Here is a 72089-nt window from a genome sequence, read left to right as displayed (position 1 = left end):
AAGTTCGCATTTTAGAAAAAAATTGATCACCACACCAATAATCCAACATTAAGTACACTGTTTCGCAGACAAAGATAAGAGGACTGGATCAGAGAATTAGGTACTGCAACACCTCATGGATCTAACGATAAAATAGATACTGTAGGTAACTTGAGTAGCCCTCTCTGTAGTTCAGTGAATGTGATGGATTTATTCAATAGGTCTCCTCGTCGGCCTAGGAGCCAAGAACATCGTCGCTATAATCCACCTGATATGCATGACGTTTCTATAGATGGCATTGCCGAACATATCAATAAACCTCTTTGAATTCATCACATTCGCTCTAAATTGTACTTCCTTCCGCTTTCTAGACTGAACTTTCTATTGAAAGCGTCTGAAGAATGCCACACTACAGATAGTCGATCTACGAAGTATAAAATTGTTGCAATGGTGATGGATATTGCTAACCATAGATTATTCAGACCAGTTTTTGAATTCGGAGGAACTGCAAAAACGTTCATTCTTCAATTTGAAGTTAACAAACAAGGGTATTGATGCTATAAATATAAGTAATATTCTTCACCATAAAAAAGTAAAAAGCGATAGTCCTTCTTTCTTTGAGGATCACTCTTCTCCTATAGTATCGTATTCCTACACCAACTCTATTGCATCTAAAACATTTAAGCACAAAAAAGTGTTGCAGAATCCAAATATTGATGACCTCAAAGCTAAACCACCTGATTATGCCTGTTCACATTCCCAGTTCGTGTATAATCCTGCTGGCCATGTAATTTCTGGAGACCTAACAATAGTCAATAACTACAAGTTGAGACAACTTTTGTCCAAGGGTCCGAAATACAGAGAGCCATAGCCAATCAATTGGAAGTAGAACTTCAAACTACTAACGGGTTCTGTTGAGGATTATTTGCAAAACACTGGGCAAAAAGAGAAAAGGTTGAAGTTGCTACTCTTTCAGAGTGGGTAAAATCAGTGAGGTCATTGATTCAGATACGAGTTAGTAAGCTTAAAGGGTCAATGAGCACCAAAGCTCCTTCAATCTTGAAAGACCCTCAGGTTATAGAGGAGTTGTCTTGCCTTCATGACAAATAAGTTGTCGTTCCAGCTGACAAAACCTCAAACAATATATATGTTTTTGTTTGCAAGAAACACTACATTGACTGCCTGATTAAGAAACTCGGGATAAATAACACACTTGGAAATCTTACATATACACTAAGTACGCTTACGAAGCAGGAGATCCTTGAAAACCACAAATCGGTTCTAATCTCCTTTGGTATTAATCCAAAGAATAAAGACCAGGATCTTCCATACTTATATTGGATTCCTAAGCTTCACAAGAATCCTTATAAGGAAATGTATATTGCAGGTTATTCCAAGTGTTCCACTCAACCCCTTTCTAAAGTTCTTACTGCCTTCTCACTGCAGTTAAAGAAGGACTTCAGAAATATTCCGAATATTCAAGAAGTGGTGTTAATCAGATGTGGATACTGAAAAATTCAAAAGAGTTATTGTTGAATTTACAATCTCAATCATTAAAACATTGTACCAACATTAAAACCTTTGACTTTTCAACTCTTTATACCACTATTCCACATACTAAACTAAAAGCTCGACTGAAAGAACTCGTTGGCTTATGTTTCTTTAACAAAAAGGGCAGTAGACGTTTTAAATATATAGTTTTGGGCAGGATTTCAACTTACTTTGTGAAAAATCATACAGAGTAAAGCAAAAATACACCGAAGAGGATATCACTGCCATGCTTGACTTTTAAATTGACAAATATTTGTTGAATTTGAAGGTTTGGTCTTTAAACAGACTATTGGAATCCCAATGGCTACCAATTGCGCTCCTCTACTTGCAGATTTGTTTTTGTATTCCTATGAAGCAGAATTTATCCAAGGGCTTGTACAGAAAGGTGAAAAGATATAAGCCCAGTCTTTTCATTTCACCTGTCGGTATATTGATGATGTACTGTCTCTTAATAATGATAATAGATTCAGTGATCACTTACATTTAATATATCCAAGTGAACTTAAAATTAAAGATACTACCGAAACAGATAAATCTGCTTCATATTTAGACCTTTTTCTCGAAAGGACAACTGATGGTAGGTTAAATACCAAAATTGATGACAAACGCGATGATTTGAATTTTCCTATAGTCAACTTTCCATTTCTGTGTAGCAACATCCCAGCGGCACCAGCATATGGAGTAATTGTGTCTCAATTGATACGTTACTATAGAGCTAGCTCAAAGTACGCTGATTTTGTTGAACGAGGAATACTGGTTTCTTAAAAGTTGATAAGATAGGGCTATGAATCTATCGAATTAAGGTCATCACTCAAGAAATGTTACGGTCGCCATCATGAGCTGTTTTGTCATTATGACAAAAGTGTGTCAGAAATCATATCTGATACTCTTCCTCAGTCATAATAACCTTCCATCATTAGCGAACTGAACAAAGAATTAACACGACGGGTGCCGTATACGGTGCAGGAAATACTTACACTTCCGGAGCACCTGATTTCACTCCCGGTTTTTAGTGTTGTTTCTTATTTATTATTTGTAACTGTTGATTTAAATGTCTTTTGGTTTGATGAGTCTTTGTTTACTTTGTCTAATACGTTCTCCTATTTATTTGTATTGTAGTCCTGTAATAGTATGTTGTCATTTCAATGTTATATTTAACATTGCCATTAAAGTGCGAGGTTTGGCATGCCACAAAACCAGGTTCAACCCACCATTTTGTCCTTTAAAAATGTCCTGTACCAAGTCAGGAATATGGCCATTGTTATATTATTGTTCGTTTCTGTGTGTGTTACATTTTAACGTTGCGTCGTTTGTTTTCTCTTATTTTTTAGTGTAAATACACATTGCGATAAGACATGTCACGGTACTTGTCTATCCCAAATTCATGTATTTGGTTTTGATGTTATATTTGTTATTCTCGTGGGATTTTGTCTGATGCTTGGTCCGTTTCTGTGTGTGTTACATTTTAGTGTTGTGTCGTTTTTCTCCTCTTATATTTAATGCGTGTCCCTCGGTTTTAGTTTGTTACCCCGATTTTGTTTTTTGTCCATGGATTTATGAGTTTTGAACAGCGGTATACTACTGTTGCCTTTATTTACTCCTTGGTTTTGATTGTTATTGTCTTACTGCTGAAGGCCAAGTTAGTAAAGCTCTTCCGACGTTCGAGATTCATAAAGTTGTATTTTACTTTTTAAGTGTATTTGTATTATATTATGGCGAGTTAATGTGCTAAATTTTTGTGCAGATTTATCTATGCTCGTAAATCAAGCTGACATACCGTTATCGCAACCGCGATAAATGATATATGACGGCCTCGGACGAAGTGTAAATTAATCACGAGACAAATTATCTGTGTCGGCTGGTTAGACAGATTTGTTAAATCTCAGGTATTGCATTGTTTTAAACACTTACAATAACACTGTTTATATGTAGTAGACGCGTGTTAAGCAACAGTTTTTAGATATAATTTTTGTTCATCATATATCACTGTGAATTATTGACTTTCGTCTTTAAATTTCGTTTTCTGTTAGCTTATACTTTTACAGAAACATGATAAAGAAGTGAATAATGGCATGATGTAGTTTCTTATTTGACTTTTGAAAGCTCATCTATTATTTTGAAAGTCCTCTTTATCATCGGTTTCCCCCAAAGAAACGCTGACACTATAGGTTTGTAAATAGTTTAAAAAAAAGGGCGAAACAAGACAACGTTAGAAGTGCTACTTGTAAGAAATATATGAATTAACCATGTTATGCTCTATAAAAAATGGCTCTGTCCCTTTGTGTCACATAAATGAGCCTCTAGAAACAATTCGGAGTATGCCTTGGTACATTCCTCGATTTGTTATTATGGAATATTTAGTTGTTCGTTTGACATTGAAGAGTGTCTGGATTTGGTCTTTCATTTCTGTATTCTTTAAGTTTTTTCACCATTTTTCTGAATTCATTATCTATGTTTCCCATTATTCTATATTCTTGATATTATAAAACATCACTGATAACTTCAATTCTTCTTATGTTTTGTTGGCTTACTTTTTCTCTTTCTCAGTTCTGTATTTTTTAGACACAAATTAATGAATTTTTCTTTTTTTTCTCTCATGGTTGCAGCATGTTATCTACTAGTATTTCTTGTATGAAAATATATTTCTCGAATCAGACTTCACTGAGTATATTAAGATTTTGAATTAATTTTGGCTCCGTTATCAAGTTGGTCAACATTCACATTTAGGTCAAACGGATCCAAAACTAATCTTTGTACGATCTCTTCAAAAATAATTTCTTGAGGTACGTTGATTTGACTGAATAACCCGTCCATACACTTGTATTTTTGTCCATCTCATGCATGAATTAAGCCTTTTTCAACTGATTTGTATAGTTCGTTCTTATGTTGTACTGTAATACCACTGTCCCAGGTTAGGAGGAGGGTTGGGATCCCGCTTACATGTTTAACCCCGCCACATTCTGTATGTATGTGCCTGTCCCAAGTCAGGAGCCTGTAATTCAGTGGTTGTCGTTTGTTTATGTGTTGCATATTTGTTTTTTGTTCAATTTTTATACATACATTATGTTGTTAGTTTTATCGTTTTTATTGTGTTACATTGTCATTTCGGGGCCTTTTATAGCTGACTATGCGGTATGGGCTTTGCTGGTTGTTGAAGGCCGTACGGTGACCTATAGTCATTAATTTCTGTGATATTGTGGTCTCTTGTGGAGAGTTGGCAATCATATCACGTCTTCTGTTTTTATATTTACCTATATTTTAGATATTTGACCATAATAGGCCAATGTCCAATGTCCTATATTTCAGTTCTAATATTATATTAAAGGGGCACTATCTGTCAAATTCATGATCACCGATTTGACTCAAATTCTCATATTTGATTTATAACAATGTAAAACATTTATCCAAACTATCAAAAGTCTAAAATAAACAGTTTACAGAGCATGGGGTAGATAATATATAGGTTCGTTTCGTGTGTATTTTAGTCCTGACGCCATCTATTTAACTATCGATTTGACCTCAGATGACCATATAAGCGATGTAAACATAAATAAAGATATGAATAGATTAAACCTACACGTGCAATTGGATTGTTATAGGTCTGTTTGATTTTATTTTATAGATTAAAAATAGATGTTTCTCATTGCTTTTGACCGTATAAGAATGATTTTATGTGCATCGAATTAGTAATCAAATGATTTACCGTAGTTTCACTTTCATTGTTGACATTCTTTTTCTTTAAATAATCAGTACACGTACAATGCATGCGTTGTCGATTTCTAGCTAGGGGTTAAATTGAAGTTCACATGCATATCTATGATAATTAAATAAAATTGAGAATGGAAATGGGGAATGTGTCAAAGAGACAACAACCCGACCAAATAAAAAACAACAGCAGAAGGTCACCAACAGGTCTTCAATGTAGCGAGAAATTCCCGCACCCGGAGGTGTCCTTCAGCTGGCCCCTAAACAAATATATACTAGTCCAGTGATAATGAACGCCATACTAACTTCCAAATTGTACACAAGAAACTAAAATTAAAATAATACAATTCTAACAAAGGCCAGAGGCTCCTGACTTGGGACAGGCGCAAAAATGCGGTGGGGTTAAACATGTTTGTGAGATTTCAACCCTCCCCCTATTCCTCTAGCCAATGGAGAAAAGTAAACGCATTACAATACGCACATTAAAATTCAGTTCAAGAGAAGTCCGAGTCTGATGTCAGAAGATGTAACCAAAGAAAATAAACAAAATGACAATAATTCATAAATAACAACAGACTACTAGCAGTTAACTGACATGCCAGCTCCAGACTTCAATTAAACTGACTGAAAGATTATGATTTCATCATATGAACATCAGGTACAATCCTTCCCGTTAGGGGTTTAGTATCATACCATCATAACATATATGAGAAGAACATAACCCGTGTCATGCCAACAACTGTGTTTAGTTCCGATGCAAAGACCTTATCAGTGACTCAATATTAACGCCAAAATATGCAATCTTTAATGACTTGACAACAGTAAGTTTATTTACAACCACTTGGTCGATGCCACTGCTGGTGGAGATTTATTTCCCCGAGGGTATCACCAGCCCAGTAGTCAGCACTTTTTGTGCTGACATGAATTATCATTGATATGGTTATATTTATAAATTTAACTTGTTACAAAATTATAAATTTGTGAAAAACTTAGGCTTTTCTACCTAAGGCATAGATTACCTTAACTGTATTTGGCAAAACTTTTGGGAATTTTGGTCCTCAATGCTCTTCAACTTCGTACTTTATTTGGCCTTTTTAACTTATTTTGGATTCGAGCGGATGAGTCTTTTGTAGACGAAACGCGCGTCTGGCGTATATACAAAATTAAGTCCTGGTATCTATGATGAGTTTATTTAAAGAGGTCGACTCATTCACTTGCAAGTAAATAACTAATTATCAATGTTTCTTAGCGTAATTTGACAAAATTGAACATTTTTGGCTGCAAAAAGCGAATTGTTATTTCACTATTTCACTTTCATTATTGATTGAACAAAAACAAATCCAACTTTAGATTTTTATACATCTCGTAGCTAGTGCCCCTTTAATTCTGTGTCAAATACATACAATATGTAATTTTTTTAAATCACAATCTAAATTCAGATTGCACAATTTAAAGAAGTTGTACGTAGATTCATAGTTAACATTGATATAGATTGAATTCTTGGATATGTTAAAAGTTTAATTACATTTTGGATATTTGACCATAATAGGTAAAAATCCAATTTCATTTTGGATCATAAACCTATAATGTATCAAATATTTAATAACAATCCAAACTCTGAGCTGTATTAATATTGAATGTAGTGTCATTTGTTACTAGAATCAAACACATCAAACGAATGAATGACAACTGTCATATTCCTGACTTGGTACAGACATTTTCTTATGTATATTTTATATGTATATTATTTATGCCTGGGATAAGAAAACCAGTAGTGTTTCGAATATTTCACACTTTTGTTAACAGTAAATTTATTTAAAAAGGACCATATAATTGATATTCATGTCAACACCGAAGTGCTGACTACTGGGCATTTGATACCCTTGGGGACGAAACGCACGTCAGCAGAGGTATTGACCCAGTGATATAAATAGTTATCAAAGGTACCAGGCCTATAATTTGATACGTCAGACGCGCATTTCGTTTACAAAAGTCTCATCAGTGACTATCTGATCAAAATAATGTGTAAGCCAAACAAGTATAATGTTGAAGAGCATTGATGACCCAAAATTCAAAATGTTGTGCCACAAACAGCTATTTTCCAGAGTTCGCCCTTTGCGGTCTTATAAAGCTGTACCGATTGAAGCATCTCATACATCCATGTTATCAATTTAAGGAGTGTAACATGTGTAACAGTAAATAAACTTTTCACTCTTCTGTTTTGCAGCATGTCGAGTAAATTGACTGTATATGCATTATGTGAATACCGAATCATTAACAAATCATCGGTGGTCTGGTGTCCAGAATGCGACAAAGGACTTTATGAGGAATGTAAAGTTCATCATGCAGCGTCAAAAGATTCTAGAAATCACAGTACTAGTATTGTTCCAATGTCTGACTACCAGACACTATCTACCAATTTATTGGAACTTACTCAAATTTGTCCAGAGCATAATAAAAAATACCAAACATACTACAAGAAACACGATAGCCCATGCTGTAGACGATGTGTTGTTGAAACGCATGATACTTGCGGAGAATTGAACGTCATTCGAAATGTTAAATCATCCAGCTCATTCTTTGAAATGGAACACATGCTTGCAGAACTTTCAGAAAATTTACAGAGAAGAAGAAAATTCGACAAGACAACATCAAACGTCTGAAGGGAAAACAAGACAAAAATAGACAGAGAAAATTGAGCAGACGCGAAAATTGATTAACAATCATCTGGATAAACTGAAGGAAAGTCTGATAAAAGAGTTGTATGTCGCACAGGAGAAGGAAAACAAGAAAATAAGTCGTTTAATATCAGCCATACAAGAGGAAGAAAGAGAGATTGCAGAATGGCAGACCAATTTAGATAAAATAAAACAACATGCCTCAGACCTCCAGACATTCTTGGTTATGAAACACATCCAACAGGATGTAGTAAACAATGAATGTTTTTTTAGAATCTTTGTTGAACTAAACAGTTTGAACAATGTTACCCTTTCTTTTGAAAAAAGATAACACTTTCGAAAATCTACCTACCGCTCTAAACAAGATTATCGTCGATACCAGGTCAAATGATGCAACACTGACAAAACGGAAGAACAAAAAAACACAAATAATGGTACCCACTACACTTGTTCCTACCATTGATGATCTCAAACTTACGTTAAGACAGACCATCAAAACTTATGGAGACGACATCACTGGTTGCTCCTTACTACCTGATGGCAGACGGATTTTTCTTGTTACGCTAGTAACAAAATAAATGTGATGAAACCCGACGGGTCGTTAAATTTAACATTACAGACAGGGTCGAAAACATATCATATATACTTTATAGAGGACAGTCAAAAACTTGTCGTGACATCTGGCGTAGATGGGTCAATCAAGATAATCGATATGAAAAACAGAAAAACTGAAAAATCGATTAAAGTCGGGTCATGGATTTATGGAATAGTTCACAAAGATGGGAAATTGTTCTGTAGTGGATATAACCGTGGATTATGTGTTGTAAGTTTAGATGATGGCCCTATAACACAGCTAGTTAACGCTGCTTTGTCTCAATTCAGCGGCATTGTCATTTGGTCAGATCAACTTTATTTTATAAACAATGGTGATTCATTAACATGCTGTAATCTTCAAGGTAAACTTAAATGGAAAACAGAAGTTGCAGCATTTCTATCCCTCGCCTGTGGTATTACGGTAGACAATCACGGACGTGTTTACGTACCAGGCTATGCTTCTCACAATGTTGTTATCATTTCACCAGCGGGAAACAAACGCATAGTATTGCAGTCAGAGAAAGATGGTCTTGAACACCCACACGCTTTGTTCTTTGATCGCAAAAATAACAAGTTACTTATTCCGAATGAAAGAGATGTGGCATTTCTTTATGACGTTTCAAATTGATGAATTGGTACAATATTTTAGCATAAAATTAGTTTATATAGGCATGTTTAACTTTTAGATTCAAAACATAAGAATACAGTCTTCTAAACGAGACATAGAAAACTGTACTAAATGATTCTGTAATTAAAATAGGTTGGAATGTCCCTTTCGATTAAAGACCGACAAATGCTTTCGATGTCAAAATATTGTACATTTGAAAACTGTACATTTGCTTTGTAACTCACTTGATTTAGTTGTGATCGAAAAAATACTCTACCATCAGTAATCAAATTATCAAAATAAACACTAATAGAAAGTTATAAATCTATAAACAGTTCTCTTAAAACAAGAGGCTGTCAAATTACAGCAAACCAAAACCAATCTTCTCATGAATTTGTAACCCTCCATTACGCTGGATAGGCATCATAATAAACCAAAATAATTGTTAAAAATTACTGTATTACACTTTTTTGAGAGAAAAATTGAAAAATTGTACATAAGTTTGTCACATTTGTATTGAAGGATTGGTAGAAGGATTTTGCGGCATAAAGGCCCAGTTGCAAATAATTCTCGAGTATAAAGGACTCACATTAAAGTTATGGTCATCCAAGCATAATTTATGTCCACTATGCGTTCTATGCAATAAATCAATCGAACATATACCATTCGTGTATGTACATGGCTTATGATACGAGGTTTCAGACTATCATATGTCTATATTACTTGACCCCATTTTCATAGTTCAGCGACATCAGGATAAAGAAAAAAAAATATCATGTGAAAAACTCACTTATTATGAGTTACGGTGTATCCTTTTTAATATCGCAGATTTTTTGTCGAGCCTTCGACTTTTGTCAAAAATACGAGACATATCGATCCTACATTCCATTGTCGTCGGCGGCGGCGTCCTCAAATATTCATCTTGTGGTTAAAGTTTTTGAAATCTTAATAAATTTCTTAAACTGTCCTGGATTTGTACCAAACTTGGACAGAAGCTTGTGTATGATCATTATAAGATAGTATCCAGAAGTAAATTTTGTAAAAACTATTCTGTTTTTCCGTATTTTACTTATAAATGGACTTATTTTTTTTTGGCAGAAAACATTACATTCACGCTGTGGTTAAAGTTTTTACAATTTTAATAAATTTCTTGTATTTGTTTCAAACTTGGACCGAAGCTTTTTGATCAAATGCAAGTATCTAGATGGAAAGTTTGTTAAAATTTTGTACCTGTTTTTCTGTATTATACTTATAAATGGACTTAGTTTTTCTTCCAGTAAATATAAAAAAGAAGATGTGGTATGTATACCAATTAGACAACTGTCCAAAAGAGACCAAAATGACACAGAAATTAATAACTATAGGTCATATTACTTTTTCTATCCAGGCGGAAACCCAGTTGAAATAGAACAAAAATTCTTTGTTAGAGAAGGCGGTAAATGCTTACTGTAATGTTTACTATAGTAACAAATTTTTTAAAAAGTTAATAGAAACAAAAAAAAAACGACAATTTTCTTCTCAATTACGAATTGTTTCTCTTAAACACACCATTTGCATAAGTTTTCAATTTATCTATTACAAAGTAATGCAGAACAATTAGATATCAAGTCGACATCTTTCAAATTGGATGTATAAAATGCAAAAATGGGTAACATTTGTATCGAAAAGAGAAAATCGAATGCACCATTTTATGTTAGGGCGTGTTTGAGGTGTATTTTTTTCTTCTTTAAAACGTACAAAGCAAGAGTATTTGATACATCATCTCGCTTCAGATTCTATCATTTTTATATATCAAAGCTAAAGGTTGACTTTATAACATAAAAAAATCACAGTTCGAAAAGATGAAATATATGGGTCAAGTAAAATACCTATCTAATGAATAAAAAAACAGAGTAGGTGTGTTTGGATAGCTATTTTTTTACTAAAAGTACTTGACAATCTTTTAAGTTGGATGATGAAAATGCATATCTTCGAAAACATATATTGTTTGTGTGTGATAACTAGGGCTTATAATCTTCAACCACTGATACTTTTTAGTCTGCCCTTCAACGAAATATCAAATTGGAATTTTGTTAAATGTTTAAGAATTTTCGGAAATTCCACCTGAAAACCGATCAGACAATAGTTTTAAGTTGAATCAATGCAGACAAGATCATTAACTAATGTTCATTAGCTAGTATATACATTTGTCTTTTAAAATACAACTGACATATAAGGATCGTAATGGTGCTATGTGGATAAATTTATCGGTTTTCAAGAGCAAAATGAGAAGCGCGTCATCCCTACAATGACTTCCATTTCTACGATTGTGAAAATGAACTGGCGTAATAGGGAGTTAATTTTGAAGAAGTAGAATCCTGACTATTCCAGTTAACAATTGTTAACATTACACATAGTCTACAGTTTAAAGTTTAAAAACATTAATTAGATTCATAAACTAACCTCAATTTATACCAAACTTGGACAGAATCTTCCCGCAATCAAAAGATAGTATCAAGAGAATTTGTTTTTATTAATTTTCCCCCTTATTTTTGTAACCACTAAATCTACATTCAAATTGATTTAGTAACATTATTTCATGACAATTTCTAACATCTTAATATTCATAATATTTTTCGGAATTCATGTTAATTTCCGAAATCTTTATATGTCAATAAAGTAATACATAAATTGTAAAAGGGTAATTTTTCATGGTTATAGTCAACTTTGTATGTTGACTGAAGTCAACTAAAATTATGTCTGGCATATATATGAAAAAGTGACGCCAAAAGTTAGTTTGTCTAAATGAAATCATACGGTTTCCATATTACGACTTATCCGTTCAAAACTGTGACGTTAAATCCAGTGCCATGTGTAGAATGACGTACTTCCTGCATAATAAAAAATCACTGCAACAACTTTCTGATGGTTTATCGTTCTTGTTAGCTTCGCTTTAATTCATTGTAGAATCAGAAGGAGCAAGAACATAATTTAATAAATTGCCGATTATCTTCCAATCAAGACAACCTTATTGACCTAAAGATGTATTTTACATGTATATGTTTTAGTGTGTTTTTGTTGGGAGTGGGTTTGAAAGGGAGGTTGTGTCTTTTGGTATCAATTGTTCATTGATCTACAAATGGAGCTGGACTTGTTCTTAACAGGGTAGGTGAATCATGCTATACATGCATCATCAGCTATTGCAATTTATACTTAGTCAAAATGTCAAATCGAGGATCGTAAAAAAACCCGGTTATAGAAATTTGCGTGAATATAAATATCTACCCGAAACCATGTCGCTAGTGAGTTCAGTCATGAGAGCATTGCTTCGGTTAGCCAACTGGCATGATTGGTGATTGTGATCATAAAACTTCTTTAGAGTTCATTTTTGATTATCCGTACTTCATCATAACTCTGATAGAGCGGTTTTTGTGTCAGGAATTTCAAAAAATTTCAAGATGTACAAGCGTAAAATATTAGTTTAGAAATATAAACGTCATAAGACGATACAGAAAGTGTAATATTGCTGAGAATCGGGATATTGACAAATGAAAGTTGAAATCATTAGGTTTGTCATCGATTTTAGTTGAAAATTTGACGCCTATGTCAATTTTACTGAAAAGGTAAACCTTCTACTATGAAGCAAACCGGCAGTTGTTGGTAGAACACAAAAAAAGAAGAAAAAACATGTTTAATTGCTTCAATCTAATAACAATAATCCGAATTGGTATAAATTCGTTTCAGTTATCTATGATACAACAGTGCAAGTTGACTAGTTATGAATATATCGCTATCAACATATATTTTTTTAGAATTTGAAAGACGATCGTTCTTTTATTTTGACACTCCGTAGATGCTAAACTGAATTGAGCAGAATACGTTTGTATACACATCTCACATTCAAATGCTGAGCGTTCATCATGTTGAGTGATCCTGATGAGAGCCAAGTTAAAAAACGCTGTGTACATGTTGTACGTACTTAATTCAAAAAGTGGTATTATCATTGACAAGTATATTTATATTTTTTAATGTCATGCCCCAAGCGCTGTTCTATCGATAAGAATCTTACCGCAGATACCCTTACAAAGAAGAGGAACCTGCTTGAATCTCTAGACTCACAGATCTTAGATGGAACCGAACTAGAAGAGATGGAACAAGAAATTCTTGACGCTGACGATTATGCAATGAATATGGAAGTAGCCATTCGCCGAGTCAAGGACATACTTTCTGGAAACAAAACAACCTCATTTCAACAAACGGTGAGTGAATCAACGTATGTTCCAATAGCAAATACGCTTGCAAATCACAACTCAAATCATACAGAAAATGTATTTTCCGTAGATATTAACTCCGTTTATACGAATGCAAACCCAACAAAAACAACAAACTTCTATCACAAACTACCTAAATAGTTATCAAAGGTACCAGGATTATAATTTAGTACGCCAGACGCGCGTTTCGTCTACATCTAAGCTTGATTTACCCAACTGTACGGGTAACATATTAACATGGCAGACATTTTTTGGAATTGTTTGAGACTATTCATCACAATCCCTCTTTGCCAAATATACAAAAGTTCAGCTATCTCAAATCTCAGGTACACAGTGACGCCGCACAATGCATATCCGGTTTATCTCTATAAAACGCCAACTATGAACACGCAATTATATTGTTAAAGGAGAGGTATGGACAGACACAAACCATTATAAAAGCGTATATTCAGAACCTACTTGAACTTACGCATCAGTCACTTCACCGCACAGCATAAGAGCATTTTACGATAAAATGGAATCGTGCATAAGGGGATTAGAGTCGCTAGGACAATCGCAAGACACATTTGGATCACTTTAAGTAACAATCATATTTGGAAAATTGCCCGACGAAATGAAAAAAACTGATGATCAGAGAACACGGAAAAAGGAATTGGGATATAAGGCCCCTTAGAGAAGCAATTGGCAAAGAGATGTACGTACAGGAAACTGGTAATTCAGATAAATTAGACAGTTTCACTCCCACAGCGTCATTTCACACAGCAGTTGAACCCAAAATCACTGCAACACCTCAATCTGTAATAAATCAGTTCAAACTCAAAACCTGTATTTATTGCAAGCAATCGCATACGTCCCTAGAATGTACAAACGTAGACAGAGAAAAACACTTTTCTGTAATAGTGACAGTAATAAAAATCAAGAGAAAATAAGCGTAAGTACCGCAAAACCTTTACCGCAAAATGCCATAGAAAGTACAGTAGAGAGCGACAATGATGCATTAACATGTTCCACGTCGACATCGAACATAAAACCAAGGACAGACGTTTTGTTAAAGACAGCTATCTCACCAGTTTGGGTAGATGACAGGTCAGCTTTTGCTAATATTCTTTTAGATGAAGGGTCTCAGAAGTCGTTTATTAGAGAGGAATTAGCCGCTGAATTGCAATATAAACCGAATGGAACCACGCCAGTAAGCCTAGCAGCATTTGGAGATGCAAACAGAAATATACGCCATTTGGACATTGCCGTAATAGATTTTCAAACTCAGAACGGGAAGAAAATACCGATGGAAGTATTGATTGTCCCTACTATCGCAGCACCGTTACCCAATCGCACGACATAAAATGCTGCTAATCTGCCTTACCTCAGTGGACTTAGATTAGCCCATCCTGTAAGCGACATGGATAAATTCAGGATTTTATTTTTAATAGGTTCTGATTACTACTGGGATATCGTAGAAGACACAGTTATCCGTGGACCAGGCCCGACTGCAGTAGAATCAAAACTCGGATACCTACTTTCTGGACCAATGAAAGACTCAGCTGGACCCACATCCTCATCTTTCATGTTACAACACAATACAGAAGAAGTCGATTTGAAACGTTTTGGAAAAATCGAACCAATGGGAGAAGTATCTGACCATTCAATTAAATTAAACAAAGACTTTTGTGAGACGTATCAATCAAACAGCAACACAATGCAAAACAATGGTAGGATACACACATTAAACAGGGAACCAGGAATGATGAAAATCCTCGGAGACAAAGAGCCAAGTAAAACTGAAGCCAAACTAAAGATTCAAACATGGACTTAATAAGTTAATCTTTATCAAGTGCGCCGTAATTTTGATATCAATCATAGTTAATAGACAGTTCAATGATTTCTATTTTATTACATGGACTTTAAATGAATAATTATCAGTCTTACACTTTGTATCTTAATTTCATCTTGATAATATCTTATTAATTTTCACTTCTTAGCGACCCCAGTGTCAAGTATTAGCCGCTGTACAATTACTTAGTAAATAACGTCACTAACGTTATTGTTTACGTTGCCTATTGTATACGTAACGTTGCCTTGTGCGCAACGTCGCATAACTTGAATACAATTTAATATGAACACATGCTTTTCATTACTTACCCTTAAGCGAAGTACTAACCACAAGAAACACGATACACGATATATGTACAGTCAATGATATTTGGTATGCATATTCATTGGTATATGCAAGTATTGTTTCCAGTGAGATTATATAGCACCAACCTTCATCATGGCTATTTGACTTAAAAACTTTTACATAGTTTACAAGTTAATGTTTGTTTTTGTTGTTCTTTTATTAAAGGGAATGACTATTAATAAGTCAATGGTATTTGGTATAAAAGTGTTAACATTGGCACATCTCATGTCCATGGAGATTATTGAGCCATATACCTTCAGTCATGGTTCATCGACTTTGAATATTTGCATTACTTACATGTTAAAGTATAGCAATTTAATTTAACATATGTGCATTATCAAAATTATAAAAAGACTAGACATATCTCGAGACATATATCTGTGATAACAGTTTATTTAAATGAGAATCGGGAATCGTTTTAGGAAAACAAGAATAAGTAAAACAAGTACACTGATGAGGTTTTGGCGAAGAGAATAAATGGAAAGCTGTAAAAAATTATAGATAAAAAAAAATCAATAGAGAATAATGAGGTGTAAAAATTAAAAGATAGAGAATAATGAGCAAAATAGATAAACAAAAAATAGCAGAAAAAAACTATTAAAGAACCCACCATCATCACCCTCCTGTATCATTTATGTTAACCCTAGATATTATTTTATTCATATTACATCACTGTGTCTAAACCACACCGGCAAAATTTGCTCGGACTCGATGGTATCTAACATCCGACACAATGACGGAACATCAATAGACAAAAGAAAGGTAGGTTTCTCCTTATTTTTTCATTTTTGTTATGATATCGAAGAATATATATACATATACAACTATTTTCTATTGTGAGATGCAATATTTTCTACAACCGTTCTATATTAACGGAGAAATAAGTCAAAATGCATGTCAAAATGACGAATTGAGTGAACCTTGCCTCGAAATTGTTTAATTTCTCGTTAAATTGTTCACATTGTACGAAAAGAAAGGTACGGGAAGATAGATATTGACACGGAGATTGCAAATTTAGTTATTATGGGCATCTCCATAATTGTATCTCTGTGTATGGAACGAAAGAAATGGGTCATGTCAAAATGGAACTGGCCGGTTTCGTCAATGTATACAACCCGGTTTCGTCATAGATTTCAAAATGCATAACCCGGTTTGGTCAAATAAAAAAAATCATAATCGCATTACATTATAATTGATTATTTAACTTCAGAGTTCAAAAGGAGTTTTGTTGGTCGTTGGAAAACAAGTTCGTTCACCGGACAACGGCTTATCATTTATATGAGTCTCAGATTCAAATAAATAATAAGCAAAAACTTGAATTCCTACTCTTACAGAACACAAAATATTTTAATATACTTTGCATTCCGAAATTTTTTACCAGCATATTGAGATTAAAGCTCTCTAAATATGCGTTTTCTATATGAGTTATGGGAAAATATGCTGAATATGTTTAAACTTGAAATTAAAGTTTACGGTCTTAAAAATCAAAACACAAAATGGATATGTGATTTTCTCGCATAAAAGGATGGACACCTTTATAAGTAATCTAATCATTCTATGTATGTAATCTTTTCTACAATCGTTAAAAATAAGTCTTCTTAAGGATAAACGTTGATAATTAGACAACTGTATATGCATGCATAATCGACATAGAAAATGAATGTAGGATTACAACTACCATGCATTAAAATAATTTTTTTTTATCCCTTATTGTAACTATACTGCTATGTACAAATAAGTATAATAGTCTCAGGTCATCGACAAAATTCAATAATAATTATTTTGTTAACATTACTAAAAAAAAACGAGTCTGTACTGTCGCCGTTGTGTTATGATGATCGTACACTGACGTTGGCCAATATATTTTGACAATATATACGGACAGACGGATTCAGTTTATTTCAAAGTGGACGTAATTCGAACAACTTTTACATACCGCCGAGCGTAGCGAGTCGAACAATATTTTGATTATTTTTTGCTTTACAAAATCGTTAAATACAGGAATCAATATAGTTTTGGCAACCAAAGGTGGGGTCGGGGCGTGCAACCTATACGTCATCTAGATTCGCCACTTATCTTATACAGTGTATACCGAATTAAAATATTGTAAGAATGTTTATTATAATAAATGCCGAATGTCAAGTTCTTTTTATCGATTTCTATACATTTTTTTTCAAATATATATAAAAGTTATATAGCAAAAATGATAAGGCAGACAAATATACAAATAAATCGACTTGGCCGATATCCTAATAAAACTTATTGACCTTTAATTACGAGTTTTTTTTTTCATTTCTTTGCGTTTTTACACGCCCGTCTCAATTTTGACAGGACGTATTATTGTATACACCCGTCTGTCCGTCCGTACTTCCATCCGTCCGTTCCTCCATCTATCAGTCATTCGGTCCGCCCGTCTGCCCGTCTATCTATCCGTCTGTCCAGTATAAACGTGTCGCACCGTAACTTCAGGACAGCTTATCTTATTTTCTTAAAATTTAACATAGTTATTTCTTATAATGGTCAAACGATCTGCAAACCTTTTAGTGAAAATCAAAAAATCTTTTTGAGTTACAGAAAATGTAAGTGAAACAGGAATGTCGCGCCATATCTCAAAAACGAAGTATTATAACGGCATTAAACTTTATACACTTCTTACTTATATAAATATTTTAAACTTCTGTTTACTTTTTGGTGATGTTTAAAATTTTGGTTTAGAGTGATTGAATTTTTTTACATTTATAATTTAGGGCCCTGTTATAGCTTGCTTTCATGCAGTTTGTGTGTTTTTCTCATTGTTTAAGGCATACGCTGACCTAAACTTGATTAATTCAACATATTTTTTGTGTCTAAAAGAAAGTTGTCTCATTGTCAATGTTTATGGGATAAGTGGTTACCGTCACTTCTTCTTAATAAGACCTAGATATAAATGACGGTCATGTTTTGCAAACCAACTTTTATTCACATTGAAAATACAAAACTGTCAGATATTGTTTTTGAAAGTTATCTTGAAGTTTCAATTGAATTTAAACTGTACAAAAAATGAATTTGAATTGTAAAAATAATGTGAAAAACATGCCTATGAAAATAAATGTGCCTACCAGAAACGGGGAGAAAGTTACAAATCTCACTGCTATGTTATGGATGCTTAAGTGTGAAAACTCGCTTTAGTGCGCAAGTAACACAGTATATATAGTACCAGAAAATCTGGCAGGACTGCATGCATGCTTAACTTGTGCAGAACAGTATAGACTATAGTCGGTTTGGGACTGTTCGTCAATAATTGAATGCATAAATGTATTAATAATTGATAGTAAATATTGTAAACTAAGTGTATATAATATAGTATAGTAAATTAAAATTATGGCACAATCAAAACACATCCTTTTATTTTTCATCTTTACATACTACTATTATAAACAAAGAAAATATAATAATGTTACAAAATAATAAGATACCAGTGTTTGCTATTCAGTATTTATATTCCATTTAAAATTAGTTTGAAGTTAGTGAAATAAGGGATACGCCTTTCATTAGGAAAATGTGTATTATCATAATTAACTATGTCCAAAAGTGCCCCTTTAAAATAGATTTTAACACGCCAAGTTTACTTTACAATAAATATATATTTAAATTCCCGAAAGACAATGTTCAGATCCGTGCCAAAGTTTCTTTTAATAAATTGTTTGTTCAAAAAAAAAAAAACCGGGTGATATATGTAGACGAAACCGGGTGATTGTGTAGTAACAACATTGACGAAACCGGTTTATTTTAATTTGACATGACCCTTTTCTTTCGTTCCATACACAGAAATACAATTATTGAGATGCTCATAGTAACTAAATTTGCAATCTCCGTGTCAATATCTATCTTCCCGTACCTTTCTTTCCGTACAATGTGGACAATTTAACGAGAAATTAAACAATTTCGAGGCAAGGTTCACTCAATTCGTCATTTTGACATGCATTTTGACTTATTTCTCCGTTAATATAGAACGGTTGTAGAAAATATTACATCTCACAATAGAAAATAGTTGTATATGTATATATATTCTTCGATATCATAAAAAAAATAAAAAAATAAGGAGGAACCTACCTTTCTTTTGTCTATTGGTGTTCCGTCATTGTGCCGGATGTTAGACACCATCGAGTCCGAGCAAATTTTGCCGGTGTGGTTTAGACACAGTGTACATGTACACATTACCGGTTGCTTAACAATAAAAACCATACACGTTTTGATAAGCGTAAATGATAGTGTCAGGGTATTTAAATGAATTTCAAATATTTTCTCCTCGTAATTAAATATATATAGTATGTTTAAACCTGTTACATGTAAATAAACCGCGATAACTTTATTAATAATTGATGATGCATATGTCAGGTGACAAATTACCTGCCGCCACATGGTTTACAGATTTGATGAATCTCAGGTATAACATTGTTTTTAACATTTAAACACTTACAAATAACACTCCGGATATGTAAGTAGCTCGCGTGTACCACATTTGATCAACATAAGAGATTTGAAGTACTAGAGTTATTGTTAATCATTGATGTTCTCATTTTACTTTCGTTGTCTGTTTGCATTTGTTATAGAATATGATTACAATATGAAACTTATCTAACCGCAATGTTATCGTCATGCATATGAAATATTTACTACTGGAATGTAAATAAGAAACAATAAATCATTAAAAATACAGATTCTTTTCTAAACCAAATAACAAAAGAAAGCATTAGCACAGCAATTAACAAGATGTGACTTGAAATCGTGGTTTTGTCATAAAAACGTAACATTTGAATAAATATTTGAACCGATCAAGCAAAGGTCTTGATATTGTTTGACAAAAAAAGTAAAATCACCAAAAAAATACCGAAGGCCGGAGAAATTCAAAACGTAAAGTCCCTTTTCAAATATCAAACTCAAAAGCTCAAACACATGAAACGAATAGATAACAACAGTCATATTCCTCTCTTGGTACAGACATTTTCTTATGCAGAAAAATGTGAAATAAACCTGGTTTTATAACAAGCTAAACCTCTAACTTGTATATGAGAGTCGCATAAAAGTAAAAGGCACAGAGAGGGTCTGGATGCAGGGTTGATGATTGATACAATAATGTTGATATAAATCATATATACATATGAATATAATCATCTCAATTCTAAGATGTTAAACCGCAGTTAGATCAGAGCCACGTGCACACGTATTAGTAAATAAAAGCATAACAATTATATCTTATATTAACTATTAACAGGCAAATATTCTCAACAGGTTACATAAAAACATATTTTTGGTATTATTGATAGCTTTCTCAGTTCACAGAAATTATTAATATAAATTGCAATAATTTTCAATACCTCTAGGTATTCTTGAATAAAAAGCCAATTAAATTTGGCGGGTGTGTGCAAATACGAGATGGTGGATCAGGCAATCAGGAGAAAGGGAGGTCCAAGCCTCGGAACTTCCCCTCCCTATCCGCCACTGAGGTGGACATGATTCTTAAATCGAGCTTGGGAATCAGTTGGAGTAAGGTTAGAGGGAATTGGTAGTTAGGCGGGAAGCAGGTGACGAGGGTAGTAAAATAGAAAATCAAGTTCCATGCTTCACAAAAAAGGTAAATAGGGATGGAAGTGGGAACTACCCCATGTTCACCCATCAATAACAGGGATGGGAACCATTTGAAGAGGGTAAGAAACAAGGGATAATATATGACTTACTGACACAATTGTAAGGGAGAGAGAAGTGGGAACCACTTCATGTGCATGCCCTCAATTATAGGGGTCAGTGTATTTAGTCACTAACTGAATTGAAGAATACAGTCACTAAATGAATTGAAGAATTAAGTCATTATATTAATTTAAAAATTCTTTTTTTTTTTTAGGTTTCTTACAATTTCTTTACCCCAATTTAACAGTTACACATCTGATAGTTGTACTTTTAACTCTCAGCCAAACATCACTCAACTAGTATTAAATTAATTGATTGAAGATTTCAGCTGTATACATTTTTATAGGCCTGTGTTTAAAAACGGAACAAATTATGGTATACCATTGTCTTGGTCGTCCGTTTGACATCATCAGATGGTAAAATAACTACAACCTGCTGTCACCATTTCACAAGACATATTAATCGTCTATCTTACATCATCAGGTGGTAAAATAACTAAAACCTGCTGTCACCATTTCACAAGACACTTTGGTCGTCTATCTTACATCGTTAGGTGGGAAAATAATTACAACCTGCTGTCATCATTTCACAAGACATTTTGGTCGTATATCTTACATCATCAGGTGGTAAAATAACTACAACCTGCTGTCACCATTTCCAAGGACACTTTGATCGTCTATCTTACATCATCAGCTGGTTAAAACTACAACCTGATGTAACCATTTCACAAGACACTTTGATCGTCTATCTTACACCATCAGGTGGTAAAATAACTACAACCTGCTGTCGCCATTTCACAAGACACTTTGGTCGTCTATTTTACTTCATCAGGTGGTACAAAATCTACAACCTGATGTCACCATTTCACAAGACACTTTGATCGTCTTTCTTACACCATCAGGTGACAAAACATACAACCTGCTGTCACCATTTCACAAGACACTTTGGTCGTCTATCTTACATCATCAGGTGGTAAAATAACTACAACCTGCTGTCGCCATTTCACAAGACACTTTGGTCGTCTATCTTACATCATCAAGTGGTAAAATAACTACAACCTTCTGTCAACATTTCACAAGACACTTTGGTCGTCTATCTTACATCATCATTTGATAAAATAACTACAACCTGCTTTCACAATTTCAAAAGACACTTTGGTCGTCTATCTTACATCATCATTTGATAAAATAACTACAACCTGCTTTCACAATTTCACGAGAAACTTTGATCGTCTATCTTACATCATCAGGTGGTAAACTAACTACAACCTACTGTCACCATTTCACAAGATACTTTGATCGTCTATCTCACATCACCAGGTGGTATAAAAACTACAACCTGCTGTCACCATTTCACAAGACACTTTGGTCGTCTATCTTACATCATCAGGTGGGGAAATAACAACAACCTGCTGTCACCATTTCACAAGACACTTTGATCGTCTGTCTGACATCATCAGGTGGTAAAATAACAACAACCTGCTGTCACATTTTCACAAGTAACTATGATCGTCTATCTTACATCATCAGGTGGTAAAATATCTACAACCTGCTGTCACCATTTCACAAGACAATTTGGTCGTCTATCTTACATCATCAGGTGGTCAAATAACAACAACCTGCTGTCACATTTTCACAAGACACTTTGGTCGTCTATCTTACATCATCAGGTGGGGAAATAACTACAACCTGCTGTCACCGTTTCACAAGACACTTTGATCGTCTGTCTGACATCATCAGGTGGTACAGTAACTAAAACCTGCTGTCACCCTTTCACAAGACACTTTGGTCAATTGTTTATAAATAAATATCTATTGGTGTAAGCTCCCTCTCGATATTTAGAAATTTCAGATTTATGGTTTTGGATAAAAATTTGCAGTTTTCAAACTATAGCTCAAAAACACTTTCACCAATTTTTAAGAAACTTTGGTGTATAGTTTAAATCTACTGTTGTTATGTCCCTTCCAATTTTTATACACTTCAGATTTTACGTCTGGATCTTTTATTGGACTTTATATTAATTCACAAAAGGCAGTATTTCCATGTTTTCGACATATAGCTCAGTTTCCTTTTAACCCTCGAACTCCCCTCCCGGTCCTCCTTTGTCTATTCTGGAATCGAAGCCTGTGAATGAGTGGAAGTTAAGTTGGATGGAATAATGAGACAAGCAAGGGGGAACCAGGTAACGAGGATAGTAAAAAGTGATAAGGGAACTGGTTATTACCCAATGTTCACCCCTTAATTATCGGAGCGAGAACCAGATGAAGAGGGATCCAATGGATATTAATACAGTAACCGTCCTTTTGTTTTGTTGTAAAAATGAAACAGTACTTCTCTATAATCCACGAAACCACATTTACAGGAAGCCGTACCTGCAATACTCCGAATCCCTGATCGAGAATTGTGTTGCAAATTATTGTGTTTTATATAGACAACTGACTTTGAACAAACCAATGACAATAAATTGACACTCAAGAAATAGTTGGAACACTGAGAAAACGTCCACTAGTCTAGTAAAAACTGGCGAGATAACACGGGTGTCATTCGGTTTAACGAGAGAAATTAAAGTGAAAGAATACCTAACGGTGGTCAAGTATTACAATTGGATCGTGAAAGCTCTGATACCGAATCGTGAATTCAATCTTATCGAGAAGACAAATGCAAGGTCAATTGCCAATCTAATTTAATCAATTACACGGACATATTTACCAAAAAATCAAAATGTCTGTCAAAATGGTTTAAAATTATAAACAGAATGTGAGAAAATCCAGATTGTAAAGTTACACACCATTATTCCGACAGCCTATTGGTCCGACAACCCATAAGTCCGACAACCCAATCATTGTCAAGAATCAGTCCGATCGATATTGCGCATGTTCGAATTCAGATAACCTACATGGATAAAATCGTCATATAGGAGTTATATGGGAAATAATCTTTATAAGACGATATTCAATTTTCTTCTCGGTTGTTTTCTTAGGTGCTGTGTCTTCTTTTAAATGATATAGATTATTTTTAAATAATGTGTGTACCTCTTGCAACAAATTTGGAATTTTTGTACAGTGATGCCGAATTGCTTACATTTACCGTTATTCTTACAGAAAAATGTCATTATTAGGAAAAGTGGTCAGCTTTGAAAAAATAAATAAAATACTTTTACTAACGATATGCCTTAACTGCTACGACCACGAAAAAGATGAAGTTAGAGTTTAACGAGGTGTAGTTTATTTCAAATTGGTGATTTTCCTCTTGCAACGAATTTGATCTAAAAGTAGATATATTTAAGGTTTAATTTAATCAATTTCAATTGGATTAGTTTAAACAAAAAATATTCTATAACCTTTATTCCGTCATGCAGAAGACATACTATATAAGTTCTTGCGCTGAACTTTACATTAGGGACTTTTCGTTTTGTTTTTCTGTGATTTTACGTTTAACATGTATGACTTCTTTCCAATGCATAGATCTATTTTGCATAGAACAGAAAAAGTAAAAATAAATAAAAATGTTTGTATTGAAAGAATCACATAATGTAGGTGTAAATCTGACTAAACAATATATGATGTTTTATTCAAAACGTTTTTGTAAATGTCTTTATCATATACTTAGTACATGTAGTACATGTAGTAAATACAGATAAATTGTATGCGTAATACAATCAAAGGCAAGCGTGCTGTATCAGCCACCCGTGATGTTATCGATATCAACACGGTTGCAAAAGCTTTATCACACCTTTAATCTGCATGACGTCACGTCATCGACTGCAGTCACTGTTTCAAAGGCTTTATTAAAACCCTAAACCCTAATGTGTATGACGTCATGTAAAACCTATAATCTGTATGACATCATTTCAAACCTCCTTATCTGTATGACGTCATGTCACATAAAACATCTACTTGAGGTATATGTATATAATAAAGTGTATATGATATGGCTTTTTCAATATCACACACCGTATCAACCCTCAACCAATATAATCCCCCCGAGCAGAGCTATTGGGATTATATTGGTGTCTCGGGTTGATACGGATGCGACATTGAAAACACCATATGATATTTTATATTGATGTGTATCAAATTTAATAGAAATAAAGAAGTAGTATGAAGGTACTGTTTGTTATATTGAGTTTGCGATACTATAAATGTCCTATAAATATACCAGACATCATTCGTCAGGTGTTCCTATACTATTATGAAGTCTTTTTAAATTTTTGTTGAAATTTTTAAAGTTAGGCATGTGTTTGGGATGGGCACCTCAAACATGCAATGTTGAACTGCAAAACACTGACAAAATGGACTCTCTTAAAATATTGTAATTATAACTTTGCCGCATAGAATATTTTGCTTCCAGTTTCAAATTATTCAACCACTTTCAGAAGCCTTGAAAAATATGTATAAAATATCTTACTTTGAGTGTTAAACATTGACACATGTCTATGATTGCAAACATTATACATAAAATGGCTATTGTAGGTCAATTAGTAAGACATAAGTCAATGGAAACGATTAAAAAAAATATAATCTTATTTTGCAGAAATTATTGAACCAATGCATGTGCATATACCACAAGATGTCCTTCATGCACGATGTTTAACATTTACTACGAATACATTTTATTCGGTGAAAATGTTCCGTCAATTAATTTTAGTGTTTCGTTACTGAAGTGTACAAAACCTAACCTTAATTAACATTCAAGACAAAATAATGGAGCACAATTTAGAACAAAGACATGCACTAGAATCGCGCTACTTAAGAAAAAGTAGCGCGATCAGGTAGAAGGGAAAGTTTTTTTTTCTGATTGAGAATGTTTGCAATTTAAGTAAAATACAAATAAACAGTCCTATAGATTTACAATTTAACAACAACAAAAAAAGCAAAGTGGTCGATCCCTTAGTTGTTGAAAAGTTATTTATTCCAATAGGTTGGTAATCATTTCAGTTTACAAACTGTACAAACCGAAATCAACCTTTTTTACACTTACTTTTTGTTTTGTAGCATGTCGAGTAAGTTGACGTTGTGTAGAGTTTGTGAATATCGCAACATCCACAAACCCTCGCTGGTCTGGTGTTCGGAATGCGTCGAAGGACTTTGTATGGAGTGTAAAAAGCATCATGCAGCTTCAAAGGGGTCGAGAGACCACAGTATTGTTCCGATCTCCGAGTACCAAAAACTCATTACCAATATATTGGAAATCACTCAAACTTGTTCGAAGCACAATGAAAAATACCAAATGTACTGCAAGAAACACGAATGTCCATGTTGTAGACGATGTGTAGTTGAAACTCACGACGATTGCAAAGAGCTGAACCCTATAGATGACGTCATTCAAAATGTAAAATCATCAAATGCATTCTTAGAAATAGAACAAATTTTAGCGGAACTTTCTGAAAATTTTCGGAAAATCGGCAAAGATCGACAAGACAACATAAGTAGTCTGAAGGAGAACAAAATAAATATAGAAAAAGAGATTCAGCAGACACGAGTATTTATTAACGATCATCTGGATAAACTTCAGGAAAGTCTAGTGAGAGATTTGTATGCCGCTGAAAACAAGGAAAACAAGAAAATAATTCGTTTAATATCATCCATACAAGAGAAAAAAAGGGAGATTACCGAATTCCAGACCAATTTAGATAAAATAAAACAACATGCCTCAGACCTGCAGACGTTTTTGGCCATGCAACACATCCAACAAGATGTAACGAACAACGAAAAATTCCTACAATCGTTATTGAAAGAAGATACATTGAATCATGTTATTATTTCTTTTAAAAAAAAAAACACCTTTAAATCTCTACCTACCATTCTTAACAAGATGGGAACCATTATCGTCGATACAAGGTCAAGTGATATAACACTAGGAGGACGAAAAAACAAACAAGCACAGATAATGGTACCTACTACATATATTCCTAACATTTATGATATAAAAATAACCTTAATACAGACCGTGAAATTAATGGGATTGAAAATTACTGATTGCTCTTTACTACCTGATGGCAGAATGGTTTTTTCCTGTTACTTAAATAACAAAATGTACGTAACCAGACCCGACGGGTCGATAGATTTTACATTACAGCCTGGATCAAGTACATCTTATATATACTTTATAGAGGACAGTCAAAAACTTGTCGTATCATCTGGCTGCGACAAGACAATCACAATAATTGATATGAAAAACAAAAAAAAAATGAAATAACAATTAAAGTAGAGTCTAAGATTTATGGAATTGCACACAAAGATGGGAAATTGTACTACAATGGATATGATCGTGGATTATGTGTTGTTAGTTTAGATGACTACTCTGAAAAACAGCTAGTAAATATTACCTTGTCTCAATATAGCGGCATTGCAATATGGTCAGATCAACTTTATAATATAAATATTGATGATTCAGTAACATCTTCAAGGGAAACTAAAATGGAAATTAACAACATATCTTCAAGGTGCACAGGGTATAACAGTAGACAATTACGGACGTGTTTACGTATTAGGATATGGGTCCAACAGTGTCGTTGTTATATCACCAGACAACAACAAACACAGAGTGTTGCTTTCATGGAAAGATGGTCTTAAAAAGCCACAAGCTATGTTCTTTGATCGAAAATCAAATAACAAGCTACTAATTGCAAACCATACAAATGCGGCATTTCTTTATGATGTTTCAAATTGTTGACTTGGTACATTATGCTCTTTAAATAGAAACATATAATGAAAAATGTTTTGAAGTCTAATACATTCAGTGTTTATACGCCCAGACTTTTGAGTAATTACACCTGATTTAGTCTTGATACATGTACTTTCGCTACCAATCCAAAGAAAACATAAAGACAAACTTTTATATATTTTAAAACTCATACCAAAAGTGCAAAATGGTTTACTGTAACTAATAAAGGCAACAGTAGTATACCGCTGTTCAAACTCATAAATCCATGGACAAAAAACAAAATCGGGGTAACAAACTAAAACTGACGGAAACGCATAAATATAAGAGGAGAACAACGACACAACACTACAATGTAACTAACACACACAGAAACGGACCAAACATCAGACAAAATCCCACGAGAATAACAAATATAACATCAAAACCAAATACATGAATTTGGGATAGACAAGTACCGTGACACGTCTTATCGCAATGTCAATTTACACTCAAAAATAAGAGAAAACAAACGACGCAACGTTAAATTGTAACACACAAAGAAACGATACCAGATATAGTATATATTTACATTAACTGTATTATTATGACAAGTATTACATATTAGGCCAATTTCAAACTCTTTTTCTTTATGAAGGTTACGACATAATACTTTCATTTAGTATGAACACATCTTGATCGGTTTATAAATATTTTATAATTTAAAGGACTGTAATTCTTTATTTTGACAATCCGTCAATATTGAATTAAGCGGAATAGCAAGAGTTTCGACATGTTTGAGAAACTCTCCGCTGCAAAGTTAATCTTAATTGATTTTGACTATTTTTATAGGTAACTATTGGTCATACTGTCATATTGTTTTAATGATTATATAGAACCATGGATATCAATCTTTTTGGTTTTAATGTTCTTGATGATGGTAGTTCCAGAAAAGTGCTCCGGATGCACGAGATTTATAAAGTGATATTTTCATTTATTAGTGTTTTTATATTTTATGATGGAATTATTTGTGGAAAATATATCTCTCCTCGTCACTCCAGCTGACATAACATGATAACGATATTTCACTTTTCAATGACATTACAATTTATTAATAAACATATTTCAGATACATTTCTTTCCCTATCCAACATACTATACAGCTTAAATTTTAATGGCTAACCGTATATCTTGACCTTCCTCCCGATTGAATCCTACCATCAGAACTTTCAGAGTTCTTTTGTTTTCAGTTTTCAATTAAGTCTCACTCTGAACATGCACCATATATATATATTTTCAACTGAATGTTAGGTAAAATCAGTTATTTTGATATTTTGGATAACTATGTAATGCATTTTCATAGCTCATCAACTTACCAAACAAAATGTTCATGTAACAATGTTAGACTGCTAAGTGTTACCTGTATTACTTACAGGTGCTTAGAAAATTGACCCCCCCTTTTAGAAATATTGGCAATGAAATAAGAAGAAAAGTGGTTCCATGACCCCAGGGCATGTAACGTCGATAGAAATGTTACCTAGTGGATCATAGAGTTCTTGACAAAAAGTACAATATGCAAGGAAACACGTTCCTCTCTCGTTCGTTAGTAAAATAGATGAAATCACTTTCATATTGGGAATAGTGTATGACAACGACATCTCTGTTGTTAGTTCAACATAACATTTCACAATAAGATTTATAACATAAGTACACATAAGGATGAAGTTAGAGAATTTAGACTTAAAGATATCATGAAACAGTAAAAACAGCCATAGATGTATTTGGATTATTTGTGTCATTGGTTTTTGTCAAGCCTGCGACTTTTGTCGCAGAAAGCTCGACATAGGAATAATGATCCGGTGGCGGCTACGGCGGTGGTGGCGTTAGCTAATGTTTTTGAAGATTTATATTTTAGAACGTGGAAGACCTGGATGCGTCATACTATGTTTATAGATGCCTTATGGTACGATGTTTCCGCCAGTCACATGTCCTTTGTCCTTGATCTCATTTTCATGGTTCAGTAACTACTTGAAAAAGTTTAGATTTTTCGAAATGTTTATTTTTCTCTTATTATTGGTAAAATGATAATAAAATTGAGAATGGAAATGGGGAATGTATCAAAGAGACAACAACCCGCCCAAATAAAAAACAACAGCAGAGGGTCACCAACAGGTCTTTAATGTATCGAGAAATTCCCGCACCCGGAGGCGTCCTTCAGCTGGCCCCTAAACAAATATATACTAGTCCAGTGATAATGAACGCCATACTAATTTCCAAATTGTACACAAGAAACTAAAATTAAAATAATACAAGACTAACAAAGGCCAGAGGCTCCTGACTTGGGACAGGCGCAAAAATGCGGCGGGGTTAAACATGTTTGTGAGATCTCAACCCTCCCCCTATACCTCTAACCAATGTAGTAAAGTAAACGCATAACAATACGCACATTAAAATTCAGTTCAAGAGAAATCCGAGTCTGATGTCAGAAGATGTAACCAAAGAAAATAAACAAAATGACAATAATACATAAATAACAACAGACTACTAGCAGTTAACTATATTTGGTGTGTGTACACCTTGCAAGGTCCTCATGCCCGTCATACCTTTTTCATTCGACCTCGACCTCATTCCATGGGTCAGTGAACAAAGTTCATATCTCAGATATTATACGCAATATGTCTAATAGTTTCGGTGAATGGAAGGACTGTATGCAATAGGTATATTATATATAGTGTATGGAATGATTGTAAGGTGTACATATCTGTCTCGCAGGTATTTTTTTTACCTTTACCTCATTTTCACGATTCGATGATCAGTGTTAAATTTTGTGTATTGGTCTGTTTTTCTTACACAATAAGCAACAGGTCATCTTTATTTGTTGTAAGGAAGGATTGCAAGTCTTCATCTGACCTTGACCTCATTTGCATAGTTCATTGGTCAATGTTTAGTTTTTTTCTTAGACACTATAAGCAATATGTAAACTATTTTTAGTGTATTGAATGACTGTAAGGTGACTAAAAAGTGTACATGTATTTCTTGTTTGGTTTATATTACCTTGACTTCATTTTCTTGGGATCATGTTAAGTTTATGTGATAATTGAGTAACGCTTTATTATTAGGACTATCTACATAATATCAATTTATTTATATTTGTCCTTTTGGTGTAGTGAAGTTGTCCTTTATTCTTTATTATGTAAATCAAATCAAACCCTTATTAAAGTAGGACTACATCAAATAGATATCATTTTGTAAGATTGATAGAGACAATTTGTAAGCGTAGATTTGGTCCTTCAAACAGAAGGTTCTCCTAAAACTTTGTAATTAACATTAGCTGATTCGTTTTGAAAAGAAATCCATAACATTCATTGGTAGAACAAAACATATAACGTATTCAGAAAAGCAAAAATAATAATGACTATATTGAAAGATAGACTAAATCTTGCTGTAAACCTGACCAAATTACGATGTTTTATATTTTTTTTTGTTAAAATGATTTTGTAAATGTCTTTATGTGTATCCAATTTAAAAGGAAAAAAGTATGAAGCTACTGTTTGACCTATTGACTGCGAAACTAAAAATGTACTACTCAATGCATAAATTTACCATATAACATGTGTTCAAAAGGTATCAATAAATCGTTTTAAAATTCGCTTAGGATATTTGAATTAGGCATGTGTTAGGGCTGGGCACAAACATTCAAAGTACATAGTGTAAAACGGCAAAACAATGCCAAACTACGTCATTTCAAGATCTTGTATATAGTTTAAGCTGTATGAAATAAGATGTCCATGTAGACGTTTTTAAAAATATGTGTCTAGTGTCTTTGTTAGCATGCTAAAACCTTTCAATTCAATTTTTCCAAACGCTATAGCTAATTGTCTGTTGTGTGTCAACTAATATAACATTCTGAACTTCCTGTGCAAAGGTTTCCAGAATTCATGTACGTCATGTAGCACAAGTTTCTTTAATTATAAGGTTTCGTGGTTAAAGACGCTGCATACGGAAAATCTCTCGACGTATAAGAGACGGGGAAACAATAATGCAAAGTAGTACATTTCTGAATATCATGATAAGGTATTTTCTTTTAAGTTCATGTTCACAGGTTGGCAAAATCAATATCAATTCAAACGTCCATGAATTATATCTATAGAATTAAAGTTAAACATTTAAATCGTATGTCTCATTTTTTAACAGTAATGTACGTATATGCCCCTGTTAAATTACCAAATAAAAACTAAAAAATATTAAAGGAGTGATTTAATCTATAAAAAAATATTAAAGCAATTTTTTCGACCTTCTCTTTTGAAGCATAACGATTTAATTTGACTGTATGTGGAGTTTGTGAATAACACTACATCACCAAATCATCGGTGGTCTTGCGTTCGGAATGCGACGAAGGACTTTGTGAGGAGTGTAAAAAGCAATATGCAGCTTCTAAGGGTTCAAGAGAGCACAGTATTGTTCTAATCTCTGAGTACCAGAAACTACCTACCACTATATTGAAAATTACTCAAAGGTGTTCAATTCACAATGAAAAGTACCAAATATACTGTGAGAAACACGATAGTCCATGTTGTAGACGATGTATTGTTAAAACGCATGAAAACTGCAGAGAGTTGAACGCAATAGAAGACGTCATTCAAAATGTAAATTCATCAAATGGATTCTTGGAAATGGACCAAACGTTATCGGAACTATCAGACAATTTACAGAGATTAAGAAATAGATCGACAAGACAACATTTTTAAAAAGTCTTAAGGAGATCAGAACACAAATTGAACTAGAGATAAAGGAGACAAGAATATTTATTTACAACCACCTGGATAAGCTACAGGAAAGTCTGATGAAAGAGTTATATGCCGCTGAGGAAAAGGAAAACAAAAAAATCAGCTGTTTAATATCATCCATACAAGAGAAAAAAAGTGAGATAACAGAATGCCACACCAATTTAGACAAAATAAAACAACATGCCTCAGACCTGCATACGTTCTTGGCTATGAAACACATCCAACACGATGTAACGAAGAACGAAAAATTCACAGAATCCTTATTGAAAGAAGCCAAAATAAACCATGTTACAATTTCGTTTGAAAAAGAAAAGGCATTGAAATCTCTACCTACTATTCTAAACAAGATGGGAACCATTTTTTAGGATACCAGGCCAAGTGATAAAACATTAGTAAGCAGAAAGTACAAACAAGCACAGATAATGGTACCTACCCCAAATAATCTTACCACGGATGATATAAAACTGACTCTAAGACAGACGATTAAAACAATTGGAGAAGATATCACTGATTGCTCCTTACTACCTGATGGCAGAATGATTTTTTCCAACTACAGTGGCCAAAATAATGTGACGAATACCGACGGGTCGTTAGATTTTAAATTACATGCAGGATAGTATACAACTCATATATACTTTATAGAGGACAGCCAAAAACCTGTCGTTACATCTGGCTGTTACGAATCAATCACGATAATCGATATTAAAAACATACAAACTGATAAATCGATTAAAGTCTGGTCATGGATTTATGGAATTGCACACAAAGATGGGAAATTGTACTACAATGGATATGAGCGTGGTTTATGTGTTGTAAACTTAGATGACGACTCTACCGCACAGCTAGTAAACACTACCTTGTCTAGATATAGCAGCATTTCAAATTGGTCAGATCGACTTTATTATATAAACTATGATAATTCAGTAACATGCTTGATCTTCAAGGGAAACTAAATTGGAAATTAGAACTTTCAGCATTTCTTAAAATTGCACGATGAATTACGGTAGACAATCATGGACGTGTTTACGTAACAGGCTTTTCGTCTCACAATTTCGTCGTCATTTCATCAGATGGAAACAAACACAGAGTGATGCTGTCCGAGAGTGATGGCCTTCAAAGGCCACAGGCTTTATTTTTCGATCGAAGAAATAACTTTATTTACTTATCTACTTATTTCGAACAAAAACCGGTTAGCGTTTCTTTATGATGTTTCAAATTGATGAATTAGTACGATATACTCGTTTGAATGGAACATAAAAAAAGCTTTTGTAGTCTGTTACTTCGATTCCGAGTCTTTAGTGTAATTTAACCTGATTAAGTCGTTATATATGTAATTTCTACACATCAATAAAACTTACAATACTTATAGTAGTAGCAAGAAATAATTATGAAATAATTTAAAATAAAATGCTAAGATTGGTATAATTTCAGTATTTTTTGTTATCAAGTTTTCTATTTTGTATTAGTATACTGAACATTGCTGTATTACAGTGTATAGTGATACAGCCTATAAATTAAAACTAATGGACTCTTAACATTCAGACTGGAGTATGATAACAAAATTTGTCTACTCGAACTGTACCTCAATTGTTTCCCATTTTGTAATGCATTTATATGCATGATATGCGTCTATTTTAATCTAATATAAAAGAGGGACGAAGTATAACAGAGTAACATTCAAACTCATAGAGCGAAAACAAACTGACAACACCATGGCTAAAAATGAAAAAGACAACCAAACAAATAATAGAACACAGCATAAAAAATGATTTTTCTAATATATATAAATATATAAAAGTCTGCACGAAAACATGTCGATATATAGTCAAGTCATAAACATTTCATATCGCTAAACACTTTTTTTTATGTTGGTCGTTGAACTTATGAAGTGTCAGTTTCTTAGTTTTACATCATACCGCTGTTGGAGAAATGTTAACGTTTAAATAATTTTGGTAAAGGGATAACAACCCGACCAAAGAGTAAAACAACAGCCGACGATGGGTCTTCGTTGGCAGTCCGGCAGAGCTGTTTTTCACACTTATTTTCTTTCTGCTTGAAGATATTAATTTCATATTAGGGGTATTGTTTTATCTTGACAACTTATAGGTGAAGTTCAAATTTTTATCCTGTGTGATGATTTTGTTTGGAAAAGGTGTGGTCCATCTACTTAGAAATAACACTAGAATAATAAGTTGTCCGTATTTCTTTTTTATCATTCTTGAAGATATTGATTTGATAATAAGTATACAGTTTTGTCATGACAAGTTACGGTTCAAGTTTGAGTGTTTTTGATGATTTTGTGTAAGGTTAAGGTCTTTGGACTTTGAAATTTCCAGCACTTTTCGTTCCTTAATGTTGGCAGATATTGATTTAAGAATCGTTATATAGTTTTATCATGACAAGTTATTTAGTAATTGTTTTAGGTAGAATTGTTTATTCATGCTAGAAGCTGATTATTTTTATATATTTATTCAATGCATTTTTAAACGTTTGGAGACTATGTAGTGTCATGCAATACTCACAGAATGTTTTTTGTTTAATGTGTTACCCTATGAATAAATATATTTCAGATACATTTCATTCTATTTCAAACATTCACGACGCCTCATCTTAAAGTGGCAGACTGGATTTCGCTACCTTCCTCCCGATAAAAACCACCTACAACTAAAAGCCTTCTGAGTTCCTAGTTTTGTCAAATGTGAGCTCATCCTGACCATGCATTAGAAATTTGCTTATGGACGTTACGAAACACTAATTAATTAATATTGCAGATAACTGTGTAGCCTCAACTCACCGTGTAGAACGCCACATGCGGGGTGTCGGCTATGTTTGACATATAAATAATACGGGAGGAAGTCTTCTAAAGTAGTTTTTTATCCAGTAATTTGCATATAAAGCCTCAAAATCTGCAACACGGAAAACTAGGGAGAGATGTTTGAGTTAACAGAGCGCTGAACACGACTGCTTCTGCTCGCAGGGAATAGATCATATATTTCAGTTCCTTCCTTGCAATACATTATATGATACTAAGTATTCTAAAAAAAGAAATTTTGATACTTGAACTTACTTTGATAGTTTTTCTTCGCTTCGAAATTGCTACCCCGTGTCAAACATAGCCGACACCCGGCATGTGGCGTTCTACACGGTGTACCTGGTGACACATTTTCAAACCTCATTAACTTACCTAACAACTTATAGCTTTTTCTACAAAAGGATAATGTAACAAATGGTAGTCGCCAAAGTGTTACATGTGATAATATCATGTGGTTGAATATTAACCCTTTTTCGAAATATTATTGAAAGAAAAAAGAAGGCATGCCCCAAGTGACTCTTGAGTTGTGATAGATATGTCAAAGAATTCTTTATAACACGTACAATATACAACGAAACATGTCCATCTCTTTAAAATAAAATGGATGAAAGCACAAACATATGTCGGGAATAATATGATACAAAGACATTTCTGTTGCTAGTTTGATATAAAATTATACGATTCAGAGTTATAGCATCAGTACAAATATGTATGAAGTTATAGAACTATTGACAACTAAAGAGAGCACGAAATAGGTAAAAGCATAGTTAGTTGTATTTTGGTAATTTCTGTCCTTGGTTTTCTAAATTATGGTCGGATTCCGGTTAACGAAATAAAGAATAAAAGTTAAAAAGTACAGAATATAGTGCAGAATTATATGGCAACAAATAACATAAATCAGGAAAAGCAAAATCAATATGTAAAAAAAAATGTAATGTTAAAATATTAAAAAAAGAAAAAGAATTAAATACAAATTGTACAAATAACAATTGAAAGTATTTCCACTCGTTAAGACCTAATATGTTATGAAAAATATCAAAATTCGGTTTAAAATGTCATTTCCAGCTTCAAATAATAGTTTATTGTACGCTTATTCCAAAAAAATGTATGGTTTGTCATACAAATTTTTGTTCAATAAGGATGATAATGTGTTACATCCGGTTCGAAAAATGTAACTTCCGATATTATTTGATAGTTTACTTGGCACTGATTTAAAAGAATATAATCTAAAAACAAAATTTAGAATATGACCTTGACCTGTAATCTCGACCTTATTACTATTTGGACCAAGGACTTCAAATCAAAAGTTCCTATAGCTAGATCCCTATCCCTATGGTTTACAAGTTAAAATTGCATATCACTTACAAGTACATGTATATCAAATGCACAAGGGGGGATAACTCTCATAAAGAGTCTCTGGAACGCTTATAATGGTAAAAACTCAATATCCTGAAGACAAAGCGAGCATTTTGGTAAAGCAAAGGACAAGGTATGATAAGGGTCATTTTGGCCCCCTCTTCAAATGACTTCATATTCAATCCATCATTAGTCTATGCATAGTGACTTAAAAAAATGTTGAACATTTTGTGTTTATGTGATTATTTGGTTGCCTAGCAACGGGTTTTTATAAAATGAGCTATAATATCTATCTTTAATGCAATTGCCCTAGGAAAAGACTTCTGAGTCTATTAAAATGAATGGTAATGTGTTACCAAACACTTGAATATTTATTTTTGTTGAATCTATCATTTAAAAAAATTCTAAATAGCAACCACAATGTTGCCTAGTGACCACACAAACGGACTTTTTGTAATCCAATGTTATCCATAACAAAATTGAAAAATTCAAATATTTTCATACAACACATATTAAGTCGACTCCTATATTGATATATTTAGTATCAATGTTTGCATGAAAGAACAATTTGATTTTGTATCTATATAACCCGTCAAATCAACCCGAGTTTTCCTTAGCAACGCATAGTATGATAGTAAGTTTTAAGTTAACACTTGAAGAACATTTCAAAAGATTTTTTAGTATCACTGAGTGTAATCTTTAAGATTGAAACGTGGAACTAAATGATATTTATCAGTACCTTTAGTGCAAATGTGCAATTCTAATATTATTCTTATTTCTATGTTTCCATGGTAACACAGTAGCGGATCCATGATATATTATCTTGCTTAGCAATCAGCACAAATCAGATATATTAATACATTAGTTTTGCATACTGTATGATAATCTCAGATTCTTTGCTGCTAACAACAGCCTTATGACATGTACCCCCCTCCCGTTTTCACCAAAAAAAAATTTCTCTCTTGTTAATTGCAAAAAATCAATTGTGCATGATCTGATAAATAGACAATGTTATTCATGACTATAAGGTTTCAATTAATTTCCTTAATTTTTTTTCCGCCCACAGAATGAGTTATTTTACTAAAAATAAATTGAGAATGTGTCCATAGGGACTCAGTTGATGCCCCCTAACATATAAAGTTATAGAGAGATATATCTCAAGAAGTTTTAAAGTGACGCTACTAAAATTTGAACTTAAACTGAGTTTGGTGGCAATAATCATAATATATGCATTTCATTACATTTAATTGAGACAAACTTAAGTTAGAGATCAGAAACAAAAAAATCATCAATTTTTCCATTTGTAAATGAGCATAACCCTAGAACGGAAAAAAAGACATCAACAAAATTCATACTTGGTCTGGTAATAAGCATTATTTATAAGTTTCATAACATTTGGTAGAAGCAAGCTAAAGTTAGAGAACGGAAACGAACAATTCTGCAACTTTGCTTTAAGTAAAGGGGCATAACTCTCGAACAGAATGCAAACACTATCTGTGTTTTGTGAGCAATGTGTATAACTTTGATATCATTTGGTAGAGACAAACTAAAGTTGGAAAACGGAAACGAAAAATTCTTAATTTGTTCCTTATGTAAAGGAGCATAACTCTAGGATGGTAAACGTGACGCCACCAAAATCGATGTTGACCTGTGTTTGGTGGTAATAAACATTGTGTATAAGTTACATAACAGTTGGTTGAACGTACAGACGGATAGACAGGCAAGGGTATAACTTAATGCCCGCTCCGCTACAAAGGGGGCATAAAAATCAGAGGACGGATGCATGCCCTTTACCTCTTACGTGGGGCACAAAAACATAGTTGAGAATTATAAGAGTAGAAATTATTGATGTGTAAACTTGGCTGCTGACTTTCCAACTTTACATGAACGTCCATTTTTTTAAACCTCTAAGTTGTAAAATAAATTGTATGCAGTTAGAAGTAGTACCATTCATATTATTTCGAACATTAAGTAAATTGGTGCATACTGTACAGTGTGATTGTTAAATTGACTTACATATTGATATTGTTTAACTGGGGCTTAAAGGATAAGGGGCGGTGACTTTAGGTTCTTTTACAGTCTTTTTTTAATCTAAGACAAAAGATGAATATATCATGAAAAAATAGAATAAAAACATATTTATCTTTGGGCAATCCGGAAAATGATAGGAGTCTAGTGGTTTTAGTCATTTTGTTCAATGCATTTATTATAAATAAGATGATGTGGTACGGTTGCCAATGGAACAACTCTCCACACAAGACCAAAATGACACAGAAATTAACAACTATAGGTCACCGTACGGCCTTCAAAAATGAGCAAAGCCCATACCACAAAGTCAGTTATACAAATATTTAGGCCCCAACATAGCAATTGTAAAACAATTATAACGAGATAACCAACGGCCTAATCTATGCACCAAAAAAATGAACGAAAAACAATTATGTAACACATAAATAAACGACAACCACTAAATTACAGGCTCCTGACTTGGAACAGACACATACAGAGAGAATGTGACAGGTTTAACATGTTAGCGGGATCACAACCCTCCCCTAACCATGGACAGTGGTGTAACAGTAGAACATAAGAACCAACTATAAAGATCAGTTGAAAAAGGCTTAACTCATCAGATGGATAAAAATACAAATACTACAAATAAATGGACGTGGTTAGGTAGGCCTACTTGTACGTTTCAAAAACAAAAATACACTGAACCTTTTTGTTCCTCATTATCTATCAGGTCCATTGTGTGTTTTTTTCTTAGTAAGGATATGTCTTTTTTACATCCCTTCAGAAGATACACAAAATACAAGTTTAATATGCATTGTCTAAAATTGGAATGAACTGGATAGGGAATGTGTCAAAAAGACAATTTATTTCTTTTACAAAAATTAGTTATGTTATCCTTTTATGGATTATCAAGTCACATATAGCCTCTTCTTCTTTTTTTTTTTATTAGAGAAAAGATTCTAAAAAAGAAAAAGCGATAGGAAATAAAATAAAATAGGACAAAACAGTCACAGAAAAGATAGTATTACTTTATTTTTAACTGAAAGTTCTATCCTGGTGTAATGTCAGCTTTTAGCAAGTAACAGCTGATCAGCTTATATACGAGTAGAAGCAGACATTTTTTTTTTCTCAAAAATTAAGCATGCATCTGTATTGGATTTCGGATTTTGAAAGTCGAGTTTTGTTGAGATTATTATATAGTTTTATATTTGACTTTGTATTTTTCCGAAGGTTTACAATATTTGCATACACTTTATTAAAGTTTCAAAATTATATCTAAGCCTTGCAGCATTTTCTTTCATACATGTTATATATTTAAAATATGGATAATAAATTTAATGAGTTTAGATTTTTTATCTTTATAATTATCTTTAAAAAAATATTTAAATAATTTCCTTTAAAATCCATTGGCAGGGGAGGTAATCTCGGTTCTTATTTTGTTTTCACGTGAAATCGATTTAAATTTTCAGTTGCATTTCATTTACGTTCTTTGTACACGGAAAACGGGTTACAATTTGATAGGGTCTATATTCATTTAATTTCGTTACAGTTTGCTGGTTGTTCTTTGACAACACTGACAGTGTCGCTTTAAAACATTTTGCAAAATCACATGTTCCTTTTCTTTCCCCGACTTAAAAAAAACATAAACATGATAAAGAACGAAAAAGCTATTTTTCTTCCCGGCATTGACGATTTGTAACTCAATCAAGATCACCTGAGTTAAAATAAGATACTCGAGCAGATTCGAAAATGCAAGTTCGTTCCGGTCCTTGCTTCACATATTATCGACGTATTCGTAAAAACAAGGAATTTTCAGTGTAGAATTATTGAATTTTGAACATGAGCGGACGCGAGTACCACGAATATATTTTAAAAAGTGAATCATTTCCTTACAACAAACAACACATTGAAATATCTTCGTGGTACTCGCGTCCGCTCATAGTTATAAATTGCTCAAACGGACGCAAACACTTCTGATTTTCATAAAATTTACGTTTTTCATGAGAAAGAGAGGGGTATTTAATAATTTTCACACACGGAAAAAGAAAAGTTATATTGATTTTTTGTTAGATGAGACACTATTCTCTTTAGAAATAGCCATGTTTCTTGGATATTATTCATTCTTATTTCAACAAAAATAGGGGGCCAGTTGCAATAGCATGAATAGCTAATCGTACCGTGTCCTTTGTCATAATATAATATTTAACGATTGCAAAGGAGTGGTGTTCACTAGCAAAACAGTGCTCTGGGGAGATAGTTCTTACAAGATAAGTGTTAGGTTAAACAATGTCAGTTTTAAACATGTTAAAAGCGTATAAATTGTTCGATATCATACACAAAATATCTAAGCGACATCTTGTGAAATATTTATACTACAAAATTACAAAATTTAGGCGGAAGAACAGAAAAAAAAATAATCAGAACAAAAGCAAAAGGTTTTTCTACGGAAAAGTTGAAAGACCTTACATTTGAAACCTATTATTCGTGTGTTTGTCTCTCTTATATGTTCTCCCATGTATTCGTATTGTAATCGTTATATTGTCATTTTGATGTTATATTTAGCATTGCCATAAAAGCGGGAGGTTTGGCTAGCCACAAAACCAGATGCAACCCACTATTTGTTTTTAAATGTCCTGTACCAGGTCAGGTAAATGGCAATATATTATAGTTCATTTCTGTGTGTGTTACATTTTAGTGTAGTGTTTCTGTTGTGTCGTTGTTCTCCTCTTATATTCGATATGTCATATACACATTTAACATGTACAAATTGCCCATTGCGTAATACATGTAAGAATAGATACAATTCAAGTTTTTCTTAGCAAAAATGTTTTTGTCTGGTTACATTAAAGAATTTCGAAACATTCTCGTTTCCGTAGGAAAATAATACGTTTAAATAAATGAATAAACCGCGGCATTTTATAAATAATCTATGACGCATATTGTTCACATGACTAATTATCTGCCGCTGCTGGGTGTATTGATTTGGTGAATCTCAGGTAAAACATTGTTTTTAACGTTTTAAACCACAGTGTACAAGCGGACAGTGGCACAAAACGGAAGTTGCTGATCTGTCCGACGGCGATCGGCTCGTTGTTTTTCAAAAAAATATAGAATATCAACACAAAGTGTCCCATAATGGATTGTTCAGCAGCTCAAGGTAAGTGAATAACTACAATGATGTATTTTTGACCATTTAAAGCTTATTTTATGCTTTTAGCATCAACCGTCTTTTTAAAATAACTCCTGATCATGAAGAGGGGTCAAAATTTTGCGATTTTGCGAGTCATAAATCTTAACAAAACTCCGAAAATTCAAACATTTTCAAGATTTTTAATCGATACATAGTTGAATAATCATATTCCGCATACACACACAAAAGTTTGGTTCATTTTTTTTTATTATATTGTTACAATTGAATCTTTTCTATTCAAAGTGTACTGTCCGCCTCGTTGCCACCGTATGTTTTCATACTGTCCGATTCGTTGGTCATATTCATGATCGATATCTTAAGCAAAATTAAGATTGAAACATGCAATTTATCCACATTTAAACTTTATTCAACACAGATACTGTCTATGATTATATATGGAAAATATTTATAGATTATATATTCAGCTTGGATCTCGTGTCAATTAAAGGGGGACATTGGTCACTCTTCCAGAACCTTTACTCATGTCTGCTGCTCGTATTCATCGTTTGCGGACCTTGTTGTTAGATTCTCTACCGATATAATATTCTAATAAATGCATGGTGAATTCAGTACACATGTTCCCTATGACATGATCTTTCTAATTTAATGCAAAATTAGAGTTTTGATCCAATTTTACGGCCTAATGAACATAGAAAACGATAGTGCGAGTGGGGCATCCGTGTACTATGGTCACATTCTTGTTTAAAAGTTATTTTAAAACAACAGTAGATGATAGTGAGTGATGCAGCGCACTTAAGAACATCAATTAAATAATGTTTTGCTTATATTTTCAGATATACATGATGAGTACTAGTAATCCTTATAGTTGTACAACATGCTTGTTTTCGTGCAAAATATTTTCCGAAATAATAGACCACAATATAATTCGCCATCCGGAACAAACACTTAAAATAAAGGTTTATATTCAAAATAAATGCATTCTTCAGACGAAAAACTTTTGTGTTATACCAAACCAACTACAAAAGGATGGTTATTACATACATAGTGACAATTATAAGGAAACTCTTAATATAGGAAAAACATGTGATCTTTTGGAAACAGCAAGCACTCTTTTTGAAATTGAAAATGATAACTCGCATGAAATTGGAAGCCCAGTTGCAAAAAGACAAAAAATCTCCACATCAACACCCCGCAAATCTGATATTTCTCATGACCTCAAGGAACAGACAGACGAGGAAATTGCATGTTTCAATCTTACTTTTGCTTAAGATATCGATCATGAATATGACCAACGAATCGGACAGTATGAAAACATACGGTGGCAACGAGGCGGACAGTACACTTTGAATAGAAAAGATTCAATTGTGACAATATAATAAAAAAAAATGAACCAAACTTTTGTGTGTGTATGCGGAATATGATTATTCAACTATGTATCGATTAAAAATCTTGAAAATGTTTGAATTTTCGGAGTTTTGTTAAGATTTATGACTCGAAAAATCGCAAAATTTTGACCCCTCTTCATGATCAGGAGTTATTTTAAAAAGACGGTTGATGCTAAAAGCATAAAATAAGCTTTAAATGGTCAAAAATACATCATTGTAGTTATTCACTTACCTTGAGCTGCTGAACAATCCATTATGGGACACTTTGTGTTGATATTCTATATTTTTTTGAAAAACAACGAGCCGATCGCCGTCGGACAGATCAGCAACTTCCGTTTTGTGTCACTGTCCGCTTGTACACTGTGTAAACACCTACAAATAACAATCTTGATGTGTAATTGGCTCGTGTTTACAATATTTGATCAACAATTGTTTTCAAATACTTGAGTTATTCATGTTATTGTAAATCATTGACTATGTCATTCTACTTTCGTTTTCTGTTTGCTTTGAACCCTTTGTAGCTTGATTAAGTATTATTATAATATGAAACATATATCACCCCAATTTTATCATTTTGAATAGGAAATATTTGCTTCCTGATGTTTAACAATCAACAATAAATCAACCGAAATGCAGATTACTTTCCAAATAAAACAAACAAAGAAAGCATTTCACACGGAAGTTTTGACATGTAACAGTTATATTATTTAGTTCTGTTATACATTGAAATATAATACACTCATAATACATTATTGTACAGACCATTTAAAGGTCTCGTAATTGTTTGGTTACAATAAATATATCTTTGTCCATTGTTATCCTTTTTCCCCTCGCGCAATTCGATACAGGGAACATAGAAATACCGGGCATCCGTCATTCTGCCCGTCTGTTCTTTCGTCTGTGCATCTGTCCGTCCGGTTTGTAAGGCGCTCTCAAGTGTACAATTCTTGTCAGATGTTTAAATGAAATTTATATCTTAGATATTAATATCAGAATGTCTTTGAAATCTTAACAAAATAAGTTCTAATCAAATATAAGGGGGGTGGGGGTCAAATATTTCTATCGAGTAATACCCCTCGGAAATTTTTATTGAAATCCCCTTGCATATTAATAAAAAGATTTGAATAAACAAACAAAAAAGCGCTGTTTTATTCCTGCTCCTTGTACATTGGATAGATAAAATATGTGCTTCGCGGGGACATTGGAGCTCTGTTTTTTTTTATTTAGATAAATTTTAGCGCCACATTATTCTCCATTCGTATTTTGTTAGCCGGTTTATTTAATTTTTTTTGTTTATTCTTAGGTGGTTAGGTCCATCTTAATGTTGTAGTGGTGACTTATTCACTGTTATGTAAATCCAACCCAGACCTCATCAAAGAAAGCCTACATCAAAAAGAAACGACTTTTAAAAAGGAGAATTACATTTTGTCAGCATTTCGGGGTGGGGGCGCCTCTTACTATGTAACGAGTTGTAGGGATGAGCCGCTGGAATAGGTCACTACATCATGTTCTATTATATATGACAAGCGTTGGAAATTCAGATTAAATGAATCATTAGGTTAACTTTATCACTTGCTTGATTTAATTATGTCACAAGTATCCTAAACTAAATGGATGTTAGTATTTATTTTTGATGCGGTTAAACCACAGTTGCAACAGCTATTTTTCAAACCAATTAATATCTATTTACCACTGATGCTAGCTAAAAATCTCATTCATTTGACATTTGCACATAATTAACATTCAAAGGTTTGTATAAATGAAACATGAACACAATTATTAAAGAAATTCTATAGTGACAGCATACTTTGAGAGGGAACGGCGATGTTACTTTTTATCAGTTTTTATTTATATATACCTGAAAGAGTTACTCTCAGCTGTGTTACTATCTGATCAAACATATTTTATTAGTTCTGCCTATTATTCAACGGATAATTTTTCAGGTGTCATTAGTATTCTAAAATAGGAAAATATATCAATAGATCTTTTTCTGTCAATTGATATATAACAAGGTATATATTTTTGTTCAACAAAATATATGAAAAGGTTGGGGTACTTGATGTCTCAGCTGCTCACCCCTACCAAAGAAAGATTGAAGTGCCCCCCTTTTCCCCGAGGTCAGCGTACGTTTGTTCCTCGTAGCAGAAAGCTTTCTGGAAACAAACTGTTATAACTGTTGCCATAATAGCTGATTCTTTTAGAAACATATTAATTAGCTTTATTCCGTCATGTAGAACTACTGTATTATTTTTTGCAGTAGAGGTAATATTCCAGTATATTTCTTTCATTCAGAACTTTACATGCATGACTTCTATTTAGAACATCACCTAACATAATAAGAAAAATAGAGTAATAATGACTGTATTGCAAGAAGAAATAAATGTTGGTGTTAACCTAACCAAATAACAATGTTTTGTTAATACTATTTGCTTAAATAATTTTGTAAATGTTTTTATGTGTATCAAATTAAATCAATAGAAGTAGAGTAGAAGTATGAATCTATTTGACCTATAGAATGCGAAACTAAAAAATTTCTATACAATGCATAACTCTCCATTACAACAATCTTCATGTGTTCAATCGCATATGATGTTAATAAAACTTTGTTTAGTTTACATACACTTATGGAGCATTTACAACAAAAAGTAACATCACAAAATTACTGAACTCCGAGGAAAGTTCATAGTCCTTTATCACAGGGAGCAATAGAGAGATTCTTATGTTGTTGTTTTTTTAATAATTATAATGATTTTCAATTTGTTAACCAAGTTAACTTTTCAGATAAAAAGATTATGAACCAAATCTTTATTTTATCCAATATCGATTCAGTTTCCTATTATTGAATGTGCATTTAATAGAATAAATTCAATATAAAAAGTGAAGATGTGGTATGATTGCCAATGAGACAACTCTCCACAAGAGACCAAAATGACACAGAAATTAGTCCACTTTATCATCAAATTCACCCAAGGTGCCGCTGCGACGAGTTCTATATGTCTTTATACATTTCTCAATTTGCTAAAAGAATGCCGTAGTGCTGATGTGCCATCGTCGATGTATGACCACCCTTCATTATCCATGAACATTAATTCTTTCTTAGGCAAGGCAAATGAGCGATGATTTACTGTCTCATATCATGCATATGTTTCAATTGCAAGCTGGCACATTTGTAATTTCGAACAGAAATTTATATAACAATATTGTTAAATGCTTATTAGACTTTGTAGTGCCTTGTTTTAGAAAAAAATCAGTTTTATGAAAGATATCTATTGCTATAGAAATTTAAGATTTTCAATTATTTAATATCATGGTTTCAATGTATACGTCTTAGTTAATATTTCAAAGTATCATACAAGTAAGGGACGTCTTCTTTTCTAAATGTTGTCTTTTTTAATATAAGATACATATGTCAATAATTGTGTCATGTGTTAATATATTTGCATGAATCACTTGTTTTTAAATGAAAATATCAAATTTTGTGCATATGAATCTCTTTTCGCATGTACATTATGTTACTTTCATTAATAACTGTCAAATCTAAACACGTGCAAACCAGGGATGTATACATAAAACCATTTGTATATATGACGCATCAGATTGATTAAGTATCATTTTAACAACATATGTTTGGCAAATACGTCTTAAATCCCCCCCTCAATCCAAATAACTGTTGCTTGAAGTTGGGTAAAAATTGGTATATAGGGCTAACTATTGACGAAACATCGATATACTTATTGATAATTATGAAAACAAAATGAAATCTAATTAACGTGAAATCAAACTTATAATTTTTCTATTTTGCAGAATGTCGAGTAGGTTGACTGTATGTGGAGTATGCGAATACCGCAACATCCACAAATCCTCGGTGGTCTGGTGTTCAGAATGTGACGAAGGACTTTGTATGGAGTGTAAAGAGCATCATGCAGCTTCAAGGGGGACCAGAGACCACAGTATTGTTCAAATCTCCGAGTACCAGAAGCTTCCTTCCAATATACTGGAAATTTCTCATACTTGTCCAAAGCACAATGAAAAATACCAAATATTTTGTAAGAAACACGATTGTCCATGTTGTAGACGATGTGTTGTTGAAACGCATGCCGATTGCAGAGAGTTGAACGCGATAGATGACGTCATTAGAAATGTTAAATCATCAAATGCATTCTTGGAAATGGAACAAGTGTTAGCTGAACTTTTAGAAAATCTACAGAGAATAAGAAAAGATCGGCAAGACAACCTAAAAAGTCTTAAGGAGAACAAGACCAGAATTGAATTAGAGATAAAGAAGACACGAATATTGATTGACGATCATTTAGATAAATTGCAGGAAAGTCTGATGAAAGAATTGTCTGCCGCTGAAGAAAAGGAAAACAAGAAAATCAGCTGTTTAATATCATCTGTACAAGAGCAAGAAAGAGAGATTACAGAATGCAAAACCAATTTAGATAAAATAAAACAACATGCCTCAGACCTGCAGACATTCTTGGCTATGAAACACATCCATCAAGATGTAACAAAAAACAAAAAATTCATAGAATCCATGTTGAAAGAAAAAAAAAACGAATGTTGTTACCCTTTCTTTTGAAAGAGAAAACACTTTCGAAAATCTACCTACTGCTCTAAACAAGATGGGAACCATTATCTTGGACACCAGGTCAAGTAATGCAACACTTACAAGACAGAAGAACAAACAAGCACAGATACTGGTGCCTATTACACATGTTCCTACCATTGATGATATAAAACTGAATTTAGGACGAACCGTGAATACAATTGGAAAAGATATCGCTGGTTGCTCCTTAATACCTGATGGCAGTATGATTTTTTCCTGCTACAGAAGTCACAAAATCTACGTAATCAAACCCGATGGGTCGTTAGATTTCACATTACATACAGGATCGAAAACATCTCATATACACTATATAGAGGAAAGTCAAAAACTTATCGTAACATCTGGCATGGACAAGTCTATCACGATAATCGATATGAAAAACAGAAAAACTGAAAAATCTATTCAGGTCAAGTCATGGATTTATGGAATAGTTCACAAAGATGGGAAATTGTTCTATTATGGAATTAGTAGTGGTTTATTTGTTGTATGTTTAGATGACGACTCAGTGGCACATCTTTTTACTGATACCTTGACTTCGAATTGCAGCATTGCAACATGGTCAGATCAACTTTATTATATAAAATTTAATAAGTCAGTAACATGCGTTGATCTTCAAGGGAAACTAAAATGGAAATTTAAACTTGCAGCATTTCTTCGAGATGCACGAGGCCTTACGGTAGACAATTACGGACGTGTTTACGTAGCAGGCTATTCTTCTCACAATGTTGCTGTCATTTCACCAGACGGAAACAAACACAGAGTTTTGCTTTCACAGAAAGATGGTCTTAATAAGCCACAATCTTTGTTCTTTGATCGCAAAAATAACACGCTTCTTATTGCGAACCAAACAAATGAGGCATTTCTTTATGATGTTTCTAATGTTTGACCTGGTACAATAAACTCTTCTTAACGAAACATACAAAATGTCAGGTTCGTTCGATTTTGTTACGCCCAGACTTGTGTAACCACAGATGGTTTTGTCGTGATACATGTAATTCCTATAGAGTAATCTTTAAAACTTAAAAAAACGATTGTGTTAATCTTGGTTTTGTGTTGTTTGTTTTGGCGATTAAGTATACTGATCTATACTGCTAAATTAAATTTTAAAGTCATTAGTATTACGATGTAGAATAATCTAATTCCAGTAGCATCTTTAATCTTCTCTTCATGAGATATAATCACTCACTGGCCTATAGATAATTGAATGACATTATCAATAAGGCAGAAAGTGAAAATAAAGACCATTTTCGAAGCTTGTTCTCTTTGTCATCAGGAGATTATGTATGGAATTTGCTGAATATTTATCGTCATATTCCAATCTTTCATTCGGTTCGAACTTCTTTGCAGAAAATATAAATGGATTTATTGACATTTTTTTTCCCCCTGAATATGCATGAAATATTTGCAATTGGAAGTTAAGCAACATTCTATCAATACTAGTTGTCAATCGATTAGTTTTCTATTTTCTATTGACAATTAGACAAACTAGGACTGAACACATATATGTGCAGGAAAGATAAAGATAATTAAATTTTACCTACTTGTTAAAATAACATTAAATCCTTAGTTCTGTTTTTGTCTGTTAGCTTTTGTTTTATATGTTTTGCGTTGATACTGGCTTGATTTCACATCAATTAAAATATTCTTTAATACATTCCAAAACCTGATAAAAATTGTTAAGAACTACAGAAATTCGATCCTGTGACGAAGTCATTCTGAAAGTAATCACATTCTTTATATCCTATGATTTTTTTTACTGTCCGATACGTAAATAGATAAGGTCTAGAATAGGGGAGGCGGATGGTTGTAATGTATTTCTGTAAATCATGTTCCCCTTTTTTTTATACTCTTGTCTATACATGTAGTTCTACATTCTTTATATCCATGATACTTTGAACCACATTAGTATCGAGCTCTTGATTTTTTTTTTGGGGGGTATTATTTGGAAGAACAAAAGGGGGTTGATTTCATAAAGGCCTTTGATGTTTATAGGAATAATAATAACGAACGTTGCAGTATACTAGGATATATGATTATTTCGTAATTCCATCAAATCGGCAAGACCACGAATAATTGAAACTTTGAAATTTGCGATATATAATAGGGATTTTTTTTTGCACCAGGAATAGATTCCTATAGCTTTATGTGTGATTTGCATTGTCGTTTGTTTCGTGTTGCACTTTAGTGTTTCTGTTGTTTCGTCGTTTTCTTCTTATAACTGATGTGTTTCCCTCGGTATTAGTTTGTTCCCCGGATTATGTTTCTCTCGATCCATTTATTAATTTCGAACTGCGGTATACTACTGTTGCCTTTATTTACATATTTGGCAAACATTTCGAATTTTGTGTCGTCAAGGCTTGTTAATGTCGTACTTCATTTTTTATTGTTGAACGGATGAATCAGGTGTAGAAGAAACGTGCATCTGATGTTCATCGATTAAATCCTGTTATATACCATTCCGTATTGAGATAAGCAACAAATATAAATAACATAAAAAAATTAGATCTACATAGATCATGACAAAATTGAAAGCAGCCATCAAAATAGTTTGGCTATCAATGTAATTGTTTACAGTATGGTATATAGTCTAGATAAATAATGGATAAATGTACTGAATGAAGGAAGAAAATACATGTAGAGATAAAAAGACAAAACAAATCCAGAATAGACAGTATATTAAATAAAAGCAACAGTATTATACCGCTGTTCGAAAATCATAAATCGATTGAGAAAAAACAAATCCGGGTTACAAACTAAAACTGAGGGAAACACATCAAATAGAAGAGAACTAAACACAACAGAAACAAAACATTTAAAGGTTACACACACAGAAACAAACTAACAATGGCCATTTTCCTGACTTGCTACAGGACATTTTTTCTAAAAACAATAATGGGGGGGTTAAAATTGGTTTTGTGGCATGCCAAACCTCCCGTTTTTATGGCAATGCTAAATGTTATATTTAAATGACAACATTACATGACAGGACTACAATAGAAATAAATGGGAGAACATGAAGGACAGAATAACACACGAATAATAGCTATCAATATCAGGATACCAGGTTTAAAATTTAATACACCAGACGCACGTTTCGTCCACACAAAACTAACCAGTAACACACTGATGAAAAAGGATCAAAACCCCAAAAAGTACGTAGTTGAAGAGGACTGAGGACCAAAAGTTCCAAAAAGTTGTGCCAAATACGGCTAGGGTTGTCTGTCTGGGATAAGAAAATACTTTTCATTTAGAATAATTCATACTTTTGCAAACAGTAAAACAGAATTAAAAGATATAAAGTAATGCACTATAAGCATAGTAGATACCTATACCTACCGACTTTAGAAACGCAACACTAGATTTGTTTTTGTTATTTTTGAATGAATGAATGTGTCACCGTGAAAAGCAATGACTGCCTGTTACAAACGCCAAAATGATTGTCAGAAAGGTCAAAAAATTCTGTCTGACATGATTTTGCATTTGTTCAACCCATTAATTGGTTTTGGCAAATATGCGGTTGGAACTTAAGGGGTTTCAAGGTTTTCCTTCAGTCGATTCTTTGGCAATTCAGTTGATGGGAAACATTTATGGCATGCATCTGTACGCACTGGCACTCGGCAATTCGATTAGCAGTTGACGCTGCGGCCGTAAAAATGTCTGACAAATGACTTTGCGTAATTTAATTTTGTTGACGTTTCATTGTCACTACACGTTGATCTGTTCATTGATGGCCAGCAACAAAGCGTGTCTACTTGTATCGTTGTCGTGATGACAGTAAGACGAGTTTTTGATGTCATACAGTATGGTCAGATGGTTGCAGCATGTTCATGTTTTCATGTTTGCAGTATTCTTAAGGGCTAATTCAGTTTTTTTTTATTTTTCAGTCTTGGTAATATGGAGATGCAACATTTTTTAACTGATTTTAGTGAGGCAAAGGATTGAAAGAACTGTTTCACAAAGCAAAAAAAAAAATGAAACAATCTTTCATGGGTCTAAAATTTCGCTTGAAAAAATTCGTGCGACTTCAAAAATTCGGTATGTTCAATAACCACAGGAAAGTCAGATTTTGATTTTTTGTAAAGAGAAAGAAGCATGATAAGCATGAAAGTAGTTTTAAGCGAATCAATTTGTGAAATAAATTCAAGACATCGGTCGTCAAATTCCGGCAAATCTTTACTAGCGCCATCTAAATTAGAAATAGAACAAAAATATTTATTTAAAATGTCGGACTTTTCGGTTCCCTCATACGCAAGTTTAAAGTTGTGATCAGGGTCCGTCATGGGTGGTAAATCATGAGACGGTGTATCACTTTTAATTAACATGTTAACCGTTTTCCAGTATTGTTTACAGTTGGTAACTTTTAGTTCATCTAAATTTTCATTAATACTGGTAAACAAATATTTTTTAGCTTGCTTTTTCAAGTTATTTACTTTGTTTCTTTGTTGTTTAAATTTCTTTTCTGCGGATGTACTATTTGAGCGAATAAAATATTACGAAGCCTGTCGCGTTTTCTCGTTTCACGCCGCAAATTTGAATCATACCAAACTTTATCGACACATCTTATAGTTACTTCCCTTGTAGGTATGCACTCGGAGGCTATATTAAGAAATGAGTTCGTGAAATTAGTCGCAGCAACATGAACATCACTTGCATCAGAAATTAAATATTCCCAATTTGTTTCAACTACTTTTTGTTTCATAAGGTCATAATCACCTTTTTTGTAATCCCATATCGATCTATTATAAGTTCGTCTTTTACTAAAACCACAATTAATTGTGACGTATGTTCCATCATGATCACTAATACCTCTATCAAAAGGTATTGTGTCTTTATCTAAAACCGGTATCGAATCAGTGACTAAAATAGGATCAAGTTAGTAAAGACGTGCTACCTGTTCGTGTGTCAAAATGAGTAGCTTTGTCAATTATGTTAACAAGGCCACTGATGAAAAAAATATCTCTTTTATTTGACGGTAGATCTGACATAAAGTTTTTATTCAGGTCACCTAAGCAAATTATGTTATTATTTTCATCCAGGGCATTTTTCAACATTTGATCAAAATACTGCCAGAAATAAACTGAAGATTGTCGTTCCGACCTATAATTGATATTTATCAATATTGATCGCAATTTAGTTTTTAACTCAAACCACATACTCTCAAGTTGGCAGTTCTCCAAATCATGTCGACGAGTTATGCGAACGTAACTTTTATAATACATAATAATGCCACCCCCATAAGAATTTCTATCTTTTCGAACTGGTATTTCAAAACCGGATATATATAAATCAGAATCTGTAATATTTGAGTCTAAATGGGTTTCTGTCAAGAATACGACATCGTAATCTTCAATAATATCGACAATATAATTCAGTTTATTTCTAAGGCTTCTTATATTACCATGGAAAATTGACAATGTTTTCTCAGATATTTCTGGTGTGCGCTCAGGACCCGAGTTCGGTTCGATGTCACCACATATTAGCAACAACCATAATAACAGTTTGTACAATGAAAGCATATAAGCAGAAGATCTGTATAAATTAAAAATACATAGTTTGAGTCTTGAAATATTCTTAAATAAAACGGCAAGTAATTCATACACTGAGAAAGATACAAATGTTTTTCTCAAACAACCCAGACTTATCTTGTGATAAAACAGTCCTATTGTCATTCTATACTAGAACACACCCGCGAAATCGCGGGCATTCAGAGCGTAGTTTAAAGTATCAGTATGTAAAGTGTTGTTGGAAGAATTTTGTTAAATACAGAATGACTGGAGAATTTCAGCAAAAGTATCATAAGTCATAGGTTATTGGGGACAGGAAAATGGTTTTTTTTTACCCTCCACCTTTATTTCCAAAGTTCACAATTTTTGGTTTTCTATCAATTTCAATATGAACATACATTTAGTATGTTATGAACATTTATTTAAGTAAGGAGCCTGTAATTCAGTGGTTGTCGTTTGTTTATGTGTTACATATTTGTTTTTCGTTAATTTTTTGTACATAAATATTAGGGCCGCTAGTTTTCTCGTTTGCATTGTTTTACATTGTCATTTCGGGGCCTTTTGAAGCTGAGTATGCGGTACAGTGGCGGATCCAGAAAAAAATTTGGGGGTGGTCCCAAATGAATATTGAATGGTATGAAAAAGGTTAAAAAATACCTTCGACATTAGGGAAGATCATGAATTTGGACAACACCATGCAATGCACATATTCCTAGGTAAAGGAATTTAAAGACATGTAAAACTGATTTTTATTTAAGACTCTATACAATATCTTGCAATCTAAAATAGCACAACATACAACTGTCATCTGAATTAATAGGCAAGCTGTAAAAAAAGTTTAGCTAAAATGTTCCGAATCGGTAAAAATAGTTCTACGTAAAATTGTTCAAAATTTACTAATTTAACAAAGAGTCGTTTATCAGGCCATTCAACATCATGCGTCGCGGGTGTTTCCTTGCAAAGTTATCTATAATTTGTTTTATGTTTAGTTCCAAACTGTAGTGCACATGCATCAACGCATTAGTCCGTTTAAACGTGATTGTCCCATAGTTGTTCTCAGGTTGGTTTTTAAAAGTGATAACTGAATGTTGGATCTCTCACATTCGCAACTCGTCACCCCCATGGTAGCTATGATTTTTAAGATAACAGAAATATTTGGAAAGTCTGTTTTGCAAAATACTTTCAGAGCACCGACTACAGTTTCTGGTTTTGAAAGCATTGACCTCGCAAGTCTTTTGCCACAAACGCAGTTTGGACGGCATTGTAGATGGACTCGGCAAATCAGTATGGTAAAAGTCTACAAGATGTTTAATTTCATCAAATGTTGCGCTTTGTACAAATGCCGGTACCAACTTCAGTGCTTGAATTGCTGTTGATGTTGGGGAGAGAGGGGGGCTCAAAGAGATAAATAAACAAATTTAATTTAATTCATTCATAATGATTGTTTTTTTCAAAATGTACATAAATGAATTTAAAACCGAGACTCCGTTAGTTGGACAATGCAATTATATATGGAAATTTCACTTAAAAATACAAAAATAATTTGTATTTACCTTTCAAAATAAGAAGTCAACTTCTTCATATTGACGAGATGTTTTGACAATTTAATTACATGTATACAGGTGAAACGCATTGATCCGTATTCTAGCATTGTGACACCTCCAGGTATCCAGGTAATCCATAACAAATTAGTGCGATGAAAGGATTAATCTTAAGTGTTAATTTGTTAATTAGCTAGTTATTGAAAAATAGACACTTTAAAAAAAGTTGAGGTTCGTCATGGGGGTGGTCCGGTGCGCCGTGGGACCACCCCCTGGATCCGCCACTGCCGGTATGGGCTTTGTTCTTTGTTGAAGGCTGTACGGTAACCTATAATTGTTAATTTCTGTGTCATTTTGGTCTCTTGTGGAGAGTTGTCTCAACATGGCAATCATACCACATCTTCTTCTTTTTTTTGTAATCAATGAATTTTGTAAAAGATTTAAAAAAAAGTATCAAAAGTTCACATGAATAATTTTAGCGCTTATCTGTATATTATGAACATTCATTACTATATAAATAAAGCGTATTTACTTTCAATTCTAAGTTTACTAATCGATCCATGGTGATCATTGATATAGTATACAGACCCTCTCTATTTAATAAACTCTGTGACTGCCGTGGATAGTAAACTTGAAAATGATAGCAGATAAAATTCTGAAAATACACTTTATTCGTAGTATATGTATGTTCAAAGTATACAGAAAAACGCAAACCGGAAGTCTAATCTGACTTAAAATTTTGTACAATGACGGGACAATACCCGGATGCCTTTTTTCTCGTTTTTCTCCTAAAATAACTCAATCTGAATAATCATATGAATGGATGATAAATGCGACTATGCACTGTACCTATAGGACACAGAGGCGTGTTGATTAATTTATTGTGGAAAGAAGAGAAGCGACACCAAAAATGAGGTCTTCTCGTTTAATAGTATAGATGCTACGATGTCATTACCCATTGTCAAATACAAGACAATACATGTAAATGACAATTAGAAAATAGGACTGCTTTGTAAAACATGATGCAAGATATAAACACATATAAATCGAATGATCATTCAGGAAATTCAGGAAAATATAAAATAAGGGACAACAAAAATGTATGTACAAAAGGCAAAATTGGAACATCATAAGAATGTTCGATGCAATTGTAATGAAATCAGAGAGATCAATTTAGTTAAGATGAATTTAGTTTCGATGTCATTTAAGGGGGCGGAAACAATAATCAAATAAATCAGAAAACAAAATGTGAAGTTTTTTAAAAACGGAAACTCATTTGTGAAGTGTTAATATAAGGTAAATAGATTAATCTATCTTTTCATTTAATCAAAACAGGTAAGCTATAAAAACGTTTGAAGAACGATCATTATTAAAGTTACAGGAGCGTATAACCAGTGTATATAAAGTGCGAATCCAGCTAGTTCATTTTTACTGTCATATGCGGGTATGTCTATTGTAGAATAAAGGATCATGGGAAAACTGTATTTGTTTACGTTTTGAAAATATCAAATTAATTGATTTGAAGGAAAGTTTTTACATATTTTCATTGTGATATGTCTTTATTATGTACAAACATCATGAACATAGCATTAAAGTTCAAATAAGTGTTATAAAAGCAACATAATATAGCATATCGATTATTGAAAGCGATCCATTTTAACTATAGATGCGATGAATTATCACTGTTAGTGCAGTCATTTCTGATGTGGAATTTTCGAAGATGCGAGGAATTTTTATTGTAGAATTATGACTGTGATAAATGCACTTGAAACAAATGAAAAAACTTAGTTGATGACTTTAGAATCTATGATAAATGTATTTTCATATTGAAATACAAACTCCTCATTCATTCTTTATCAAATATATAGCTTTTCAAACTTGTAACAAAAACACTTCTCAAAATGTCATATTGTATTCTTCAATTACGTATATCTCCTGCGCCTCTATATCATAACGTTATTCATATTGACCAATCAGGATGCAGCATAGGTACCCTTGATACGTCTGCTTTAATGTTATAGTTACCAACTTGATCTACTGATTTTCACAGAAATCAGTTTTTAGCAAACTTTGATGTCGACGTTATTTGGACAACATGTTCATGTAATCAATGGACTAATGTAGACGTATATAACTGTCATTACCAGGCCGAAGAGAATCAGAAAATTACTATAACCTGTCCATCTAACACAAGAGGGATGTTTGTAAGGATTAGACGTCGAGATACGCTTCGATTAGTGATTTGTGAAATTTGAGATTTATGGCATTCCAATAAATAGTTTCTTGAATCAGGTAACCATGTATTTTTAAAATTGAAACCGTATCAATAAGCCATAAAGCTCACAGACAGTTGAAAGAAAAGAAATTTAGTCAGCCGAAACCTTTATAAATTTTACAATTTTACAATTTAACGCATTACCTACAAACCATTGGGTTGATGCCACTGCTGGTTGAGTTTTAATTCCCTGAGGGTATCACCAGCCCAGTAGTCAGCACTTCTGTGCTGACATGAATTATCATTGATATAGTCATATTTATAAATTAACTGTTTACAAAACTTTTGAATTTTTGAAATACTAAGACTTTTCTACCTCAGGCATAGATTACCTAAGCTGTATTTGGCAAAACTTTTAGGAAATTTAGTCCTCCAAAGAATAGACACTGTTGAGAAGAAGTGTCCTTACTTAAAAAATGTAGGAGAAGCATATGAATATGCGCAGTTTTTATATGAAGTGTATCTTTATATATTACCAAATGGAACAGCAAGAAAACCAGTTAAGACTAAGCTGTATAACTGTAATCAGCAAAATTTCTATACTTGATCATATCAATACAATGTAGAAAAAAACCCAGGGACAAGAAAAACAACAATAAATAATACCATCCAAATATTTCACCCGCCTGCAGTACTATGCTTTGCTATTTCTTAACACTGTCGGCTATATTTTGGTACGATTTCGTACAGCAACGTGTAATGAATACAGGAAGACGCAATGTTAATCATTAAATAGATTAATGTTGAACCGACTTTTGTTTTAGGAGAATTCCAAAAAGCGTTTGTTTTTTATAAATGCTATTTTAAAGCATTGGTAAAGTCCATTTTTGGCAATGTACATGTATAGCAGGTATTGTGTCACCTGTTATTCAGATTTGCCGACAGGAACGGTGTACTATTAATATCAGCTCTTGACATTTTTTTTTTGCTTGATTATCGATTGACTATTTTTTTCATTTAAATTTAAGAAATCGACAGTTTTTCTCCGATCGTTTGAATATTGCCGTACGTTCTCATGAACAGTCCTGAATAAATTTTTCTCAATACCAAATAACCTTATCGCAAAAATCAGGATTTAAAAATTTTGTACTTTCGTTAGCAAAAGACTCATCAGTAACGCTCGAATCAAAAAGTTTAATAGAACAAATAGATGTAGATGTAATCTAGCACATAAAATTTCAGAACAATGGTCTTACAAAAACACATATCTTTTTTTTGAATTTCAATAACATATACAATTAACTGCAACACTGCGGTATTTCGAACCCCAATTGGATAAAAAAAAATCTGGTCCTACAGATGATTAAAAAAAATCTGAATAAAGGGTTTCTCCATACAATATAGTGTTAAATGTTGAAGAAAAAAAAAATTGATCACCATCATCGAAAAAAAAACCAACTGAATATTACGTTTGCGCGGGAAAATTTCTGACTTTCTGACTCAGATAAATAAACAAAATACCCCCCTTTTTAAAGTTAAGTGGTTGCTTTTTTATGAAAGACATTTTGATGATTTGCAGTAGTTTAATGATACTAAAGATGTCTCGATTAAGCTTGAGAAAACGTAGGCTGCAGCAGTGTGTTTACCAGTGGCGGATCCAGAAATTTTCATAAGTGGGGGCCCACTGACTGACCTAAGAGGGGGCCAGCTCCAGTCACGCTTCAGTGATTCCCTATATAAGCAACCAATTTTTTTCCCAAAAAGGGGGCCCCGGGCCCCCTGGGCCCCCCCTAAATCCGCCTCTGTTTACAGACGAAGAAGAAGGATTGATATTTTAGGGATTACTACATTTCTATCTTTTCTGTTTGTTTCAAATGGTATTTCTTCTCCAAGGAGTATTTGGCAAAGGGAGGGGATAACGTTTTTTTTTGTTTAGTTTTAAGTGTTATTTTACGGATCCGAGATACTAGACAAACAATACATTTACCTCACACTTTTTAAGTAACGCATTTATAAGTGAATCGTTATTTGAGTTTAGTTTAAACATATTTATTTATAGTGGAATTGGGAAACAAGTTTTGCAACTTATATTAATCCCTTTCCACTTTGCGGGTGCGAGTGCTGCCTTGTAGCGGCATTAGCCTGCCCTTTTTCGAAATCTACAAGGGTGTCTTTAACGTGCAAGAGATATGGCTCTCTCTTAACACGGGTCGGCCATTTATCGTCCCCTTCCGATGGACTATCATCGTTTCCTCGAGACCATACTCGCAAATGGTGTCAAGGGAGAGCCGAAAATTCAGTTCCTGAACTTTTCATCCCAGACGAGAATCGAACCAGGAACCTTTATGTTAGTAGTCCGATGCACTAACCACTACACCACGGCTCTCTTATTTAAGTAAAGACCAGTGGGAAATATTTCTGTGTAAGTCAAGTCGATTCGGCAAAAAACCTTAATTTTGAAATGAATTATGTGCTGCTTTGAGTCTTGATAAGGGCTTAATAAAGCTACATTAAGTTTGTTTTCAAAAAAAAATATCTATCAAGTTTAGACAAATATTTTTATTAATAACTGTTATAAATATCAATTTTATTCAAGAATCGTTTCTTCTTTAAATATGCACGGTGTAACTAATGTTTTAAATGCCTAGTTTTGTGTACACTTAATCTACACAAGGCCTACATCGAGTATCGACTGCATGTAGACAAAACATGATCTACACTACATGTAAACATTGAGTTTTATCAATGGGAACGTAATTTTGTTTAGTTTACGTGTGAGTTACACTTACACAACACCGAGTTTAGGTCAATGTGAACACGGCCTAACAGTTGCATTGTGAAACAAACAAAAACAAAAACAAAAGTTGACGTTGACTTGTGCATTCAAATTGGTACCTTAAATATTATTATAAAAAATATAAATCACTTCTGAATCATTACTAAAAACTAAACAATAACAAAGCAATGCAAAAAAAAAAGAAGAGAAAAAAGGTTTTGAAATAAAAAAAATTACCTAATTATATATAAGTCTTTAGCTTTCCAAAACTCTGATTACTGGACCATCTGTTCAGAAGAATATATAGTTATTTCCAATATTCCGATAAAAATAAAATAAACCCGGTATATTTAAAACTTTTTAAGTCATTTTATTTGAACATTCCCCTGACATAATGAAATAGTATTTGATTTAAAAGCCGGACCAAAATATTGTCTGTGAAATAAAATAAGTTGTAACTCAAATTTATTTTAAAATTTTAACTTTTTTTTTTATTAATTTGCAGTTTAAATCAATAAATAAATTTGAGTAACAACTTATTTTATTTCACAGACAATATTTTGGTCCGGCTTTTACATAATTGACATTCATACTCACTGTCAGGAAACATATACAATTCCTTCTTTTTCTTTGTACTGTCGTGTCACCTTATGTCTATAAAAAAAGTAAAATCACAAAAATACTGAACTTAGAGGAAAATCAATTCGGAAAGTCCATAATCACATGGCAAAATCAAATAACAAAACGCATCAAAAACGAATGGACAAGAACTGTCATATTCCTGACTTGGTACAGGCATTTTCACACATATTAATATTTCCCAAATTATAAGAAAGTCCTAACATTACTAAAACTAATCCATAAATGAAATGCCTAAAAAGGAAGTCATGCATTAATTGTAAACATTCGTACTTAATCATTCGCTTTAATATACATATTTACTACTGGACGTTTAACATTTTTAAGGCAAAGGTCAAGAAATTTTGGTTGTCATAAAATTGAGAGAGGAAATGGGGAATGTGCCAAAGCAACAACAACCCGACAATAGAGCATACAACAGACGAAGGCCACCAATGGGTCTTCAATGTAGCGAGAATTCCCGCACCCGTAGGTGTCCTTCAGCTTGCCCCTAAAAATATGTATACTAGTACAGTGATAATGGACGTCATACTAAACTCCGAATTATACACAAGAAACTAAAATTAAAAATCATACAAGACTAACAAAGGCCAGAGACTCCTGACTTGGGACAGGCGCAAAATTGCGGCGGGGTTAAACATGTTTATGAGATCTCATCTCTCCCCCTATACCTCTAGCCAATGTAGAAAAGTAAACGCATAACAATACGCACATTAAAATTCAGTATATTTTACGTTGACGCTCTTGATAAATAAAGATCCCAATAAATTTAACAAAATATTTTATGTTTTCTTCTATTCAGGAGTTTCAGCCTATGCTTGTGGAAACATCGGGTACGGATATTTCGGTCCAGTTATAGGAACGTCTGTAGCGGACAGTCGAATTCAGTGTACAAGAAATTGACGGATACTAGGTGTTATGCTGGAGAGCATGACAAGAAAAAAAATGTCTGTACACTAAAGGGTCAATGTATGAATGGAACCCAGTCATCTTTAGTCCCAGACATTGACAAAGACGTATCTTTTATTCAATAGATCATTGAATAGTTGCCAATTCTTTAATCCTTTTGTAATAACTTACAGGCGAAAATAGTGAAATTCCGGACAATCAAAACATCAATCACGACTGTTTCAATTTAAGATGTTTTATGACAACATTCCTAAGCAACACAAAATATTAAAGTCACTATATGTTTCTATACACGTAACTACGTAGCGCAGATTTCGTTACGGTCTTCTTGTTACATCCCTTCAATATGTTCTAACTTATAAATACGGTTATAATATCTCAGATTCTGTTCGAGTAGAACAACGAGGGTATCTACAGTCCAATAGGTCAACACTTTTGTGTTGACATGAATTATCATTGATATGGTCATTATTATAAATGAACACTCAACGAAGGTTTTAATTGTTCGAATGGATAACGATTTTCTACCCTAGATTACCTTAGCCGTATTTGGCATTCCCTTTTCGGAATAATGGATCACCAATGCTCTTCAATTTCGTATTTTATTTGGCCTTTTAAATATTTTGATTCGAGTTTCATTATGGAGTCTTTTTGTAGACGAACCGAGCGTCCGACGTACATAATTATAATCCTAGTATCTATGATGAGTTTATTGACTCAAATTCTTCAGAATCAGAATATAAAGGGTCATTGGCTGTCAAATCATGTTCACCGATTTGACTCAAATTCTCAATGACATACAACAATGTATATCTAAATTAAAAAAAATATATAAAATGAATAATTAACAATCCATGGACTCGATAACATGTAACAAGATTTCTTAATATTTACTTAACCATCGAGATGACATCCGAAGACTGCTGACATCCATTATACCTGATGTAAACATAACTATATTTAAGAAATAATTCATGGAAGCCATAGATTGTTGGAAATTTACACATGGCTCAGGCCATGTGTATATTTCCAACAATCTATGGCTTCCATGAATTATTTCGATTCTAATAGGACAAATACGGTCATTAAAAAACTGAAACGATGGTAGGTATGCTGTGTGTGTGGCTGTTCTTTTTTTACTCCCGGTTCGATAAAGCTCAAATATTCATAAAATCTGTAGCTTGCATGGATTGTTTAAGTGAATAACCGCTAGAAAAAAAATCTGTTTAATTCTTTAAATTCACAAACCCAACATTTGCCATTTTTAATTTACATGTTTTTCTCGTAAGCTACCGTCAAATTCAAAGTTGACATTTTGTAACTAAGGAGCCGCCATGTCGACTTGCTGAAATAAGTAAATATGCGAAAAATGCAATGAGAATAGAAAATAAAACCTACCTTACAAATCAATTTTAATACAATATTATACGAATTTCGATGGTTCACTTTTCAGAAAACGTTCAACTGTAGCGTTTTCATTTGTATGACGTCATGTTTTGAAATGACTTAAATGCGTCAAAAACATTATAAAAAGACTTTCGCGGAATTTTATTTTATTTTTATTTTGTTGATTTCTCCGGGCTCTTGTGCATTACTTCTTTTTATTATGCATCCGAATTAGAATAAGTTATTTTGTCTTTTTTAACTGCAATTTAAAAAAAAAAAATCGGCAAATGGTTTACAAATAGGTTCCAATACATGTGGATTTACGTGGGAAGTATATTGTAACAGCCATTATTATGTATATCTCTGAGTCTGCGCTAAGTATAGATATATGGAGAATTTTATCACGGTGTTGTTTACAAAGCGAAAGAAGCACGTCATATTAGAATAAAGTGTATATGATATGGCTTTTCAATATCACACACCGTATCAACCCTCAACCAATATAATCCCTCGACCAGAGCTCTTGGGATTATATTGGTGTCTCGGGTTGATACGGATGCGATATTGAAAACGCCATATGGTATTCTCTATAGTGAACTAGAACGTTACTATTGTGACACGACGTGTCTAGTACAAAGCATGGTTCGTATACATATCACATTACCATTTTCTCCTCCTGATTGTGTATGCGTGTAATATTTGTCACTGGACGTTAAACATCCATACATCAGACATCAAACACATTACGTCAATATGCATACAATCCCATGCAGACCGGATATGTTTACATTATATAGCTTTTAAAGTGGCATAATTTTACGTTCGAAAATATTAGTACTGTTTGTATCTCAACTCTACCGTAAAACTGCGTACTTTGTTGAAAGCAGACATCGATTTTCCTCAATTGTATTTACCTTCTCTATTGTCTAGTATACTCATACTGGTAAACTTAATTAGATAAATGAATAATTTAAATCCCAGTTGCACTCTCTTGGCTGAACAATTTATTTGGATATTAATCGCTCTGACAGATATTTTCAAGTAGAATTGTATTCATAATTGCAATAAATCCATATGCTTCAATTTATGTAATTGTTCTGGCGCTTAAAGTGAATTACCTCAACAGTTATGAAATTAAGTGGCCTAAAAACAATTTGGTTTACTTTGGGTAATGTCGGAATCAAACAAAAAGTGGAAACTGAAACAATATCTAAGTAAAATCAATTCTACAAAGTTACCAACGCATTATCATTGTACTGATAGTGAACGAACAATGTAAGCAACACATTCGTTAACAGAGAATATTGTAAATATTAAAAATGCGACGAATTTTCATATTCACTCTATTTTGTTCGGTTTTTGCCGTGGTTCCTGTGAAAAATGACGATTGTACGTACGAATTTGATATGGAACACAATTTAATCTACGTATCATGTTCAAAAAATGTGTCTCTAACAATCAAAGAAAAAGATGGTGCAATAAGCCTCATTCAAGACCCGGATGACCATTTGTGGTTTGAAGCAGACGATAACGGGAAAAATCAACTTCCGGATCGTTTTAGTAGTAAATCTACCAAAAAGTTGAAAGATGCCGCGAGACTTTTAAAGCGTATGAAATCTACCATAGGAACACGTATGGGGACATTAGAAAATATAACGGCGACGTTAGCGTCCGGGGACAGTGACTTAAGGAATGATCTTACAAATATAAAACAGTATCCACCGACGTCTACTTTAATGAGAGAATCAATGGTGGCAGCTTTACAGAATCAGTACACGTACCTCCAACACGCCATGTTGGCGCTTAATGCCGAAATGAAAGAAATGGTCGAGATGATGTCATCCGTTGCTACAGCAGCGCAAAAATCAGTCCGTAGTCAGTTAGCTATGAATGACAAAGTTCAAGAGGATGTTTTACTTATATTGGCAAGCTTGGCAAAGGCAAATGTCACTAAAATTGAACGCAAAACTGGTAAGTTACAACCTCATAATTTTACCGCGTTTGAAATACCATTGAAAGTTCATTGCCTACTTGGAAATTAAACTGTTGTAAAGTTATTATATTTTTCGCTAATTGTCTGGCAACATGTTATACGTTATTGTCAATAAGTAATGTGCAGATGTGCAATAGTTGTTTGATATTTTTTCACTCAAAAAGAGTCATTAAAATGCTAGTTTGACTCTTGATTTACGAGAGACCAGGGGTTCATAGGAGCTAAGTGACAACATAAACCAAAGATATTTTTAAACGCAGTGTAAATGTAGTTTAATAAACTTTGATATTGAGTGAAACATTTATTTCAGCAACCATTCACTGAAATAAAACTGAAAACGATCAATTTCCCCGTAAAACTGGCTGCTCATTCAAAATCTTAAAGTAAAGTAAACAATCCAGAATGAAAATGTATGAACCTTGATTTAATCAACTGTTTCTAATGAGCTACACTTTAAAATAAATAATAATTAAACTAGAATGACAAAAATGTGGTAGCCTTGTTGGGATTCAGGGTGCATTATGGGAAATGCTCTTATTTCACATGCATGAACATTGGCCTATAGATATATTTTCATTGTTTATGTCGGAGTGTTGCTGTCTTGGTTAGGTATGTAGGTATTCTCACTAATTCTTTCCCCAGCTTTACATACTTTAATCTGCGTTATCGAACATTACAGACGTATGTTTAACAAGATAGCTATAATTCATTTACTCATGAGAACTGAAGACAGAGAAATGCTACAATAAAAATCTTTTGATTATTTTTCTTATTGAATGTGAAATCTCAAAAAGTTGAAATACTTTACAGTGACCCTCGTCCAGATTTTTTTCCCACCGCAAATACAAACAAAATGACCAATCTCTGTTCTTAGGTCATTACAGTGGTAATTATACGCTATATTTAAGCTGTTAATACTCCATGTAACTTAATTTCCCTGACCTCAATTTCTGTAGTAGATTTGATAAAAAGCTCGATATTTATTTGCTTTAAATTCGCCTGTTTACAGGACGTATTGTGGTATACCGTTATCGTCCGTCCATCCGTCCGTCCGTCTGTCTATCCGTCGTCAACAAGTCGGAAAATAACCTTAACACGCTTGACCCAATTGGCCTTAAACTTTGGTGAATTGACATGAGCTCCCTTTTGATTTTAATAAATTTTAGATTTTGTATTTCCGAGTTATTGGGTGTAATTAATTGAAAAACGTGGGATTTGTCAGTTTTCGGACAATTATTCAGAAATGCTTCCGGCAGTTTTCATGAAGCTTTAGTGAATTGTGCTACCGTAATAAGCTCCCCTTGAATTTTGTTTAATTTTAGATTTTACATTTCGGAGTTAATATGCGATTTTATTTATCTAATTTATTCTTTGAAAAGGCGACGGGCGTATGATGCGCTCATGGCAGCGGTTTATTAGTTTTTACTTTCAACGTAAAAGTTGGAAACAATATTTTGAGCATTTTTGTAAACGAAATTCAAAATAGTTTTGTACATTTTTTTTTCTATCATATTAATTAATGTTGAGAAAAATATGCAAAAACCTAGAAACAAAATAGTGGCACATGGTTGTTCACGAACCAATTTAGACAGATGCGCAAAATATGTTTACCTACAGGGAGCGCGTCATCTTTTCGCCTTGTGAAGTATATTACCAACTTTTTGATATAAATTACCTTTCGAAATTCGAAGAAAGCAGATTGTTTGTCTGTTTTTGCATATTAAGAAGAAAATAGTTGTAACGCGCATCCGCCGTTCAAAGTTTTTAACTTGGAATTGTTGATGAGTTATTTAGTTCGTTTTTGTTTCTTACATGTATCATGGCGTAATGTATCAAATTTATTTTCGTAGATTTCTGTCCACAAGAACTGGTATCAATTAGAAGCGATAACATCGAAATTCCTGTTGGGATAGCACAAGGCAGTTTTGCAGTAGACCCGATACCAGGTGGTCAAATATGGGTAACTTATGGTTACAGCGACATCAACGAAATCTTCCAATACAAATCATTGGAATTACTTAAATATGACGTCGAAAAAGGAACGCATAAACTCCCGTTCTTTTGTGAAGGAACAGGACATGTCGTTTATAAAAACTCTTTGTATTGTCATAAGGGAATGAGTAACAAAATTGTGAAGTATAACTTACTTCAGAAAAAATGGGAGAAAGAAGTAGCTCTGGACAACGCAGGTGTCCATAACAAATACCCATACCAGAGTGGGAAATTTTCAGACATAGATTTTGCTGTAGACGAAAAAGGATTATGGGTAATTTACGCTACGACATATTCCAACGGGAATATAGTTATTGTAAAACTAAATGACGACACACTTGAAATTTTGGAGACGTGGGTTACGAATATACCGAAAACAAAAGTTGGAAATGCATTTATGATTTGTGGAGTTATGTATGCAACAGATTCGTACGAAAATATCCCGACTTTTATCAAATATTCATTTAATACAAATAACGGCGGTAGCAAGGTTCTTAAAGACAATCAAATAATATTTCCAAACACCATTGATGATAAATTTGCTAAGAACTACATGTTGGACTACAATCCAATTCAGAAGAAGCTTTATGCTTGGAATCATGGTCGTGTCGAAGTTTATTCTGTATCTTCTAAATCGTATTACCCGTTTCAAGTAGGTGAAAACCGCGTTAAACGACGAAATTCTCGAAAGAAAAGGAAAAGAAATTGATTCCCGAAAGAGTTATCTGGTTATACGTTCTTGTAGGTTAATCTTTGAAAGGAAAACTATATAGAACACGAACAATTGTTTTGCCAATGGAGTTTTCGCGTGTTAGGAATGTAATTGGTATGAAGTTGATATTATTTAAAGTAATAGAACGATATTGGAAGGAACAACTTATTTTTATTGTACATGATATCAAATTATTTTGTTAATTATTGTTCTACGATTTAATATATCAAAAGAAAACGTTTTTGTCCATCATTGTTATTACATATTTCACTCCAATCAGCACTGGGAAATACTTCGCGTAAGTCAAACAATGTATCAATAATTTATACTAATCACTTTAATATGGGGGTCTGAATGATAATAGTGGACCAACAAATACTGAATAATTGACCAACAAATACAAAGGAGTAGGTCCGGTAAGGACCGATTTTGGCCTCAAATTTCAGGTTCATCTGACGAAAGATTTTGACCACTTTTTAAACACTTAAGTGTCTATTTTATTTGAATTAATTAGTTTATGTGAATGATTTTAACAGATTAAGTCATTAAAAACGATCCAATTCAAGCTCAAATATGAAAAATCTACCTAATATGCCGAAAACTGTCACTTTTCAGATGGTTTTTGGTAAAAATGAAAGTGGCCGCATCCGTGTTCATCCTCAACCTTTATATATGTTATGTATTATCATAAAATACAACTTACATTTCAATATTAAGGATGAACACGAATGCGGCCACTTTCGTTTTACACGAAAACCGTCTAAAATTTAACTAAAATGCTAGAATTATGAGGATTTCAGTAATTTAGCATGACTTAATGGTGCCAGTACCGGATATATGTGCATTGTATTGTCAAAAACAGCCCATATTTATGTAGCAGAAGCATTCTACTGTCCAATAAATAACTAAAGGTTTACATTTTAACAATTTTGTAAAACAGCTATATTTTGGGGCCAAAAAGGGGTCTTACTGAACCTACTCCTTTAAGAAAAAAGCACAAAAAAAACAACGTAAAAAACATTAAGGAAAAATGGGATGTTTGAAGATAAAGAATAGAGAATAATTGGTAAAACTGATAAAAAATAGTGAAAAATGGCTTAAATAATTAAAAAATACAGAAATGAAGCCCTAATGTATTCCCTCGTCTAGTAGAACCAGTAAATGATACGGAATTGGGATGGGTAAACATTGTTTAGGTTTGTTGATTGAATAATATTTTTTTTATATTTGTATAATAATTGATTATTGTTGCTAGTCTTTTTCATTTATTTCCCAGATGATAATTCATATTTGTTTATATTTCATTCATTATTAATTACTAGTCGAATTTGTACATATTTATCTTTTTATTGATATTTATTCTGTTGTATTATTTGATAAAGGTTTTGATATTAAAAATGAAAATAAATACTGGATTAATTTTGTACTTCACAAGGACAACATGACGGGCACCACAAGCGGATCAATATCAATAATGCACCACAAATTTAGGAACACAAAAATAGTGCGTCAACAAAGAATTAATTGTGCAGTGATGTTGATAGATATAAGAAGATGTGGTATGAGTGCCAATGAGATAACTCTCGATCCAAGTCAAAATTTATAAAAGTAAACCATAATCATGATTGTAGGTCAAGGTACGGTCTTCAACACGGAGCCTTGGCTCACAGTGACGCCGAATAACAAGCTATAAAGGGTCCCACAAAAATACAAGTGAAAAACTATTCAAATGGGTAAACCAACGGTCTAATATATATAAAAAAACGAGAAACGAGAAACACTCATGAACCACAGCAACACACAACAACTCCTGAACATTAGATTCCTGACTTAGGACAGGTGCAAATAATTCCAGCGGGTTTAAAAGTTTTAATGGTACCAATCCTTCATCCTTATCTAAAACAATAGTGTAAACATGTTTTTTAATTTATAACAAGAAACTAAACTTACCAGTTTGTCCAGATATGAAGGGCAGGGGACATGGAATAAAAGTGTACAGACTATATGAAGTTGATAAATGAATGCAAAAAACTAATATCACTTCGTACTCCGAAAAAAATCAACCACATACGTGAAAAAGTCATCATTGATATCCAAGTTTCCAATAATGACTCATAGTTATGCTTCCTGAACAAGCGTTCAACGCAATATAATGTAAAATAGTATTTTATTTTCTGTATACCTTTGTTCAACTTTAGTGATACCAAAATAAAATGTTATATAGGAAAAGGCTAAAAAATCTCAAACAGTTTCGAGGGGAAATTGACCGTAATGCGGTAAACCGTTGTTCGTCCGTCAACCGTCCTTTATTCCATACGCAGTTCTGGCTGTCCGTCTGTCGGTCCATCTTAACCGTGTTAGGCAACAACCACAAATGCTAAAAAAAAAAAGAAACTTACTTAAATTTTTACCGTCTTTAGACGTGAGCTCCCGGATTTCGATTTTTATAAATTTGAGAATTTACATTTCCGTATTTTGAGATTTTGTTTATTAAAATGGTTGATTTTCCACTTTTCGGACAATAACACAACCGTGCTTAGCAAACAGTTCTGAAATTAATAATAGGAACCATGCTATTCCCATTTCTATAATAAAAAATAAACTCAAGGTACTCCCAGAGCGGTTTGTGTTCGTACCGGCAGACAAGGCAGCCGATAATGTAGTGGTGGTGTGACACATATACTACACAGAAGTTCTTCAAAACGAAATTATCAATTCCTCTGCATTCAGGTCCGTGCGCACCACAGAGAGTGAAATCGTTTACAAGCATAACACTGCCACTACCCAGCTTAAAGCATCTTCCAAACATTTGAAAGTCCCTACCATGTACTGGTTACCGAAATTACATAAAAAAACATTTAAATTCCGTTTCATCTCCGCTTCGAGTAAGTGTTCTACTACTTATCTATCAGTGCTTCAAACTACCTCCCTTACTACTATCAAAGAACTGGTTATTAAGTTTTGTAATAAAGCTTATGAAAATAATGGTATTAATTATTTTTGGAGTGTTAAAAAATCTTTAAAGGTTTTAGATAAAATACATGCTTTTGATAGTCCTTATAATTCTGTTGACAGTTATGATTTTTCTACTCTGTAAACTACAATTCCACACAATCTTATAAAGAAAAAGTTTTTGTATTTGATAAAATGGTCTTTCGAAAAATCTCATTGTAATTTTATTTGCTGTTACTCGTTTAAAGCCTTTTTCTGTAACGAAAAAGGAAAGTATACTAGATACACTTACTGGAAATGTGCTATGAATCTCAGTTTATGACCAAACTCAGTAAAGACCAATCATTGTTATATTAGGTTGATACATTCAAAAATACCTACCGTTATCTGGATGATATTTTTTCGTTGAATAATCCAGAGTTCTCTAAATATACTTCCGAAATTTACCCAAAAGAACTTACTTTTACATAAACAGCAGCAGTTGTCCTTTTCTAGATTTAGACATTTCAATTTCAAACGGGGACACTACACACTAAAATTTACGACAAAAGAGACAATTTTTCATTTCCTATTGTTAATTTTCCTTGTTTAGACGGCGATGTGCCTTTGGCTCCATCATACGGTGTTTTTATATCCCAACTCGTTCGGTATGCCCATACACGTGTGTTATAATGTCATAGATTTTAACGAACGTAATCAATGCATCACTGGGAAATTATTGTGTCAGGGATTTCGATACCATAAATTACTTAAAACTTTTACTAAATTCTTTCATAGATACAAAGATTTGATTAGTAAATTTGGCTGTACCTGTAGAAAACTTATTAAAAATGGTATTTCACATCCTAAATTTTACGGTAATATAGCTTTACAGAATCAGTACACGTACCTCCAACACGCCATGTTGGCGCTTAATGCCGAAATGAAAGAAATGGTCGAGATGATGTCATCCGTTGCTACAGCAGCGCAAAAATCAGTCCGTAGTCAGTTAGCTATGAATGACAAAGTTCAAGAGGATGTTTTACTTATATTGGCAAGCTTGGCAAAGGCAAATGTCACTAAAATTGAACGCAAAACTGGTAAGTTACAACCTCATTATTATACCGCGTTTGAAATACCATTGAAAGTTCATTGCCTACTTGGAAATTAAACCGTTGTAAAGTTATTATGTTTTTCGCTAATTGCCTGGCAACATGTTATACATTATTGTCCATATGTAATGTGCAGATGAACAATAGTTGTTTGATATTTATTCACTCAAAAAGAGTCATTAAAATGCTAGTTTGACCAGGTGTTCATAGGAGCTAAGTGATAAAATAAACCAAAGATATTTTTAAACGCAGTGTAAATGAAGTTTAAACTTTGATATTGAGTGAAACATTTATTTCAGCAACCATTCACTGAAATAAAACTGAAAACGATCAATTTCCCCATAAAACTGGCTGCTCATTCAAAATTTCAATGTAAAGTAAACAATCCAGAATGAAAATGTATGAACCTTGATTTAATCAA

At 33.2% G+C, this 72089-nt stretch overlaps 1 protein-coding gene and 2 long non-coding RNA genes across 3 annotated transcripts in view; all 3 read left to right on the top strand.

Annotated features, from left to right (window-relative positions):
- Positions 1-41765: 41765 nt before the first annotated feature.
- Positions 41766-48998, top strand: LOC143076774 (uncharacterized). Its single transcript, XR_012978784.1, has 2 exons — positions 41766-41809; positions 47154-48998. It is a non-coding gene; the product is annotated as an uncharacterized LOC143076774 (long non-coding RNA).
- Positions 41867-43424, top strand: LOC143076773 (uncharacterized). Its single transcript, XR_012978783.1, has 2 exons — positions 41867-41970; positions 42798-43424. It is a non-coding gene; the product is annotated as an uncharacterized LOC143076773 (long non-coding RNA).
- Positions 48999-71448: 22450 nt separating the features above from the next.
- Positions 71449-72089, top strand: part of LOC143076772 (noelin-like) — a 4296-nt gene continuing 3655 nt past the window's right edge. Inside the window, exon 1 of the mRNA XM_076252644.1 lies at positions 71449-71656. Coding sequence (XP_076108759.1) covers positions 71479-71656 — 178 coding nt within the window. The 5' untranslated portion in view covers positions 71449-71478. The remainder of the gene's footprint in view (positions 71657-72089) is intronic.

Source organism: Mytilus galloprovincialis, chromosome 5 (assembly GCF_965363235.1).
Source record: "Mytilus galloprovincialis chromosome 5, xbMytGall1.hap1.1, whole genome shotgun sequence".
NCBI lineage: Eukaryota > Metazoa > Mollusca > Bivalvia > Mytilida > Mytilidae > Mytilus > Mytilus galloprovincialis.
Note: the sequence above shows the minus strand (reverse complement) of the source record. Positions and strands in the feature narration are given on the sequence as shown.